The sequence below is a fragment of the Enhydra lutris genome, unplaced genomic scaffold (genome assembly GCF_002288905.1).
Source record: "Enhydra lutris kenyoni isolate GAN:26980312 unplaced genomic scaffold, ASM228890v2 scaffoldscaffold1, whole genome shotgun sequence".
Taxonomy (NCBI): domain Eukaryota; kingdom Metazoa; phylum Chordata; class Mammalia; order Carnivora; family Mustelidae; genus Enhydra; species Enhydra lutris.
This window is the reverse complement of record NW_019154085.1, coordinates 33,166,353-33,238,441: the sequence shown is the minus strand read 5'-3', so window position 1 is coordinate 33,238,441 and position 72,089 is coordinate 33,166,353. Positions and strand designations below refer to the sequence as shown.

Genomic DNA, 72,089 nt, shown 5'->3' with positions numbered 1-72,089 from the left:
GGCTTCAACTTGAGTTAAGGAGGATAAATGAAAACTGTTTCCATTATGAGGCCTGCTGCACCAAAACCTTGAGTAGGCCTGAAGGTGCGGCAAGAAATTAAGCTTGGAAGGAGATGATGGGGTATGACAAAATCGTCCTTCATGGACGCCTTTGTGCTGTGGCTGTCATGGCCTGGGGACACACTGCCTGGGGGTGAATCCTGTCCTGCCACTTAGCACTTCCAAGACTTTGGACACATGATTTCACTTTCCTGTGCCTCAGTCTCTCTATCTGTAAAACAGGATAATAATAGTACCTACTGATAAGGGTTTTCACAAACCACATTGGCAAAATGCCTTCTAGGTGCCATATACTTTTACATATTACAAATATAGACGGTAATGTCTATATATTGGACTATAAGTGCCCACGTAGTGCTTCCCCAACTGGAAACTATTTGGCCTTCGACGGAACGTGAAGCCCACAGTTCTGTGCTCCTCTGACTCTTCCTTCAGAGGACCTGGGCTACTGAGAATATCGAAGTTTAGGTTCCTCTGAGGAATAAAGGTGCATTCAAGAGCCCAGCCAATTCACATCACCGCATCATGTGATCTCTGAAGCCAACATTTTGCAAGACTTGTGTGCTGGTTAATTACAAGAAACAGTGAAAGCACCCACAGTTGAGACCACTGGTCATTTTTACCTGGGCCAGTCATGGTGGCCTGACTTGGCTCAAAAGGAATAGGGTCAAGGCTCAAAAAAAAAATGTTTGAAAAGAATATTTTAATAAACTCAAAAATTTTTTTTAAAATTCTGCTTAGTGTGTCTTGGGGAATAATAGATATTTTTATTATCATATGCAGGTTTTCAGCATGCTTTGACATTTTGATTTCATTCTAAGAACGAAGAACCCATTTGGCATTGATAGTTCGACTCTCTTATCTTTCTTTTTACACGTGTCATTTTCCTTTGTGGTTGTCAAATCCCATTTTGTTTTAACTATTGAAAGAGAACAAAGCATTGGTGACCATGAAAAGCAGCCTGAAGCTATTTTCAACAGTGTGTTTTGTTCCTGGATTATAATCAAGGTAAACAAAACTCAACAAATACAATAGTATTAGAAAGCATCTCATAAGATCAGCTTCTTGTTGGAGCAACCTACAGATTTAAACTCTTTATAAAGTGCACAAAATAAATGTATTTGCCATTAGGTTTTTGTATTAGATGCTTAGCATCCATATTTATACTTAAAAGAGCTATCAGTTTATAAACTGAGAAACTGTCAGGGAAAATGGAAGCAGATAGTATGTTTTTATTGTTAATAAATGGTTTCAGCTATGGGGTCAAGATAGTCTCTTAGTCAAAGTGACTAAGGTTATTTTTTTCTGGTTATTTAGGCTGGCTTTCCTGGACTTTATTTTATATTCTATTTACAGAAGTTAGAAAGCCGAAATATGACGTCACCCTGACTCTCTTTGCATTTAGGGTCCTGAATGCGGAATAGATTCAGTCATTTGAAGGACTTTGGTGAGATCTGACAGGCAGGAGGATGGGGCAGATCATCTGTCAGCACAGTGTACAGGGACAATTAGATCTAACAGAAATACATTTTAGCAATAGCAGGATTCCACAACCCACCGTGGTCACCGGCTTCGAAATTAACAGCTGTAGTGAGGGCTACAGCAACTACTGATCTCTGCATCACATTTACGATGATAGAAACTTGGAACCCAAACCTCTCCAATCTTTAAACATTTTTTTAAAAATTTAAATTCAGTGAGCCAACATAAAGTATGTACTTAGTTTCAGATGTAGTGTCCAATGATTCATCCGTTGCATGTAACACCCAGTGCTCGTCACATCACGTGCCCTCCTTAATGCCCATCACCTATCCTATCCCCCCACCTGCATAAACTTTTTTTTTTTTAATTGAAGATTTCTTTCTTTCTTTCTTTGAGAAAGAGAGCTTGTTCACAAGAGTGGAAGGAGGGGGAGAGAATCCTTAAGCAGACTCTCCTGCTGAGCGTGGAGCCTGAGGACGTAAGGGGCTCGGTCTTGTTATGCCCCAATAATGGGTCCGTGATTAAAGGAGCGAGACTGATACAAAGCGAAGGTCAAGCAAATCTTTATTTCGCGCCAAGTATCAAGAATCTAACCCAACGTTCAGGGCCGCACCTCTTACAAGAGAGGGCGACCCTTCTCTGTTTCGCAAACTAGTTTTTAAGGGCAAAGGCCATGCGGTTGGGCCTGGCCACGCACAGGTGGCCAATGAGATGTAACACACACAGGAAACTCCACAGTGATGCTAGGTGACCAATTGAGTTACAATTGACCCTAGTAGACATTTAAACCAGACTATTATACCTTGATTGGGATTGGCGCCCAAAGGGCAGGGCTCATACTCCTTGGTAACCAGGGAGACAGTATGCATCCCCCCACTGATCGGATGCCTCCACCTGGCCTGACCCACCTTTGTATCTGGGCTTTGTTACCTGAAGCTGGTTTCCGGGGCTTGTCTCCAAGTAAATCCCCTGGGGGAAGGGGAGCAGGGACAGTTTCTAAATAGGTCCTTACAGGTCTCAGGACCTTAAGACCATGACCTGAACCAAAACCAAGAGTCAGACGCTCACCCGACTAAGCTGCCCAGGCAGCCTAAACTGTATTTTTTAAGACTTTAATCTTTTTAAGTGTGTAATTCTGTCTTTTGCACTGAATTGTAGACTTGATAACAAACATCAAGTCATGTCTGTAACCTGTGCACATTTCAGTTAATATCCTTAATTTGTCCTTCCCATCCTGCCTAGCCATTCAGAATGCCATGAAGAATGTATGAAGCCACTGGCTATGTAGTTCATTGAAGAGCGCCCTCCGATATGTCCTTGATTTCATTCCCCCTACGAATAACTTACTAATACCTATTTGTCAAATACTGTTTTAGTGGTTGGAAATGGCTTGGTGAACAATGTAATAGACTTTGACCGTGAACAGTTCATGATCTCATGGAAAAGCCCAATGAGCAAGTAATGCCAATAAGAGCTGGTACGTATACCAGTTACCCCCAGGACGTTCTGATGCAGGAGGTCCACACACCAAACTTGAAAAATATGTAATCACTAATCTCAGGAAAGAGTAGACATAGAACCAGAGGGCATCCTCTGCACTGAGCTATGGGATTGTGAAAGAGTATATGGCTGGGATATTGTTGGACATTACGGCTTTCTCTGATGATTATTTCATTTCTAAGCATCTGCTTTCAAAATGCTCTCCCTACAGTCTCATGGTACAAATTTCATTGTTTTTGTTGTTGCTCTTTAAGCAGCCATTTTCTTCCTCAATGGTAAAATGTCACTTTTAACTTAAGAATAGATAAAATGTTTTGTTTTTGAAGATCTGTATTTGCTAACTGAAACCAATATTCAGTCTGACCAAAATGGAATTTTTACAGTTGATTCTCATATTAAATGCTTGTAAAGTTTAATGTATTCTTTTCTTTTTTTCAGTTTTTATTTTAATTCCAGTTAGTTAACATACTGTAGGATATTAGTTTCAGATCTACCATATAGTAATTCAACAATTCCATAAATCATAATGTATTATTTAAATAAAAATATATAAGTAGAGGTTCTTATCAGCAATAATTGGCTGATGCTGAGTAGCAAATTCTGACTTTAGGAGGACATGTTCTAATATTTTCTTCCAAGCTCTAATTGATTGTCTCCTATACATGTTGGATGTGTCCAGCCATCTTTGGAAACCCAAGGCTTAGAGGACAATTTCTGCTGGCCCACTACTTTCCCTTTTATATAGTAATTTATGGCTCTTGTCCCTACAGAATAACCCCTTTTTAATAATCTTAATTTCTTACTTCCAAGGACCACTGTTATCTTCACATGTATTCATTCAACAAATACCTCTAAGACCCAACTCTATGCCAGGAATAATTCTAGGCTCCAAAGATACAGAAGAGAACAAAACAAAATTCCTGCTCTCCTAGAGCTTGTATCTTGGTGCATGTGAAGGGGAAACAGACCATAAATGCACAAGTATGTAAAACATCGGGTGAGTGTAGGTAAGTGTAGAGGGAAAAAAGCAGAGTAAAGAAAGGAGAAGGGCATGCTGAGTGCAATGATGTGGGCTGCGGTGACATGCAGGAGCTCTTAAGAGCCAGTTGTATGCATGTCTTCTCAGGTCAGTGTTTGGTGATACCAGGTTGACAAGTGGTACTGGCCACACTGGGGGTGTTTAAGCACAGAAATTAACAAATACTAGAAACCAGGACTTTTTTTTTTTTTTTTCTTCAGAGAGCCAATAGTTAAACATGTACCAGCCAATTACTGGGTGAGAGTGAGGGTCTCTATACTTTATAGGGTGATTGGAGAACATCTCACTGGGCAGAGACGTGAAGGAATGAGGGAGTGAGTCCTATGGTCATTGGAAGTCAAGGTGAAGAGTATTCTTGGGGGAGGGAACAATAAGACCTTTGACATATAATTGGGGAAAGCAGGCAAGGTGATAGAACTGGAACAGTGTGAGATGGAAGGGAGCAGTGGAGTGGAAATAGGCCAGTTACCTAGGGGCAGGGATATGTGGAGTCTTGTGAGTCAAGATAAGTAGTATGATGCATCATAGCAATAATTGGCTTATGCTGAGTAGCAAAATTTGCTTTTAGAAGGACATGCACTCTTCAGTTTGTAGCAGTTCCTCTCCCAGCTATTTCACCAAGCCCACCTGCTTGACTGATGTAAGCTTTCTACCTGGCCTCTATACATATATGCATTTCTCTCCCTATTCAATAGCATCTCCTTCTCTATATGTTATAGCACATATTTTGTGTTGCCTTGTTTTACATTTTATTTTATTTTTAAAGTAGGCTCCATGCCCAGCATGGATCACAAGGCAGGGCTTGAACTCATGATCCTGAGATCAAGACTTGAGCTGAGATCAGGAGTCAGACGCTCAACCAACTGAGCTACCCAGGCAACCCTGTATTTAACTTTTAAATTTGTGCAAAGACTTTCCATAACTGAACTTAAAAAAGGCTGTCATTTATCTTTCTTAGCACCTGGAACAATGCCTTTCATATAATAGGTGCTTAAGATATGAGTGTTGAATAAAATAGGATGAAGAGTCTATATTTTTGCTGGTACTTTCTTGGGGTGTGCTGACCAATTTCTTTCTGTTTAATGAAATCCTTGTTTCCTCCCATCATTCTGAACCTAAGCCTATGATGCAGATTTCTTTAGCATTTACATATCTTTAACTTATTAGAGTCTACTTCCAAGTGATACTATACCACTTCACACATAGTCTAAGAACCTCCCAATAGTAGAATTCTTTTTCTTCTTTCCTGACCTCTGCGCTATTGCTACATTTTTCTTTTACATGTATTATAAGCTCTGCACTGGGTTGTTAATGTTTTTGTTTAAACATCAACTATCTTTTAAAGAGATTTAAATAATGAGAAAATAAGTGTTGTGTGTTTACTCATGTGATTACTATTTCTGGGCTTATTCTTTTGTGTGGATTCTTCCTTCTGCATTTCCATCTGTTGTCATTTTCCTTCTGCCTGAAGGACTTCCTTTAACATTCCTTGTAATGAGGGTCTGCTGATGGTAAGTTATTTCAGCTTTTGTAGGTGTGAAAAAAAGATCTTTATGTTGCCTTTGCTATCTCTGTTCTTAAAGTGGCTGAGTTTCGTTTGCTCTGGTATGAGTAGACTGTTGGATTTTAAAAAAATTATTATGGTAAAATATACATGACATAAAACTTAAAATTTTAGCCATTTTTAAGCGTACAATTCAGTGGCATGAAGTACATTCATATGTTGTAAAACCATTACCACTATTTCTGGAACTTTCTCAGTAAAGACTCTCTACCCATTAGGCAACAAGCACCCATTCTTCCCTCCTGGCAGCTCCCTGGTGACCTCCATTCTACTTTCTCTCTTTTTGAATTTGCCTATTCCAGATATTTTTTATAAATGGAATCCTGTACTATTTGTCCATTTGTGTCTGGCTTATGTCACATAGCATCATGACTGAAAGGTTCACCCAACATGTGACGTGTGTCAGAACTTCTCTAATATGGGAGGACGAGTGTGTGTGAGTTATTGTCTTAGTTCCTTCAGGCTGCTTTAACAGAATACCATAAACTGGGTGGCTTATAAACAGCAGGGACCGATTTCTCATATTTCTGGAGTCTAGAAGCCCAAGAACAAGGCAGCACCAATTTGAAGTCTGGTAAGGGCGTGGATATTCATTGATGTTATGAATCTAGCATCTAGATTTTTTTTTTTTACTGCATCTTCACATGGTACCAGGGGTGAGGGAGTTCTCTGTGATAAAGGCATTGATCCCATTCTCAAGGGTTCTGCTCTCATGACCTAATCACCTCCCAAAGGCCCTGTTCCCAAACATTATCACTGGAAACTCAGTTTTAATACATGAATTGTGTGTGTGGTGGTTGTGTGGAGGGATGCAAACGCTTGGCGTACAGTGTTCCATCCACAAGCCCTGGAATTCATGTCTTTTTTGCATGAAAAATACATTCATTCCATTCTAATAACCCCAAAAGTCTAAACTTATTCAAACATCAGCTCAAAAGTTTAAAGACTTATCTACCCCAATTCACTTTTCCTTTCCTTGGGGTAAATCAGAGGGGGAGATGAACTATAAGAGACTGTGGACTCCAAGAAATAATCTGAGGGTTCTGGAGGGCAAGGGGGTGGGGCGATGGGTGAGCCTGGTGGTGGGTATTAAGGAGGGCAGGTATTGTGTGGAGCACTGGGTGTGATGCATAAACAATGAATCTTGGAACACTGAAAAAATAAAATTAAATTAAAAAAAAAAAGAACCAAAGCAACAACAACAACAACAAAGTCTTATCTAAATACCCTCTAAATCAAAAGTGTGGGAGACTGGAGGTAAGATTAATCCCAAGGCAAATTCATCTCCAGTTATGAGCCTGTGAAACCAAACAAATTACACGTTTCTAAAATACAATTATGGGACAGGCATGGCAGAGACATTTCCACTTCAAAATAGAGAAATAGTAAAGAAGGAAAGGGTAACAGCTACCAGCTAAGTCCAAAACTTATAGGGGCAAGCAACATTAAAACTTAAGGCTTGAGATCATCTTCCTTGACTCCATGCTCCACTTTCTGGACTCACTAGGGCTGTGGCCCTGCCTCCACAGTTATCGTGAGCTAGAAATCTCATGGAGGTGGCTCTGCTCATTCTGTCCCCATGACCTAATCACCACCCCCTCCCCCCCCTCCCACCCCCGCCAAATGCCATCACATTAGAGACCAGGTTTCAACATATGAATGCGGTGGGGGTGGGGGTGGGGAAAAGCACATTCAGTCTATAGCAGATGCGTTTTCCAAGAAGATTTTCTGCTGTCAAGTTTTATGTTTTTGTCTTTATTATCATCATCATTAATGAATTATTAAGACTGAAATAAAGAAAAATCATCCATAAGACCATGCTGTTTGTGTCTTCGCACATTATTCTTGAAGTATGAATGAAGGTGCTCAGACAACCATGTCAGTAAACGCTACCAAGGGCAACACGTGGAACAGATGGGTTATCTAGCAGAATACATCTGGGCAACACAATCTAGACAGTCTGGCATGAAAGAGTGATATAACAATTTCCCAATCTTGTCACACCTTATGTGAGACAGTTCAAAGGAGACAAACAGCTCCTCAGTATTGAATGCAAGTAGCGGCTTTGAGTTCAGTTCGAGGAAAGAGTTTTGTCCACTCCCTGTCCTGACTGCACAGGAAGTTAGGACTGCAGACTGAGCATATTCCCGTGCCCTCATCATGCCACCCAGCCATGGACATAGGTTGTCCAGAGTGGGCGAACCAGAATGGTGTAGAGGCTGCCAAGCTGGACCGTCTGGGCTCAGGTTCTGGCTTCATCACTCACTATGTGGCTTAGAACTGGTTACTGACTTCTCTGGGCCTCAATTTTCTCAACTGTGTAATGGAGTGATACTCATATTTTCCACAAAGGGTGGTCGTGAGGACTGAGTGAAGGAGTCAAACAAATGGCTTGACATTGGGCCTGGCATATGTGAGGAGCTCAGGAAATGCTAGTTGTGAATCAAGAGTGATATTTGAAGTGTTCTAAGTGGGAGGGCATGAGTAGAGACCGATCTGAATTGTCAATGCCTGGAGGTCCCTACTGTGTCAGATGTTATAGCTTTAGTAACTGGATGGTGAGCAGGCCCAGGGGTACTGGGGGTAGGGGTAAGGCAGAAAACCTTCAGGAGACTCGAGGGAGCCACTATTAACCAACTGGTGTGGAAGTATTTAAATATTTTAATAACTTGCATGACCGTACCCCTGGGTATCAGGCTTGTTTGTTAGTCTGATGATTTTTCTTGAAGAAGAGTATTCTTCTGGAGGCATGAATTTGCTCTTCACATTAAATAACTTCTTTATGCTGATGACTCACAAATTTGCATCTCCAGCCCTCTTCTGCTCTATGGCCTATTTGACATCTCTACTTGGATGTCTTATGGGCATATCAAACTTAACATTTCCAAAGCAGAATTCTTGATCTCCCCTGCAGAGATTCTGCTCCTCTCCGTGTCTTTCTCATCTCAATTAATGGTGCCAGGGACCTGGTATATCTTTGAGGTCATGATTTCTCCACATGTAAGAGGCTCTATTGCAGAGTGAATTGAGTTCAGTGGAGCTAGACAGAATTAGACTCACTCTCAACCTTGTCATTAGTTAACAATGGACTTGAGCAAGTCACCAAACCTCCACGACCAAGTCATTTCCCTGCTTAATGAGCAGAATGACACTGTAGGATTATGGTGTGCATTCAAGGCAATATATTAGAAGTGACCAACACACAGTATGTTTGTTATTTTTTTGTTTAAGATTTTATTTATTTATTTGACAGAGAGAGAGAGAAAGAGAGAGAGAGAGATCACAAGTAGGCAGAGAGGCAAGCAGAGAGAGGGAAGCAGGCTCACCACCAAGCAGAGAGCCCGATGCGGGGCTCGATCCCAAGACCCTGAGATCATGACCTGAGCCGAAGGCAGAGGCTTAACCCGCTGAGCCACCCAGGCGCCCCCAGTATGTTTGTTATTAACACTTGATTGATTTTCTGAGTCAGATAAAAGGCCAGGAAACTCTAGGGTAGTCAGTTGGCCAGGAAGTGAGGACTCTTACCTGTTTCATCTCTGCCTCACTCATAAACTCACCATCTCTGACCTCGAGTTTCTTACATTGTACTTAATTCCCCTGTGTTTTCTCAGAGTATCCTTCCTTCAGTATGTTCCCTCCCATCTGTTTCCATGTTGCAATTTCTTCACCTTGAAGTGGAACAGATAGTAGTTTACACTTATCAGGATGGAATGTTTGGAGAGTTAAGAAAATTACCTGAAACTTGGAAATAAACAAAAGGCATTTGCTATGGACTGAATGTTTTCATCTGTCCTGTCCAAATTCATATGTGGAAGCCTTAACTCCCAGTGTGGTAAAATCTGAAGATAAGGCCTTTGTGAGGGAATTACAGTTAGATAAGTTCATGGGGGGGCGCCCTCACATTGGGGTTTGTGCCTTTGTCTGTAGAGATTCCAGAGAGCTGTCTCTCTCTCTGAATGCCCAGAAAGAGCTCATATGAACATGCACCAAGATGGGAGCTGCCTACAAGTCAAGAAAACAGAAGAGACCTCCAAATGAAACCGGCTTTGCTGCCACCTTGATCTTGGACCTACAGCCTCAAGAACGCTAAGAAATAAATGTTTGAAGTTTAAGCTGTCCATGGTTGACTTTCTCTCTTTTCTTTTCCTCAGCATTACTAAGTGTTCTTTCAGTGAAATGTTGCATGTTTCTACCGGGCCCACCCATCGTGGGGATCTTCTACTTTTCCAGGGTGTTATAACCTACTTGATTTCCTACTTACCACTGATTAGGCAATTTTACAACTCTGTAAAGGTAGAAATTAGCTGAAATTAGAAAACTGACAGCAATGCAAATTATGTTTGTTTGGGGGCAAAGCAAATAATTCTTGTCCATAAACTAAGTCACCCTAATGGTTACAGTTTATTGGCTTGGAGGATGCTTACTGGTTTTGCAACTACCAGCAAATGCAATTCAGCTTTATATGGACTGTCTGGCTCAAATTCCCTTTTAAACCAGTCTTAATATGTTACCAAGTCACTCATTCATTAATGAGTTGAATGGAATATTTGAGATGTTCATTTTGTATTTATATGAGAATCATGTCTTTTTTAAAAAATTTTTTATATTTATTTTCAGCGTAACAGTATTCATTGTTTTTGCACCACACCCAGTGCTCCATGCAATCTGTGCCCTCTCCAATACCCACCACCTAGTTCCCCCAACCTCCCATGCCCCGCCCCTTCAAAACCCTCAGATTGTTTTTCAGAGTCCATAGTCTCTCATGGTTCACCTCCCCTTCCAATTTCCCTCAACTCCCGTCTCCTCTCTAACTCCCCTTGTCCTCCATGCTATTTGTTATGCTCCACAAATAAGTGAAACCATATGATAATTGACTCTCTCTGCTTGACTTATTTCACTCAGCACAATCTCTTCCAGTCCCGTCCATGTTGCTACAAAAGTTGGGTATTCATCCTTTCTGATGGAGGCATAATACTCCATAGTGTATATGGACCACATCTTCCTTATCCATTCGTCCGTTGAAGGGCATCTTGGTTCTTTCCACAGTTTGGCGACTGTGGCCATTGCTGCTGTAAACATTGGGGTACAGATGGCCCTTCTTTTCACTACATCTGTATCTTTGGGGTAAATACCCAGTAGTGCAATTGCAGGGTCATAGGGAAGCTCTATTTTTAATTTCTTGAGGAATCTCCACACTGTTCTCCAAAGTGGCTGCACCAACTTGCATTCCCACCTAGAATCATGTCTTAAACTGTTTTGGAAATTATACTTTAATGGGAGCATTAATGAGTTAGTGTTTAGAGAACAATAAATCTCTAGCTAAAATATGTTGTTCCATTGATAAGCATTATAAAAAAGAGCCCTTGTAACTGTCAAAATTCCTTCCTGAAGTGGTTCTACATTTCTATCTTATCATTTAGCGTCTTTCATGTACTTTTGTAGCCATACTAGAGATTTTCTCTTGAATAACACAGAATGAAAATCTGGGTTGTTATTAAGGCATATTCTCCAATAGCCAATAACGTGGATCAGTTACTTTTTGGCTTTTCAAAAATTACCTTTGCATCCGTGGTTGTTTCTTTTCAGGGCAAATGAATTTAGATTTGAATTCGATTGAATGTAGTGAAATAGGACATTCTGTTCACTGCCCATCTTCTAGAATGCTCAACAGATAAAATGTCACCAGGGTAATTTGTGGTGGTTAAATTTTTTATTTCTCTAGTCCCACAAATTAATGGAAACAAATCAGATGTCAGCCACCCTTCAGGTATCTTATCGCACCCCAGTCAAGCTATGAGATTCCTGTCAGGATAAATTGCAGAGAAGAGTAGTGCTTAGTGACATGGCAAATTATGATAATTTTAGTCCCCCCCCTTCTTCATCACCAGATGGAATTTATAGGTTTCTGCTCTGTGTCAGAAAAGAAACAAATTTGTGAAGTCAAGTTGGAGCAGTCAATTCCTTACTGCTGCATTTCAGGTCCAGGTTATAAAAAGTCTCTGGAGTTGAACAATTGTCAGAAGGTAATTTATTAATCCTGTGTAAATAGTTCTCTTTACACAAATATAACTGTCACGACTTTTGGTGGTTAATAGTAAATTAGCTCCTCTCACACCCAGGCTATTCTGAACCAGCTAAACCGGTCTATGACCAGAGGCATTCACAGAGTGACGGCCAGGTACTGTCAGTTAAGAACCATAGAGCAACGGAAATGTGTTCCCTGTGATATTGTTTCCCATGTAATCTTACTTATGATCTTCACCTCTATGGAGGTTATTTTAGAAGAAGACATAATCATCCAACAAATAATTAAAATTGTGAGGAATGTCTGGATAAGTTGTCCAGAACGCAAGGGGATATGACCTCTTCTCTCGGGCTCACAGCTTCTTAGATGTTTCTGTCATAGTCTCTTTCTTTGCCTTTTTTCTTTCACTCAGTTGCCCTTAGTTATTAATCAGTCTTTATCCAATGCCTACTACATGATCAGCACTGGACTGCCTGGGAATTGTGAATGCCCTGATCTCTGATGATTAATAAAAGAGAAACAAAGTCCAAAGGATGTCTACAGCATGGGGAATGACAAGGTTGCTAGACACAATGGATATAGCTGATATGTATCAGAGTACAAAACTCCACCAATTCCATGTGTTATCTGCAGCTAAGAAAGAGAAGAGCATGAGTAAGGAGGTAGGACATGAGCCAGCAAAGAAATATGGAGAGAAGGTAGCTCAACATTTTATTTAACGAAGGCAATTTGCATACCTGTTATGTGCCAGGAATTGGTCTAAGCACTTTAGAAATGCTAACTTCATTTAGTCCTTGTAATAACCCTATGAAATAAGTATTATCAGGTCCATTTTATAGACAGATCCAAGGCACAAAAAAGAGGCTAGGAAGCCTGTTTAGGTCAGGTAACTGCTTGGCAAGTCAGAATTTATACCCAGGAGTTACAAATGGGTAGTAAGGCTCCCCTGATGTGCTTTTCACCACTATACCCTCCTGTCTCCCCAGCATCAACCAAGGCACAACATTTAGAAAAGAAACTAGCTAGCTATGGGGGATCAGTTAAACTATGGGTGTGTTGAGATGATGGGACTTCCAAGTCAACATATCAGGTGGCCATGTTGGCGTGCAGACTGGGGATTATACTGAGAGGAGGAACGTGGAGTTATGGATTCAGAAGTGGGTCATCTGCCAAGAGGCTGTAAGTGAAACAAGGGGTATCTTGACTAGAGAACAAATCTTATTTGTTCTCAAATGGGACACTTGCTAAATTCTACCTACTTGACAGTCCTGAGGCAGAAAGGAAATTTTCCTCTGTCTCCTAGTGACATGCCACTAATTAAAAGATTGCCAAAGTGAAGGAGAATGCAAAGATATTGGTAGTTGTGACATGTACTCAGTTCTCCACTGTATTTGTATATCCAAAGTCATCAACACAAGCATACACTGTCAGGGACAGACTGTCTTGGAGAATCAGAGAAACCTCTATTTTGGATATTTCTCATTTTGCTTTGGGAGCAGAGCTTTAAGTTGTCGAAGGAAATGATTTCAGAAATGGCTTTTTCAAGCCGATTGCATGTCAAACCGTTACAGAGTGTTGAACTGCCACTATCATTATTCTGATTAACAATTCAAAACCTGATTTTGAATTATTCATGGTGTTTAAATAACTATCAACATGAACAAAAGTGATGTGAAACTGTTGCAATTAGAAAAGCTTACTTAAAGCTTGTAGACAAACATCCTTAATTAAGTAATATTGCCTGCTAGAGATGGCATTTCTGGGAACCTAAGAGGAACTGGGGAAATGGAAGACCACGAGGGTCAAAAAAGTGTGTGTTGGGTGGGGGGCATGTTAGCATCACCTCATGGTCTTAGAATGTTGGAGGAGGCATTAAGTAGAAATCTTGGCCAGTTTACTTCTGCCTTAGGAGAGGCCAGTTAGTTAGTTAAAAAAAAAAAAAAAACAACAACACCAAAAACAAAAAAAAGAAATAGAAAGTATGGAATATGATATATTCACCTTTCAACTTCTTGCTGGAAGACTAATAGGAAAGGTCATGCTGACACAGACATACCTAAAGTAGTAGAAAATTTAGGCTAAGGATGGGCAGTATTGCAGCCTCAAGCCAGCTCAAGAGTGTGGCATCTGAACACCTAGGACATCCTGAAGATTCCTGGCTAGGTTTCATATGCTTTTTCTACATTCCTCTCAGAACCATATTCTCGAATCAGCAAAGCTAAGGAAGAAGTTTAAGGTAGATGGGAGACCATTCCACTAATAAGTGTGTTCAAAAACTTTTATCATATGCTACTGAGATTGAGTCTGAGGCTCCAAAACCAAATATTACCCATTTCTTGTCTCTTAGAGAGCTCACATCATGCAGGACTGCAGAAAAGCAGATGGAGGGTTATGGGTGGGGCAGTAAATCTTTGCCCAGGATACCAAGGAAGCACAGCACAGGGACAGAGCTGTTGTAGGGACCAGAGGGCAGGAGGCCCAGAGTCTGAAGGGATTCAGGGTCACTAGTATTGGGGGCCCACAAGGGTAGAATGGATAAATGAGTATGCCAGTGACTGCTCTTAGTTTCAAGCAACACATATCAATGCTGGTGAACTTGAGCAGCAATTAACGGAAATTAAACAATGGAGGACTGCAATGGAGCCTCCACGAGCAGGCTTGGCAAATGAGTAAAAGTAGAGGAGTTTGGAAGAGAAGGTCTAGTGTGGATAGCCACAATTAGCATCGTCCTAGGTAAACTTGTCACCATGTCACTGGACTCTGCTCCGCACCCTTGAAAGCTTCCAACTGTTCCTGCTTCACTGAACCACTAAAATTCAAAGTGCTTCATGCTGAATGGCTGAGTTCAGTCACATGTCCCAAACCCAGAGGCCTGAGGGCAAAGTGGATACATGTCTCATTTCTTCTCTTGTTTTGCAAAGTAGGGCTCCTTCCTAAGCCTGCTTGCTCTTACTCAGAAATTCTCTCAAATGGTAAGGATGTTTGGTGGGTGACCAGCCTTTTTACCAGCACTATCCTCTCTAGGTTAGAAACAGATATCATCAAGAAGTAGAGTGCATACTGGACATTCGTGGTTGAGGAAGCATGACCGGAAAAGCTACTATGACATCTTTGAGAAAACTCTATAGGGCTGATGTCCAACAGACCATGTATTCTAATAATAGTGCCATAAAATGAGAAATTAATAAGAAAAGGGTATGAAAATAAATCCCATATATAAGAAGACTAAATATCTTGGTATTAAAAAAGGAAGTCACTTTGACTTAAATTATGATGAAAGCATTAATGTCAAGGCACCTAGGTGGCTCAGTCAGTTAAGTATCTGCCTTCGGATCAGGTTGTGATCCCAACGTCCTGCGATTAAGTTCTGCACCAGGGTCCTTGCTCTGCAGGAAGCCTGCTTCTCCCTCTGCCTCTCTCTCTCTCTGTCTGTCATGAAAAAAATGAATAAAGCCTTAAAAAATTAATATCAAAGTTGTCAGGCACATCTACAGAAGTACTGAGAGGGAAATATGTAACCTTAAATACATGTATCAGGAAAAATGAAATATTTAGTATTTCATATGAAATATTTAGAAATAAATGGGCTAAGCTTTATGACAATGAAAAAAGAAGAGTAGGGCAAATAAATAAGAAAGGAAAAGCAACAAGGAAAATAAGTTAGATGTCAATGTAATGAGGATAAAGAATAATAAAAAAGATAAATGCAAAATTGGCTCTTTGGAAATATTAATTCAAAGGAGACCTTTGGCAAGAAAGAATAAGAGAAAAGAGAGAAAACATCAAAAAGGTTAAAATGTAGTACAAAAGAAGGAGAAGCAAACACAGACACAATAGAAATTTTAAAATAATAAGAGACTGCTATGCTATTGATATCTAATTCATTTGGTAAACTGGACAGAGTCAATGAATTCCTAGAAAAAAATCAAATACTAAAATTAATATAACAAGAAATAAGTGCACCCATAATTATTTTATTTTTTAAATCAATCAATTAATTAATTTTTAAATTAACAAATAATGTATTATTTGCCCCAGGGGTACAGGTCTGTGAATCATCAGGCTTACACACTTCACAGCACTCACCACAGCCCATACCCTCCCCAATGTTCATAACCCAACCACTCTCTCCCTACCCCCTCCCCCACCCCCCAACCCTCAGTTTGTTTTGTGAGATTAAGAGTCTCTTATGGTTTGTCTCCCTCCCCATCCCATCTTGTTTCATTTTTTCCTTCCCTAACCCCAAAACCCCACTTTGCCTCTCAACTTCCTCATATTAGGGAGATCATATGACAACTGTCCTCTGATTGACTTACTTTGCTCAGCATAATACCCTCTAGTTCCATCTGTGTCGTTGCATATGGCAAGATTTCATTTCTTTTGATGGCTGCATAGTATTCCATTGTATGTATATGTGTGTATATATATTTATTATAGTTATATATTATAAATTAATATATTATTTATTTATATAATATATTTATATTAATCATATATTAAAAATATTTATATAAATATATTTATATATTACATATATAATATATAAATATATTATATTTATATATATATAAACTCACATCTTCTTTATCCATTCATCTGTTGATGGAGATCTAGGTTCTTTCCATAGTTTGGCTATTGTGGACATTGCTGCTATAAACATTGGTATATACATGCCCCTTCAGATCACTATATTTGTATATTTAGGGTAAATACCCAGTAGTGTGCACCCATAATTATTAACAAAACTTCCCCTAGGGTCCCACTCACTCCCTGTCCCCAGTCTCTGCACAGAAGTCTTCATGGGTGCTCCACAGGCTTATAAGGAACACTAGATACCTAGTTTATGTAAGTTCTTCCAGAAGATAGTAAGACAAGAGCAAACTAGCTTATCTTTATGAGACTGGTCTAATTTTGATCTCAAGCCAGATAAGAAAAATTTATTTTTTATTTTTAAAGATTTTATTTATTTGACAGAAAGAGAGGGCAAGCACACAAGCAAGGAGAGTGGCAGGCAGAGGGAGAGGGAGAAAGCAGACTCCCCACTGAGCAGAGAGCCCAGTGAGGGCCTGGGCCCCAGGATCCTGAGATCATGACCTGAGCCAAAGGCAGATGCTTAACTGACTGAGCCACGCAGTCACCCTCAGATAAGAAAAACTTTAAAAATGGGCTCATTTCTCAATAAAATATAGACTAACCAAATCTAATAGTGTATTTTAAAGATGTCATGATCAACTAGGGATTTCTCCCCAAATGCAAAGAAGATACAACATGGAAAAAATCTAATAATGAAATGCTTACCTTAATAGACTAGGGGAGAAAAATCTTATCATTATTGCAATTTATACACAAGAAAATTTTCAGATTTAAAATTTTTTTGTAAGAAAAATTCTTCAGAAACTAGAAAGATAAAGGAATATCCTTAATATGATTAAAGTTATATTCCAAAAACCTATGACAAATATATCTAATAGAGCAACTATAGCGTATTATGTCTAAGACCAGAAAAAAGATCTCTTGATGCCAGCATTTCTGTTTTCAGAGTACTGGAGGTCCTGACCCAGGTAAAAGTAACGTAAGCTTTTAGGAAAACAAATAAAACTGTTGTTATTTGCAAGTGGTATTACCTCTATTCTAAAACAATCCAACAACAGCAACATTCAAACTTTTGGAGCTATCAAAGGGATACAGTAAGTTCAAGGCTATGAAATTAAATCCCAAATAATGATAGAATTTCTCTATACTCACACCAAATATAACGAAAATTAAGATATTGTTTATAATTGCAACAAAACCCAGGACGTATTTAGGCATTAACATGTGCAGGAAGACATACACTTTATAATTCTAAGTACATTGAACATTATATAAATAAATGAAGGGACATTTATTTGGAGGTAATGACTTAAACTCTCACAAAATTCACCTTTAAGCATAGTGAACATTATTCAGCATTCCAGCTGGACTTTAAAAAGAACTTGATAGATCTCTGAATATTATTTAGGAGAAGGAAGATCACGAAATATCTAACCTTAAAAACATTAAAAATAGGAGTAGGTCCTGGGGCGCCTGGGTGGCTCAGTGGGCTAAAGCCTCTGCCTTCGGCTCAGGTCATGATCCCAGAGTTCTGGGATCAAGTCCCACATTGGGTTCTCTGCTTGGTAGGGAGCCTGCTTCCTCCTCCTCTCTCTGCCTCTCTGCCTACTTGTGATCTCTGTCTGTCAAATAAACAAATAAAATCTTAAAAAAAAAATAGGAGTAGGTCCTGACAACAACGGTGAAACCATTGAGGAACCAATCTATGAAGAGGCTGTAGTTTTGGAATCCCAGTGTGACCCCCAAGGATTGGATCAACACCCCCTCACCCCACCCCCAACAGTGTTGTAATCCCCCAGGACTTGAGGAGGGACGGCCTAGACATCAAGAGGAGCTGGATAGAGCCAGACTAGAAAGACAAGTGGGCTAAGAGGGGTCTATGACCCCAGAACCCTGGAAAAGCTCCAATTAACTTTGACTTTGGGGACTAAGGGTTGTAGCCATTGTTCCTGATCTGCAGAGCTTGGTGGTGTGATACCTCCCAAACTAGAGCCTCTCAGTCCACCCCCTGCCTATGATGTCAGCTTTGGTCACTCTGATGTTGACGTTTTATTTGAAAACAACTGGACACCCCCCTTAAAGACTTTCCAATGATATATTCATCTCTGCACCGGATCCTTTCATTCATTTGACCAACATTTCTCAGTGTCTACTATGTGTCAAGAACTGTTTCCACTTGGAGAACTTAACACCGAGGGGAGTCAGGCTGTTGTGAGTCCTTCCCAGCTGAGATGTAGGTGGCACAAATTGGGTCTTGAGGTAACACTCAGTGACCCACCCCATATCTGATATCTTCAGAGTTAGGTGGAGGGTGAGAGGAGGAGTGATCCAGAGAATCTGGAGAAGGAGGAAAAGAAACTTCTGAACAACTGTTCTGGGTGCTCTGCCTCTATTAGCTCTGTTAGGTTTCCCAGCCTTGTGAGGTGTTGTTATTATCTTCATTTGAAAAATGGGATTTCAAGGGGCAGAGAAGTTTATGTATTTGCACAGGGGAACGCTGCAAGTAAATATCCTAAAAATAATCTTAACTCTTCGGATCCCAAAGCCCATTGTATTTTCAATTCAAAGTCATCCACAAATCTTTCAATCTCTGTTTTGGACAACTGCTGGACAGAGGTAGGAGACTTCCTATAGACAGAATGGTGGACCAGTTGTGTCTGCAACCAGTGTGGCTGATGTGGCCAGGAGTGTGCCCAGCCTCTTTAATGAGCAAAGCTAATCCAAGCCATGATAGGCCCTGCTCCAAGGAGTGAACAGTTTCTGCCCAAGGTCTCAAGAGCTGTCTTCAGTGCAAGGTCCCCATCCTACGGGGAAGCAGTGGAGAAAACTGCCCCAGGGGAAGGGACTTCCAATTTTGAGATGGGTGGGTGGAGGTCAACAAGGATAAAACATGAGCTTGGAGAGAGGTGGCAGAGTATCTAAGGCTCCTTCTTGAGACATTTGTGAGGTGCAGGAACCAGTGGCACAGTGTCTAACCATGTAAGCCTCACCCCTGTCCTCTGATCACAGGGTTTACTGCTGTCCCTGGTCTTGTTTCCTTGGATCCCAACAGAACACCAGATTTTCTGGAATTGTGCTGGGGCAAGTGATGTAGGTTTTAGGCACTGGGAGCTGCTCGACCATCACTGACCCACCCTCCTGAGGGGTGAGCTCCCCACTTAGGTCTTCATTCTCTGTGTGGTCTCTGTCTAATGCATTCTACTGCTCTCCATGTTCTCCTTACCCTGGCCCCAACAGTTCACCTTCAATAAAGTGAAAAGTCTGGCCCAAACAAAAAAGACCAAAACAAACAAACAAAACAAAACCCCCCGTGTCCTCAAAACTCATTAAAATTATATGCTAGCTCTTACAGAAATCAAAATAGCCTACAAAATCATTGAAATAAAAGAGTATAGCATATGTTCAAGAACAGATACATATATCAATGAAGAACTCAAAGACAGTCCTATGAATATACAGAACTTCATATACAATCAATGTGGCACCACAAATCAATAGGGTATTGACAGTTGGTTTATTAGATGAGATTGAAAAAAGTGGCTCACTGTATGGAGAAAAATAAAATTGGATTTCTACTCATACCACAACTGAAAGTGAATTTCAAAGGGATTCAATACCTTATTATAAGTAGTAACACTATAAACTTAATAGTAGAAAAATGTAAAATATCTTAGTGACAAAGAAGTAAGGACAATCATTTGAAATGAAACCTTGAATGAATACTTTAGGATAAAATATGATCAATTTCATGACATTCACATTAGGGGTTTCTGCTCAATAAAGGATGCTATAGACAAAGTTATTAGATGGTAGAATGGGAGCAGGTAGTTGCAGCATCTAAGACTAACAGGATTAATAGGAAGACTCTAGAAGAGAGCAACCACAAAAGAAAAATAGACAAAGAATATAAATAGACAATGTAACCAGAAGAGGACATCCTACAGGCCATCAAACATATGGAGGAGTGTTCAAATTCATTAGCAAACGGATAAAAACAAATTAAAGGAATGAGATATTACTATACATATACTAGGTTAGCAAAAAGTGGGAGGGTGGAAAATGCCAAGTGGTGAGCCAGGATGGGAATTTGAGAATAGAGGATCTGTCAAGAGCCTCTGGAGAGCAATCTGGCCCTTAGAAAAATAAGAATATGCACGGATGTAAGGGGCCATGCCCAAGGATGTCTTCTGCCACATAGTTTGCAACGGTGAAGAGTTGGAAGCAACTGGAACATCCATTGCTGGGTCAGTGGCCAGGTAAGGTGTGGGCATCCATACCGTGCACATCAGATGTACACCTAGCAACTAAACCAGAGAGGCGTAGTGATGAATGACAAAAGGCGTAAGAAATGAAAGGAGGCAGCTAACACAACCCAATTTACATAAATTAAAAATACATGCACGGAGAACCACAAGGAAGCCCATTTTGCAAGAATACAAACAAACAAAAAAGATCCACATTAAACACATTAGCATGCTTGCCTGTGAGGAGGTGGTTAGAAGTTGGGGAATGAGCATGGAGAATGGGGATAAAAGGAGATTTTTTTAAAAACTTGCCTTCTGGGACAGGCAAGCTACTTAATTGGGTTTGGAGGGAGGATCCTTTGATGCGATGCTCTCAGGCTGTCAATTACGAAACAATAGGCGAGGTGTTTGGATGCGTCAGATCCCTGGGCTCATCATCTCTGAGGCTGGAAATAGAATCCAGAGCTCGGGAGCCTGCCTCCCACAGATGGGGTCAGAGGTGCTAGATGCTGGGCTTCTAATTGGACATGCTGTGTCAGAGAGCAGAGCAGGGGCTTCCAACACAATGCACAGGCGGCATGTTGAGACTCTGTGACGCATTTTAGAGAGAAAGTGAGAAACAACAGTGACACTTCTGCATCCTGTGATTAAGCCCCGGGAGTCGGCTATCGGTGCTGTTATTTTACAGTTACAGCTCTGTCAACTGTCACTCAGATTGTGTTCCTAAATGCCCTTGGGCATCAACGGACATATTTCCAGAAACACTCTGTGATGTCCTCAGGGCGTGCTGAGAACACAGATGCCTTCTTTCAGACAAATATGAAAAGTAAGCTCCTATTATTATCAACAAGGCTGTATTATAAACTTCAAAGTTGCTAAGAGACTAGATCTTAAAGATTCTCGCCACAAAAAAGAAATGATAATTACGTGGCTCAATAGAGGTGTGAGTTAAGGCTGTGATGGTAATCACATTGTAATATACAGATATATCAAATCAACCATTGTACACTTTAAACGTACACAATGTTATATGTTAATAATATCAGAATAAAAAAATTAAACAGATAAATGAAAACAACCCCCCCCCCACACACACACATAGTTTCTGACCACTTATAGCTTTCTCCTTGGCAAGGGGGAGTCCCCATTTCCTGCCCCCTTGTTTGTGTATAATTTTACCATTCCTGTGTTGTCTAGGTGGTTGAGAACCTAGGTAAAGCAGGTGGCCTATGGAGGCTCACTCAGGGCGGGGCAAACCAAAATGCTGATTCACTGGTCAGTCTGACCATCTCTCTCCAAGTCCCCAGATCCACTCAACAAGTTATTGATGTCTTTGGCATACATACTAGCACCCCAGACCTAACTGGAATTGAGCCCATCTCCAGATTATGGGCTCTGGAGCTAGTCTTGCTGCCACTTACCCTGCATCCTCTCTGTTAGGGGAGCTCAGGATTCCCACCTGGATCTGCGTGTCCCGTCTATTTCCACGGCTGGTGTGTCAGCCTTGTTGTTATGACGTGTTTCTGTCTCACTCTTCCTGTATAATTCTGCTAGTCGTCATGGGACTGGAAATATTTGTTCTTTTTTAGAGCATCTCTCAAGAGCTAGGTACAGGGATAAAAAGGTAAACACAAACGGATATGGAACCTTCTTTCAGGGAGCTCATAGTCTTGTGGGGGGACACATAAGACATTCATAGAAATGACTGAAGAAAGTCCTGTGACATTGTTTTAAAGTAGGTTGGGGATTTCTTTTAGTCAGGTATAGTAAAATTTGACATATATATATATCATGAAATTACCACCGCAGTAAGTTAAGCTAACACCCACCATCTTATATAGATACAAAAAATAGCAAAAGAAAAAAATTTTTTTTTTCCAAATGTATAAGAAGTTTATGTTTACAGAAACAGGAAATACCACACACCATGCATGGCAACATGGAGAAAAATCAGGGTCAGTCAGGAGGCAGAGAGAGGGAAAGAACAGAGCATGGTCCAGGGCCTTTACTGGGGTTTTGGTGGGAAGGAGTAGGCAAGCAGGGAAGGTGTTCTGAGTAAATTTAGGATTGAGCAGTTTGAATAATTGCAGCAGGCTCTGGATGGTAGGTCCCTAATTGTCTAGCACCTGGCCCTGGGGTGATTTAGTGCAGGGGGAATTCAGTGTGTGAAAGTTCGATAAAAGAGATAGTATGGTGTAGGCTCTGGGTTGGTTGATTTCTATATGAAAGGCATCTTGCAAGGGGAGTCCTTTACCATCTGTAGAAAAATGTCTGCCTTGCAAGAACCAGTTACTTCAAGATCAAGGCCTCAAAAGCCAGAGCATCAAGAATACAGAAAATAAGAAAATATAGTCAATGCAGTAAGCAATTAAGTTTTTCAAGAGTTTGTAAAAAAGGAACTGTTTTAACCTGGGTCAGGAATGGCTTCTGTAAGGAAATGATGAGGAAAGTGAAGGCTACAGACTGAACGGAAGTTAGCTAGGAGGGGGTAGGAGCCACATTTCACATTTAGGAAATGGCATGTGCAAAGGTCCTGGTGTGGTAGAAGGCCCTAAGGGGGACTGAGGAACAGACAGGTAAGACTAGACTGAAAAGAGGTAGGACTTGGGAGACAAGTAGAGACAGACTCTACAGGAACTGATGCGTAGTGTTAAGGATTGGGATATCAATTTGAGAGAAATGGCTAACCATTGAAGGACTTCAAGTAGAGAGTGGTCAAGGACCCACACCCCACGTACTTTGTTGGTTTCTCATACCTGACCTGGGCATGAGCAGAACCTTCCTCTGGATAAGTGGATCCTGTTGCTCCCCCTCCAGTTACTAGGATCACCATCAGTGGAGTATGGCTACTCCCCTACTTTCCCAAAGTAGATCGAATGTCCCCAGGCATGCTTGTGTTTGCTCCCCCCAGCTGCTTTGTTGCATAGCCTGGGCCAGTCCCTCAGTGCCCACTCTCTAGCTCTTACCTTCCTCTCTTGCCCATATAGCTGCCATTCCTGTGAAGGAAGGGGCATTCTAGTGGGGTGTAATTTAACTAAATTCTGCAAAAATTGGAAGGATTCAATGAAAAGTTGCTCTTCTGCCAGGAAGCAGACTCTCTTTCTAATGAAGGAGAGATTGGTATGCAGAGGGACGTAGAGCTGAAATCAGGCTGCCTTCTTCCCATTAAAAATATAGGAATAGGGGCGCCTGGGTGGCTCAGTGGGTTAAAGCCTCTGCCTTCAGCTCGGGTCATGATCCCAGAGTCCTGGGATCGAGCACCATATCGGGCTCTCTGTTCAGCAGGGAGCCTACTTCCTCCTCTCTCTCTGTCCGCCTCTCTGCCTAATTGTGATCTCTGTCAAATAAATAAATAAAATCTTAAAAAAAAATGCAGGAATAACAAGTCAGCAAGGCTTTAATGCGAGTATGCAAAACCTAATTTGGAGCAATTAGATATAAGGCAAATAGCTCTATGTGTCCAATTATGAATTTGTGGGAGAATTAGTTCCACAGTGATCTTGAGATTAATTTCTTGTTCTTAGAGTCCTGTGTTTAAAATACAGAAGGAACTTAGGGAATGAATAAGTCACAAGGATGAAAGGCACAGCTTACGGAAAATAGTGGTCTTGTAATAGCATTGTGTGGTAATAGAGTTGTGGTTAGAATATCGTAGCCTATAGATTTGTCCAATCTGTATGTTGTACAGGCAAACCAATATAACATTGTGTGTCATCTATGCTTCAATTAAAAAAAAAAAAATTACAGCAGGAGGGTGCCTGGGTGGCTCAGTGGGTTAAGCCTTTGCCCTAAACTCAGGTCATGATCTCAGGGTCCTGGGATGGAGCCCCTTGGCTGGCTCTCTGCTCAGCAGGGAGCCTGCTTCCCCCTCTCTCTCTGCCTGCCTCTCTGCCTACTTGTGATCTCTTTCTCTCTGTCAAATAAATAAAGAAAATCTTAAAAAACAAAAAATACAGCAGGAAATGGTCTTCTGCATCTGGTTCATTTGCCTTCCCAACCTGACTTGTTTCATTTGACTCTTCCCTGGGTACTTTTAGATTACTGGCTTTGGTCCAAACTTGGAAGAAAAACCAAACCAAACCAAAACAAACAGCCAAATGGGTGAGAGTGGGAAGCAGTGGGGCAGGGGAGGCATGTACTTTAAAGTAGCCTTGGGGTGACAAGGAGGGCCTGAGTACAGAGTGATTAGCCGGGAGCCACTGCTGGGATACGGGGGGGGGGGGGGGGGGGGGCGGCGGCGGCTATCCCTGCTCCAGGCCTGCACGAATTCAGGAGAGGTTGTTGGAAGTGCAGTCCTCAGCGGGCTGCTGGCAAGCTGCTGCTAGTTTAAATATTGGGAAGTTTAACCCTGAGTCACGCGGTGGAAGGAACACAGGACTTGGAGACCAACGACCCACGTTTGGATCTCAGTTCAGCCACGTTCTAGCAGCGGGGCCTTGGGCAAAACAACTCAGTTTTTCTCTTTCCTTGTCTGTAAAATGAGAAGATTGATGTAAATGACTTCGTTTGCAGGAGATGGGGGTGGATTGCTATCCGTCGCGCTACCTTCGCTACCTTCGCAGGATGTGTCAGGGGTCTCGTTCAACTGCGGGCTGCTCCCACCCTCAGCGTCGTCTGGAAGCTCTTCATTAAAGGCTCTAGCTTGAGGCGGTTAGCGCTCTCATTAAAATGCAAATTAATTCTCCACACGGCTGCCCTAGTAGTTTTCCTTGTGTTGTCATTTATTTCCTTTCTCTACTTAGAAAGTGTGACGGTAACGAAGCCCAAATTCCTTAATCTGGCATTTCAAAGTCCCCTCTATCAAGCCCCCAACCTTTGCTCTACACTATCCAGAGGGCAATGTGGGTGCGCGGTTAGGAGGCTGGCAGTGTGGGGGCGTGGTTGGGAGGCAGAGGCTGTGGGGGCGTGGTTAGCAGGTCACACTGGCCTGGGAATGTCTCAGGGGCTCTTAGTAAATACCTGAGCTTGGCAAAAATATGCGTCTTCAGAGGCGTCTGGGTGGCTCAGTGGTTTAAGCCTCTGCCTTCTGCTCAGGTCATCATCTCAGGGTCCTGGGATCCTGGGATCCTGGGATCAAGCCCCACATCGGGCTCTCTGCTCAGCGAGGAGCCTGCTTCCCCCTCTCTCGGCTTGCTTCTCTGCCTACTTGTGATTTCTCTGTCAAATAAATAAATAAAATCTTTAAAAAAAATCTGCCTTCAGTTTCCTTCTCTGTAAAGAGGGAATAATAAGAGTACCTATCTCATAAAATTCTTACAAGGATGAGTGTTATAATTTATTTAAAACACTTAACACTGTGCTTGGAACAAGGTAAACATTTAATGAATGTTAACTGTTGTTGGGGAGAATCGAATTCCATTTTCTCCAACAGATCTATTTTCTCCTCACTCTGCACCTTGCTCATGTCATTCACTTAGTAGAGCATGTTCTTACGTAACCTTTTTTCCTACCTGAAATCTTTCTTCAAGAACTTGTTCAAATGCCACCATACCCATGAAGGCTTTCTTAAGCTTCTGGGAGAATTAATTACTCTTATTCCCTATTGGCCCTATCCTTGTGCCTCTCTGGAGAATGTATTTTATTCTCTTTTATCTGACAATGATTTATGCATGTATCTTTTTCACTCCATCTCCTTGCAACCACCCTCATTCCCAGCCACCATCCTGTGAGCTCCAAGAGGGCATGGAACACAGCTCCTTCTATCTTGAATAATTCAATCAGTTCAATAAACATTTGGTGGATGAGCAAATGACCGAAAGAATGAGTGAGTGGACGGTTACTCACATGGCACTTTCTGTCATTACTACAGATTGGTTCTACCAGAGGGCAGGACTTCAAGTAAGGTAAGTTCCAATATGGTTGGTGCTCACAGAGCAAAGGTTGAAGTGTGTGATGCGGCCGTGGAGAGACAGGCCTGTGTGGGGCCAAAGAAGATGTATGATCCCCAGAGAAGAGCTACTTCCTTTTTAAAGTAAAAAAAAGGGGGGGGGGAGCTCTGTGACCTTGGTTTGAGTTGATGGTGATGAGTAATTACATGAGAGATGATAAATAAACACGCACAAAATGATGTAAATCTGTATGTAGCAAAGCCCATATCCATCTTGCTGGATTTTGCACCTCTAGTTAAAACCTCCTGAGTGATAGTGGCTTTTTAAGGAGGGAAATGCTTCTAGCAAAAGTTAATGGGAATCATGTGGGAGGAATACACCACGTAGCCTTTGTAAGACCCAATTATACAAAACTGGGTTCTAGCAATCCCCAGTTAGCTTTAGATTTGTCTAATGGGGATTCTACTTGTTTAAAAGATGATCATCAAATTCTCAAGTTTAAGTTTACTTCACTTAAGTGATCATACTTTCAAGTGGGATAAAATAGTGGGATTTTGTAGGTGAAAGTTGTCATCTCAATACGAATAGGAGGTTGAGAATTCCTATAACTGTCCAGCATGATCACCAGGTACCCCACTAGCCCTGGGGTAGCAGAGAGAAGAGAATAGTGGAAGAAGATTTTTGGGAAGTCTTTGGAAATCTTTCCATTACCATGGTCTCTGGGAAATGGCCATCAATGACACAACCAACAGGATGCTCTTGACATTTTACCCCTTTTACTTTCTATGTTCTTTTCATGCTCCAGTCCAGTAGGTTTCTGTCAGCTTCTCACTTTAATCAAAACTAGCAGTCTCATCCCAAGTCTCCAGAAACCAAGCAAAAGTCCTCCCTCCCAAGTTTCCTGACCTTGAACTCAGTGATTGCTCCAGGTTCTACCCATCAGAGTCTTTAACTACTTACTCAGACTCTCTCTCTTGTCCAGTTCCTTGGCATTCATGATTGATTTAGGATAATTTTTTTGTTGTTGTTTTTTGTTCTAGCCTTGTGTGCAACTGGTACCTTCCATGTGTCCATATTTCCAGATTTTGGAATTGGGACAAGCAGAGCAAGCTCTTATATTCAGCCCATGGAGGCCATTTCCTCAACCCCAGCCACCTGATTGCATGGGAAATGGGGTCAGTCTATTTGTTTTCTCTTTCTCCCGTAAGGAGTAGCTAAGTTGCTATAGAAAATAAATCTCATAATGGACCAGGAAATTTACATTTATTATAGCTTTGCATTTAATCTTTGTAAAGGTAGAAAATATTACTAAGAGGTAGAGTCAGAAATCATACCCAGGTTGTCTGAGCATAGGTCATTTGTGTTTATGACACTCTGAGGCTCAGTTTCCTTATCAATAAAATGGTGATAATATTAGTTTGAATCACAGAAAATTGTCTATATTCAACTGTTTTTAATACAAAAATGACAATTTCAGATGTTCAATATGTAACATTCTCTGACTTACAGAGTTAGTTGTAAAGATATAGTAATTGTCAAGAGTGTGACACATAGCAAACGTAATTAACATTAGCTATTATAATTGTACCATGTGCTTCATTTTTAGTTTCACTTTGTGTGTGTATGTGTAGTTTCCTGCTTCCTGCGTTATAGCTATAGTACTGTCCCTAACACTAGGCAGATAGTAAAAACTCCATTAATACTTATTGAATTGAATTGGAGTTGACTGAATTTGTAAACAAAACAAAACTTGTCCTTTTTCTACGAATTTCAGAGTGGAAGTCATTTGTGACCAAAAACCATATTGATCCCATCTGAGCCATCTTTGTTGGTGGATGGTTAATAGGTCCTGATTTAACTTCTCTCATCTAAGAATTCTGAAAAGTGGTTTCTCATTGTCCTGTTGTAGCCAAAAGCTACGAGATCCTATATCAAGACCCAAAGACCAGGATACCAAGTCTCTTTCTTGTTTTAAAAAGAGACCCATTCTTTTACTAGGCTTAGTATCTTTGGGTTTGGGAGACATAGCTAACCTCTGGAACATGCAATGTATTCTGGAAAAGCACAAGTGGGGGAAAGAGGCTCTGGACCTGGAAGGTCTAGAACAGCCACATATTTTGTGAATCACATGAAGGGGGTGGGATCAGCCTGTGTTTTGGACAATTGAAGAAAGTGCTGTGTAAAATTGCAGCTGCCTCGGGGGAGAACATGAAACAAAGCTTTCATCCATCTTAGCCAATTTCCAAGTTTCCCTGCTACCTGAAATCATCTGCATCCCTCCTCTGCAGAATTAATCAAGATCTCCTCCACTGCTCCTTGAGTACAGTCGCTGACCGCCCATTGCCTTTAGGTTTGTATAGATGGTTTCCTCAAAAACCATTTTCTCCCACTAGACTATGTGGGCAGCCCTCTTATGAGTCTTATTCATGTTGGAACTTTGTTGCCTAATGCAGTGGTTGGCACAAAGAAAATATCCCATAAATGCTTGCTAATAATGATAGCACAATATTTACTGAATGTTTGTATGTTCTGATTGAGTTTGCACAGAACCCATACCCACCGTGATCGTTTCTATTCTATAGGGGGAGGAAGCAAAAACAGACAGAATAACCTGATCAGGCGTCCACAGCTCGTGAGTGGCAGAGGAATGGTTCAAACCCAGGCAGTCTGGCGCCAGAACGCGCCTATTAACTGCATCTTTCTCCTTTTAATAGATGGAGGATTCTTGACTTTGGGCGAAGATGAAGAGTAATGAAGCGGTTCAGAAGGAAGGAATTCACTGTTGAGGGAGAAAACCAGGATTTTATCTCCAGGGGCTTTTGACTGATATTGTTAAAAAGACCCCAACCCCGACTTAAACTGATGATGGGTGCTAGGGAGAGAGACACAGGGAATTTAGAGATTTCAGAGTTGAGGTCGGGGAACAAAAATGCCAAAAAAGGACTCTGAAGAGTCTCTATCACTAAGAACACTCGAATCGGCTCAGCAGCCAAGATGGCTGGGAGCCTTCGGGCTAGCAGTGATTTCGGGGTTAGCTTAAGAGGCCCCTGGCTCCTCTGACCCGCGGCTGCTGCGTTGAGGGCATCTTCAGCGTCGTGCTCTGGACACCCAAGCGTCGTGACATTTCAGCCTTGTTCCCGAGTCTCATTAGGACAGAGCCAGGGGATGAATGTAATGAATGGCTGAGCCTCCGCGAATCCATAATGTGCAAATTGCTTCCGCCGTGCGCCTTGGTGCAGAGCTGCGCGGGGAGACTGATGATTAAACCGTGAACCTGGCCTCCGGCTGGGGCGCCGGCGGCTCGCGCCCGGAATGAGGTGTTCGCTTCCATTCAGATCTGCGGCCGATCCGCCCGAGCCTGTGGGCCCCAGTGGACCGTGACTCACGTCTTACTCCCCGAGCCGCGTGTGTTTTGACTTTCAATTCTTCCGTCTGACGCCACGCCGGGGCTGAAGTCAAGACAGCCTGTGGCAGAAGCAGCTTCCCAGAAGAAATTCCATCCACCCCCGCCGGCTGGAGGCTGGAGAGGCGAGCTTGCTCTCAGCAGTTACGCAAACACTTGTCTCCTTTCTTCCTTTTTCTAGTTGTGAGGAGGCTGCAAATGACTTGCCTTGCAGGGGCATCCTGAAATCCATTGTAATCACATTGGAATAAAGGAAATTATCTTTTAGCTTGGTTACAGTTTCAAAATTCAGATATGGCTAGCCCGGTTTCAGTGAATTCTCAGGGATTGGGAGGTGAATTATAAAAAGTCAGTAAATCTGAAGAGTGCCTCAAACTTGCCAGAATATTTCTACAACTATTATATAACTAGATTCTGGCAGCAACTCTCTTATGCCCTTATCCCTGGTAACAACACCGTCATTTGGCAAATTAAGAAATGGGAGCTCAGAAAGGTTGAGTAATTTTGCTGAGGTCACACAGCTAGGTGGAACATCAGGTGGGAGCCCAGAAGCCCACCTTACCCCAGACATAACTGTTGCCTATTGAATTCGCTCTGAGGCAAGTTTTACTGAGGAACTAAAACATCTTTATTTTTATTTTTTAAAACTCTTTTTCTTTTTTTAAAGATTTTATTTATTTACTTGAGAGAGATCACAAGTAGGCAGAGGGGCAGACAGAGAGAGAGGGGGGAAGCAGGCTCCCCGCTGAGCAGAGAGCCCGATGCGGAGCTTGATCTCAGGACCTCAGACCATGACCTGAGCAGAAGGCAGAGGCTTTAACCCACTGAGCCACCCAGGGATTAACTCTTTTGGTAATGGGAACCCCTTGGGGAAAGCAGGACAAATCCTCATTGCCAACTTGTCTCACCAATGACTGTAATTCAAGTTATAGTACTATTTTAAACCAGTTTATCTCAATAGTTGTATCAATCAGTTTGGGCGAGGTTCTATGTAGTAACAAAAAGTCTCCCCAAATCAATTACTTAAAACAACCTTATTTCTTGCTCACACTGCATGCCACTGAAAGGTCTGGAAGGCAATGCTCCACCTTGCAGTCAGTCACTCAGGGACCAGGCTGTGTGGGCAGCCACGATCTCAAACCTTGCCTGCCACTGTGTGAAGGAATGTGAGCTCTGATATGTCCACCTAAGTTCATAGGCTAGAACTCAATCATGAATCCAAGAAATGTAATTATTTTATATGCCCAGAAGAAGGGAGAATTAGAAATACTTAGTGAACAGTACTAAGCATACCACAAAATTTTAAGATTACATACTCACTTGAGCATCTGTTTATAGCTCTGGAGATGTCTGGTAAAAAGCATGCTGTAATATATACTTAAACATTTGCATTCAATTTCATGGGATTCAGTGGACCCCAGGTTAAAAATATAATGCTCTAATAAGTGGAGTAACTGCATGTAGGGGCTAGGGATCGATCAAGGAAGGTCTTCCTGAGGAGGTGAATCAACTAAATTTTGTTTTTAAATAATCACAATGGTGAAGAAGAGGGGTAGACTATTTTCTGGGCAAGGAGAAGGATATGGCTGCAGAAGGGCCTGAGGAGAGTAAGTACAGCTGCTGGTAAAGAGGTTTATATAATTAAAGCTAAAAGAATCTAAGAAGCTGGGACTGGAAGGTATGGGAGAGCATTAAAGGAAAAAAAAATCAGTGAAAGATCTTGAACTATGTATGGAAAGTTAATCCAGTTTATTCCAATTCAGCAGAAAAGCCTCATAATGGAAAAATGTTGAAAGATAACTTGCTTCTGTATTTCTAAGGATCAAGCCCCATGGTTTGTATTCAGTAGACAATTAATATAAATTGACCGTGATTTTTTTAAAAGATTTTATTTACTTATTTATTTGACAGAAAGAGATCACAAGTAGGCAGTGAACTGGGATCTATAGTGAAGCCTAAAAGAGGTCATACCTCAGGTCACTACAAAGGAAAAAAACCCCAAATTTAAGAATAAAGTTGTCCAAAGATGGGATAACAAGTGGCATTAGTACACAGTGAGTTGCTTGTCATTGGAGGTATGTAAGTATAGACTGGAAGGCTGTTTGTTAGAGATGTGATGGAGCAGATGAAAGCAATAGATTAGGGTAGAGTCGATGATATTTTATATAACTTTCCAATCATAATAACCTATGAACTAGCTTGTACTCAGACAAACTCATCTGTATTTATTCAAGAATCAATTTAAAATGAAATCTTTTTAGGTTGAGAAAGAGATCTTCTTTACAAATGTCAGCAGCATTTCCATAATGGGAATAAACAATGGACTAGCAAGCAAATCTCTAGAAAAAATGTAAAAAAAGTCAAATGTATTTACATTTAAATTTGGTTTTATGTTTAATGAACATTTCTGATATGAGGAAAATTTAAAGATGTGAAAAAAGGAAAAATTAGTTTCATTATGCCATCTAAGAAGGGCATGGAAATAACCATATCTTTTGATAGAGATAGAGAATCAAATTTACTATAGTATTGTTATGACTTGGTTTGACTAATCAAATTTTTAATATTCTTCTTTATACCAGATGTGATGTATGAAATGGCCCTGGAGTTACTGGTTCCAGTTCTAAGCCCCTTGGGCAACTATACTGGGGCTATTTCATTTCTCATGTTTAAAGCTGCTGAGACAACTTCTCCAAATACTCACAAAAGACCAATGGTACAGATGTATTTCATTTTGTTAACATTTGCTTGTGGGACTCTAAGAACTTTAGAGTTATTAAGGAACATTTAAGAGGGGCTGGTTAAAACAAAACTGTAAATTTATTAGCCATGTCTCTCTTTATTATTTTTTACTTTGGTTTTTGCTTCCACACTCCCCATTGTCAGGTTCTTACCTCTATTTTACAATCTTTATTCTGGCCTTTGAAGATTCTATAGGTCTGAAGCTATAGGTCTGCCCTATAGCTCCTTTCCCAGCCTTTCTTTCTTCCTTTTTAAAGATTTATATATTTATTTTATTTTATTTTTTTAAAGATTTTATTTATTTATTTGGCAGACAGAGATCACAAGTAGGCAGAGAGGCAGGCAGAGAGAGAGGAAGGGAAGCAGGCTCCCTGCTGAGCAGAGAGCCCGACACAGGGCCCAATCCCAGGACCCTGGAACCACGACCCGAACTGAAGGCAGAGGCTTTAACCCACTAAGCCACCCAGGCGCCCCTATGTATTTATTTCAGAAAGAGAGAGCCCGTGCACACAAGCAGGAGGGGCAGAGGGAGAGGGAGAAAGAATCTCAAGCAGACTCCCTACGGAGCATGGAGCCCGATGTGGGGTTCAATCTCATGACCTTGAGATCACAATCTAAGCCAAAACCAAGAGTTGGGTGTTTAACCAACTGCTCCCACCACCCCCTCGCCCCACCCCAGCCAGGCTTGTTTTCTTATGCTGTAACTCTCTGTCAATCAAAACATAACTTGCATTAGAATTGCCTAGAGGGGTCGTAGGACCTCTAGGTCCATCCTAGGGACACTAGGATCCATCCCCAGAGTTTCTGATTCAGTAGGTCTGAGTAGGGTCTGAGAATTTACATTGCTATTTTCCAGGTGATACTGATTTGCTGATCTGAAATCACACTGAGAATCACTGCTTTAACAGATGCTTTAAATCACCCTACCTATAGCATGACCTCTTTTCTTCAGTGTCAAAGTAGTAGATGATTTATGTGCTAATTCCCAGACTCTATACCAAAAGTTCAAAAAAAAAAAAAAAATGCCTGAGATGTAGAATACAACCTCACTGGCTTTCTTTGGGGGAGGAGATTTTAGGTTGGAAGACTTTTTTTCAGCTCCTGACTTCATATTACACATGTGAATGCCCTACTTCAGAAGTGATATACTCATTTTACCAAAATAGCACTCTAAAATCCCAACAAAGGCTAAGTGAACTGTGAAAGTCATCTGGTGAATCAGTGGGAGTCCTGAACACAAAACGCTAAATTTGACCATGAAGATGCTAAGCTTTGACCTTGAAGACTTTCTTACATCTCCTTGAGCTTCTGGTTAAAAAAAGGTATAGAAATGCATAGTTGAGTGATTTCCAAACAGAAAATATCCTTGTTAAAATGTTTGTATGCATATACTCAAAATGTTGATTCACAAAACAATTATGCCAGGAGAATCTGAAAGATTGAGATATTCAGTGTTGTTTTAAACAAAGTAATTAACTTCTAGTGCATAAACTTCTTTCCCCAAAATCCACTGAGGGAGCAGATGCTTAAACATGCATGGTATTAGATTAAGGGAATGGTACTTTCTTTTCTTCCAAGTACCAGATGGTTCTAGAATCCAAAGGCAATGGAAAAGAAAGCCTAAATTTATTTAAGTGGCTCTCATTGAGACTTTATGAGAAAGATCATATTTTAATACCTAGTAGGCAAATGCAAAAATAATTTCACAGCCAAATCCCATTTCGCAAAGAAAAAAAGGCATAGTGTCTCAGGATTAAAAGGCACCTTAAATGTTACCTAGTCTATCTAGGGCCACTAGCAATACAGTACTTTGATAAGATGAAGAAAGAGAAGAAGAGGAGGAGAGGGAGGGTGAGAGGAAAATGAGGAAGAAGAAGAACAACAACAACCACCCTCTCCAACAAGAATAAACAAATACTGGAGTTATAAATGGCTTATTTTTCTTATGTACAGTCTCAAATTTTAACTCAAATACTGGAAAAAAATGTTTTACAAAATAAGGGAAAGAGTAGAAATATAGAGTGAAAGAAAATTTTCCTTAAAACAAAATCTATACAAGGGCACCTGGGTGGCTCAGTGGGTTCAAGCCTCTGCTTTCCACTCAGGTCATGATCCCGGCGTCCTGGGATCAAGCCCCTCATTGGGCTCTCTGCTCAGCACAGAGCCTGCTCCTCAACCCCTCACCTGCCTCTCTGCCTACTTGTGATTTCTGTCTGTCAAATAAATAAATAAAATCTTAAAAAAAATCTATACATAATTTGCTAGCAGTGCCCAAAGCTCACATATAAAGGCAGTTCATTTGGCTAAGAACGCTGAGAGGACAAAACCATGCCAAGATGGAGCTTTGACAGTAGAAATTAGGACATGTTAACTCAATTTTATGCAGAATCATTTTGGTCAGCCATTATGGCAAGGCAACGGGGTAGGTGTGAGGGTACAGTGGTAGAAAACAGAGTTCCTGCCTCTTAGAATTAGTGGGCTTTGTCTGAGAAACTAGGTAGTTACAGTAGTAGATGTAACCAGTTCCTGATTTATATGTTCTCTGAAAGCAGTTTGGTAGGCTCTGCCTTTGCAAGGGAAGTAGTAAAACATTTCATTCTTCTTTGATAGGGAGTTAAAAAAAAAAAGTCATCTTATGACAGGAACGTTTATTAATAAAGGAAGTATACCACAGCTAAAAGAAAAATGTTTAAATAAATGTTGGAAGCAGTGCATCAGGGAGGCAAAGAGTAAACAAGGAATATGAAGAAGGAAAAGTAAACAGAAGAGAAGGGAGGCAGACATGTGAGGAAAGAGTGATGAGAAGTAACCCAGGCCTTTAGGGGCCTGGGGAAGACATTGCAGACCAGCCTGTGCCCCTGGCAAGTGCTGGAGGACCTCAGGTCATACATACATGCTGCAGACTAGAATCCTCCATGGGTCTTATCTCCCAAGGGAGAGAAGGACGAAGGAGTTAGGAGACAGGGAAGAAGGAGGAGAGAAAGAGGAAAAAGAAAACACATTAGCTTCTGAATCTTAATTGCTTTCATATAAATTGAAACAAAATGGGAAATGTAATGGAGTGGAAGAGAGACACATTTCAAATTGAGAGATTATTAAGATTGCCCGTACAAATGACAAAAAAAAAATCAAAGTCTGCTCTAAATGAAATATGAAATTGAATAGCAAAGAATGAAATGACTAAGATTTAAGAAAATCTGATCATAAAAACAAATTAGCCCATTCTAATTACTTAGATTTGAATTGTGAATGATTGGCTTGATCTTAACAGCACATGGTGAGGATTCAAGCTAATTTAGTAAAAACCATTATCATACACAGTACATAATTATTTTGAAAATGTTCAAGATATAGAGCTTTGTTTCTCAGAAGCAATGATAGTTGGTAATTTGGACCTAACAGAAAATTAAAATTTTGTAAGGAATATTTAAAATTATTTTATCTCAGGCTTAGTAATAAAAAGATTTATAGGTTATCTATAATATATTATACATGCTCTAAAAGATTTCACATCAACAAAAACACTGCTTTCTCTCTATATATTACATTTTAACTTCTTCGGATAGATTTCTATTTCAGAAAATAATTTCCTTTAGAAAAAATAACTACTGGCAAAAATATTAATGATTTCTGGAGCTATATTAAATATAACTCATTGAAAAATTTATAGAACACAGGCTGTTGGTGAGTAGAATTTTCCAAATTTCAGTAATTACTCTCTTGTTTGGAAGACATTATAATATACCACAGAACATCAATAAAGTGATCTAATGTCAACTCTTGTTTTCCATTTTTGTTGTCCCAGATAGGAGTGTGGGCCTAGGCCATCTGGAGTGACCAAGAAAAGCAACTGGGATAACCCCTGAGGATTTCTGTCAAAGTGGCTACATTCTTAGAATTGGATCTTTAATGGTTCCATCCATGACATACTCACTTCTCTATTCCTACAATCCAGCAGAGTGTCTAATTCATAGTCTTTATTATGGAAATACCTTTGGAAAGAACTAGGTTCAAATCATACCTCTACCAGTTATGAGTGAGGAAACAGGAGCTGACTTATGTGTTTCTGAATTTCAGTTTTGTCCTCTGCAAAATGGAGGAAAAAACCCATGTGTTGTAGTTACATGAGGATTAAATTAGGTTGTAAAAGTTCCAACCACAGTGCTTGGAACATAATGGAACTCAATAAATGATAGGTACTTATCATAGTATCATACAGTAGGCAGGAATTCAGTTACCTGCATATGGCTCATTACTCTACCCACACCTGTAACTGATGGAGCCGGTCCATCCCAGCAGCTGCCTCCTGACATCTTAACTGGAATTTTTGAATGAGGTTCTATGTGGATTTTAGATGATTAATTTAAGGAAAGAGATTGACTTTGGGGCCTTAGAAGAACTATAGCCTCTGGTCCTTGTCAAAAAAGTTCAATTGCTGAGCTAGCCTTGTCAAGAGTGACTTCCTTGAGAGCTATTGAGACTTATGTTGAACCAATTCGATCCTTAAAGATTAAACTTGCAGAATTTTCTCGGGGCAGTGTTGGTCCTGGTTAGTTCAACTGGCCACACAGAACTACTAGAAAACAAATTAGGTCAAACTCAGAGTGACTTAAATATTTATCAAGATTAAAGAAAATGTTATTATGTATGTAAAGCTAACAAAAATATCAGCAAAAGAGCTGACATCATTGAGATAGTGGTTGAGAAAGGCATGGGAGATTTCAACCTTTTCTCTAACCTAGCACTTGACCTGGCTCTAAAAACTCATTATGGCACACGAAAATATTGGATGAATTGGCCATAGGATTTCAGTCTCAGACTGTATGAGCTCCATGTCAAGCCATAGATGATGGTGGTCTTGTCATTTAGAAAAGTCAAATATTTTCATTAAGAGATCAGGGAAGGAAGGAAGGAAGGAAGGAAGGAAGGAAAGAAGGAAAAAAAGAAAGAAGGAAGGAAGGAAGGAAGGAAGGGAGAAAGGAAAAGTCAAGGGTCATTTTTCCAAAGATTGCTTTTTCCCTAATATTTTAAACTATTTCTATTTCCTTGAGGATTTCAAGAGTACTGTGGTTTACCTAACATAGTTAGAAATCATTTTAATAAAACCCGATAATGAGATATCTTAGGAAAGCCTTCTTTTCTCAGGAGGCTTTTTTCCCCTTGAAATTTTCACTTGAATTTGTAGATGGAACTCAATGGCTCGCCACAGTGCTTCCCAAACACTACTGGCTAAACTCTTTCTTAGTGCTTTTCAATTTATATAAAAATAATCTGTTTGTCATCCCCATCAGACTAAAGGATCCTCAAAAGCATATATAAAGAGCCATATATATAGTCATACATATATGATGTCATAGAAAGCTTTCATACATACATATGTATATATATATGATGTCATATATAAGCTAACATACATATATAATTCATCTTTGTATCTGGTGATTAGTAGGCATTGCAACTTATTGAATGGACAAATCAATAGCTGATTATTCATTTAACCAAGATATAAAATCTTATACAGTAAGATTCTTTTCATACTTGAAGTATATTTCAAAACACACAGGTTTTAGGAAACACATCTTTAATAAAATAGTTAAAAATTTAGACCTATATGAATTATTAAAATAAATAATCATGTTATCTAGCAAAGCAGGACACTGGTCATGAATTACAAATCTAAGAGGTTGGGCGTTAACTACTATATTATTCCCTGGATTTGGCACATTTCCAAAAGGTATTCAGTTCATCTGATTCCATAGGAAAAGAAAAATATTTATAGCTATTCCTCTCAACACAGTTGCATTCCCATTACATATGTGTCGCATTTTTCTCTAACAGTAAAAAAAATCCATTTTTTATTTAATGGAAGTATTTTCATTAACATTCAACCTTTAAGCCTCCCTTTTTGAGATAGATATTGTAAAAGATACCAACAGATTCATATAGAATTATCAACTAGTAGACCTGAAAATAGCTGCTTCAAAATCATACTGAAACTCTAGAGCAAAATTCCAACTCATTAGAGCCTTAAAGTTTATTATCATATAAAAAAGAGAAAAATTTCTTTTCTATTCAAATAAATGTGAGTTTGAAAACACTGCTGCTTCTGTTCATGATATGAAATATGACTTTTCATATTAATAACGTGCCTTCCATTCCTCTTGGAGTATACCAGGGAATGGTAATGTAATTTCTTTGTGGGCAATGTAGAAAAAAAGTCCTTGTGTGTAAAACTTTTTTTATAACGACAAAAACAACAGCAACTAGAAACACTTATCACAAGATATTAGAACACAGATGAGATTATATTTCAATTAGCCATGTCTGTCTGACAGATTTCTTTATTTCTAAGGGAAATTGTGCAGAGCACTTTATTTCAAGCCTCAAAAATTTTGATGGAAAAAAAACTGCAATTTTTGACACGAAAAGACAGGTGGCGTAAGCATGCAGCATTTTTCCCCCCCTTGAATATATGAAGTGATTATTTTCTCTCCGGTTCTTTGAAAAAACTCGCTTGTGCTCGGGTTTGTGGCTGAGCCGGGTGACGTCAGTGTGGCAGTGCGGAGTCAGGCGCGGCGGCTCCCTATAAGCCGAGGAGCTGTCCGGGTGCTGAAACGGCTCCGAGCAGCTCGCCGGGCGGCCTGGGAGGAACATGCTGTGGACTTCCTCTGCCATATAAAACGGAGGTAAGACTGCTTTTCCATTCAATTTACTGGAAAGTTCTAAATTGCGTGTTTTTTACTTAATTCCTAGCTAAGAAGAAAAAGACTGTTTGGCAATCTTATATCTATAGAATAACTGAATAGCAACCTGCTGCTCTTCAACCAATGTAAGGACACTATATATGTACATATAGAATTGAATCTATGATTTGTACCACTTGCTGTTGGATATTTATAACCATCATGCTATTTGGATAACCATATGTAAGAAGTGTGGAAAAAGTTAAGGATTTTAGTGTCAATACCCATATTAATGTAAAGTTAACTAAGCCTGATATTTTGTTTCTTTCCTTAATGTATTGTTTCTTCTCTTAAAAACTAGATACAAAGCCAGAGATATAATTTATATGTTTAATATTATTAGCAGTAGGTTTCCAATCATCTGAAGGCTGTTAAACACATTAGTCATAGAGACAACCAATTTTGGAACTAGTTCTTCTTTTTTCCTCTGACATTTATAAGACCTCAAAATTAATAAACTATATAAAATTATTTTCTGAACTGATATGCTCTGAAAGGGCTTACATTGTTATTTCCTAGTTTTAGTCCCAGGAAAGAAAGATTAGAATTATCTTGAGAATAATTTTTTTCTTTTATTCAGGGTGCAATATTATCTTGGGTTAGAGGTTAAATATGACTGTGAATTACAGAGAGTTGATAATTTTGAATTACCATGAGGAAAACCTTTATAACTGTGTAAGCTATTATTATTATGTTTTGGTTGAAAGAGGTTGTGAGATTGTAGAATATTTTGCTGAACAAATGGGACATGTTTCTTTTTTCTGTATCTTAACTAGTGGAATTGCTCAAATTAGATATATCCCCCTGTATTTGTCAGGGTTCCAGTCTTAATTTCAATAGAATAGACATTTTAGTTTACAAAGCAGTAGTTCAAATTGTACATAGGATATTAGAGCTGTTGAAACCTTTTTCAGTATATAGAAGAACTGCTACCTGCGAAAGAAATCCCTTGAGTCTTACTCAAAGGCAATAACTATGTCATCCAAACTGAAATCTTATATATAACCAGAGGATAGCATATATTAGGCTGTGGTTTAAATACCTACATTAAATATTCTGCCCCAATTCCATAGGAAAGCCAATCTACAAGATAAAGATCTTCTATAAGATAATGATTTTAAAGACAAGCACGTAACTCATGTTAAGAATACCCTAAGATAATGGTTTTGAAGAAAATAAGTTCACTAAGGTTCTTAAAATTACTATTTCAAATGCCAATGTTGAAAATAGTTAAAGATAAATTCATCCTGAAAAAAATATAAAGAAGAAATTATAATGTACGTTTACTTAAATCTAAGAATCTATGAATAAAATTTCTTATTGTAAACTTAAATTCATAGTAAATATTTCAGAAGTTTTCTCTGACATGCCTTTAAAGATCTTTTTCTTTCAGTAAATTAAGTGTAATTAATGGGAATCATTTTAATGATTATATGCATTTATGCTAAAGAAATTTCTTTAACTGCAACCACTGTTAGGGTCTAAAAACTGAAAGCATTACTTAAATACCAAATGATGAAAAATGATATTTTCTACAATTGGTATCTAAGCTAACAGAATATCATACCCACTAAACTAAGCTTATATGTCACAAAATCATGATGCAAGTAATATATCATGAACAAACTTGTGAGCTTTCCTCATATTTATTTGCAAAAAATTGCAAATATTAAAATAGTCTTTCAATGTTAGCAAGCTGAATGTAAAACATGTAAAAAATAATCCCCTTGCTAATTCATACGTGAGATTATAAAGCATTGGAGGAAAAAGTGAATGAAGACTTTTAAGTAGGAAGAATTCAACATATTGTCTGTGTTTATCTAAATTGGAAGTTACATAGTGGTTATTTTAAGATTTTCTAACAGTATGAGTCATTTAAGATTTCACAGGTCCACACCAAAATAGACACAGACATAAGTCAAGCTGCATCTGAACACTCACAAGTTCAGAAATAGACTGGTTAAGAAAACTTATGTTCTCTCTGTGGCATCTGTTATTATTTACTATGCATTCTTGAAGGCTGATGAAAAATATAACTATGATTGCATTTTGCAATACAGTCACAAATAAAATGATTAGAAGAAATATGGAACACAGATATTTTAAAAGTTTACTTTTTCAGTAAATTTACACAGAAACTTACTAGGTTAGCCTACTAGCTGGGACCAGAGAATGTTTTGGAGGTTATTAAGATATAGAAATTTTAAAATTGTCAGTTGGGTTTGGTGTCCGAGTGAGAATAAGTTATTTATGAAGAATGTATGTATATAGGACCATCCACAAGTATGATTCAGTATGATTGACATTAAGATGCTGTATTACTTTGTCATATATAATATCACTGCTGTGGTGTTTCTACAACAAAATTAGATGGACGATTCAGGAACTAAACCACATGATTTTTTATACAACCATAAGGAAATCAGTGTGTGGTGTGTGTGTGTGTGTACATGCATGTTTTAAATTAAGCCAACTAATTTTTTTTTGGCCAATGATTTTAATAAGAATGTCATACAAGAGAACTAAAAATCAGCTTAGAAATTTTTTATTAAACAGCAAATGCATACTAAAAAACTAACTACATGTTTTGTAAATTAAAAAATAAAATTTGAGAGACCTGATTATCAGTGTTTTTGTTATCATTTTAACAACGTGAATGCCATGCAAACTTGATGCAATTGAATAACAGTTGTGCTCAATTCCTGTAGTTAGTCTGTGGGGGTTATATAGGAAATATGTATGGCTTTTAAAAAGAGTCATCCTAAGTTTAATGTGAAATAATGTCTGCTATATGTTTTCCATCAATGGTCAGTTACTTCTTTTGCTATAGTGTCTTCTAGTTTTTCATTTCTAGTAACTCATATTTTCTATGCTTTAAGGACATCTTTCAAACATGGCAGAAGCTAAGACTCACTGGCTTGGAGCAGCCCTGTCTCTCATCCCTTTAATTTTCCTCATCTCTGGGGATGAAGCAGCTTCTTTTCAGCGAAATCAGCTGCTTCAGAAGGAACCAGATCTCAGATTGGAAAATGTCCAAAAGTTTCCCAGTCCTGAAATGATCAGAGCTTTAGAATACATAGAAAAACTCCGACAACAAGCTCACAAAGAAGAAAACAGCCCAGACTACAATCCCTACCAAGGTGTCTCTGTTCCCCTTCAGAAAAAAGAAAATGGTGATGAAAGTCACTTGCCAGAAAATACAAGGGATTCCCTGAGTGAAGATGAGTGGATGAGGATAATACTTGAAGCTTTGAGACAGGCTGAGAATGAGCCTCAGTCTACACCAAAAGAAAAGCCCTATGCCTTGAATTCAGAAAAGAACTTTCCAATGGACATGCCTGATGATTATGAGACTCAGCAGTGGCCAGAGAGGAAGCTCAAGCACATGCGATTCCCTCCTATGTATGAAGAGAATTCCAGGGATAACCCCTTTAAACGCACAAATGAAATAGTAGAGGAACAATATACTCCTCAAAGTCTTGCCACACTAGAGTCTGTGTTCCAAGAGCTGGGGAAACTGACGGGACCAAACAACCAGAAGCGTGAGAGAGTTGATGAGGAACAAAAACTTTACACAGATGATGAAGATGACATCTATAAGGCCAATAACATTGCCTATGAAGATGTGGTTGGGGGAGAAGATTGGAACCCAGTAGAAGAAAAGGTGGAGAGTCAAACCCAGGAAGAGGTAAGAGACAGCAAAGAGAATGCAGAAAAAAATGAACAAATCAATGATGAAGTGAAGCGCTCAGGGCAGCTGAGCCTCCAAGATGAAGATGTCCGGAAGGAGAGTAAAGACCAACTCTCAGATGATGTCTCCAAAGTAATTGCATATCTGAAAAGGTTAGTGAATGCTGCAGGTAGTGGGAGGTCACAGAATGGGCAGAATGGGGAAAGAGCAACCAGGCTTTTTGAGAAACCACTCAATTCTCAGTCTATTTATCAGCTGATTGAAATCTCAAGGAATTTACAGATACCCCCTGAAGACTTAATTGACATGCTGAAAACTGGAGAGAAGCCAAATGGATCTGTGGAACCAGAGCAGGAGGTTGAACTTCCCGTTGACCTAGATGACATCTCAGAGGTCGAGGTAGACCATCCAGACCTGTTCCAAAATAAAATGCTCTCCAAGAATAGCTACTCCAAAACACCTAGTCGAGCTGTGGCAGAGACCCTACCAGATGGGCTCACTATTGAGGATATTTTAAATCTTTTAGGGATGGAGAGTGCAGCAAACCAAAAGCCTCCATATTTTCCTGGTCAGTATAACCGAGAGAAAGTTCTGCCAAGACTCCCCTATGGTCCTGGAAGATCTAGAGCAATCCAGCTTCCTAAAGGTGCCTGGATGCCAGATGTGGAGAACAGGCAAATGGCATATGAAAACCTAAATGACAAGGATCAAGAATTAGGAGAGTACTTGGCCAGGATGCTAGTGAAATACCCTGAGATCATGAATTCAAACCAGGTGAAGCGAGTTCCAAGTCAAGTCTCATCCGAAGATAATCTACAGGATGAGGACCAAATCGAGCAGGCCATCAAAGAGCATTTGAATCAAGGCAGCTCTCAGGAAACTGACAGACTGGCCTCGGTAAGCAAAAGGCTCCCTGTGGGGCCTCCAAAGAATGATGATTCCCCAAACAGACAGTACTTGGATGAAGATCTGTTAATGAAAGTGTTGGAATACCTCAACCAAGAAAAGGCAGAAAAGGGAAGGGAGCATATTGCTAAGAGAGCAATGGAAAATATGTAAGAGTTTTCATTAATTGCCCTACTTTATTCCTCCAACCCCAAGAAAACCCCAACATTTCTCTTTAGTGTGTTGACTTCTATCCTGTTAACACTGTAATATCTTTAAATGATGTACAGGCAGATGATTCCATTTCACGGGGGTATCTGCTTCACTTACTCTGAGCTGTTCTCTTGTGTATGGATATGTGTCAATGTTATGACTTCTGGATAAAAAAATTAATCATATCCCTTATTCAAGAAAGATATCTGTGATAGTGTTTATAGTGTATTTAATGGCTGTGGCATTGTTGATGCTCACTTATGATAAAGAGTGTCCTACAATTCTCTTGAAAGTTTTTAATATTTATTGAATTATTTTGTTACTGTCTGTAGTGTTTTGTGAAGTTCTGGAGCAAAAAAAATAAAGCATTATAAATTATAGTTTTATTCACAAGGCCTTTTCTATTCTGTGTTTAATTATTGATTAATAAATGTTATTTCTCGACAACTGTGGACTATTCATTCTGGAAACCAGAGACAATGACTATGGAGCCTAAAGAGAAGATCTTTATCTTCCACAGCCAATCCAGGTAAGAAATAATTGTAAACATATTATTATGCTATGTGCTTATAGAAAGCAATGTCCTCCAACAGCCCACTGCTTAACACTTGCCTGTGGTTTTTCTCACATATATGATTTATGGAATAAGACTTCTATTGCCATAGTTATACTTTGCACCCTTGATTTGTAAATAAATAAATACATTTAAGTCTTCCATACCCATAACCAGCTTTGGGGGGAAAAAAAGTTTCATTCAGGGCTATCAGAAATAACTACAGACTTGGAAGGGACCTACCTATTTCCAGATCACCCTGGTCCTCAGAAGACAAGGCTGATGCCTCTTTTGCATGATTTGAGAGGGGCTAAAGGACCCTCAAACTGTCAGGTAAGTGAATGAGCACAGGCACAGTGGAAAACACCAGTTGCCATCTCTTTTGTCTTAGTCCTTGAGAGAATCCTGAGGGCTACGCAGTTTGTGATTGTTACAATGTATATCATGTTGGGGAATGATATCAGCATCCTAACATATCAACAGGGAATCAACAACAACCACAAAGACAGCAGCACACAAGAATATTTACATAGCAACACAATAGTAATAGTCATAAAAGAAACAAAGAAATAAATAATTACTATTTACTGGATGCCTATTACGTACCAGGCACTGTACTAAACACTTTACCACATTTAGTCTGTACTGTAACACTGTCAAGGGTCTCTTATTATCACTGCTTTACATGAAGAGAAGCAAAACTCAGAAAGGTTAAGTAAGTTCCCCAAAGTTACTTGGTGTTATGAGTTACCAAAGCCTGAGTTCTACATCACTTCACTACATCGTCTCTATGGGAAGTGCCCTGTCAGCTGAATTGGGACTTTGGAAGTGGGTTGATAAGAGACTCATGAGGTCTCAGTGTGGGTTACTTCCAAGTGACACACCTGTGGTATATATGTATGTGTGTGTGTGTGTGTGTGTGTGTGTGAACGCGTATGCACGTGCCAGGGGTAGGGAGGGGAGGCGATCCTTGAAGGGTCAGAAGGCAAAAAGAGGGCCTGCATACATTGAGGAAAACACAGAAAGTAGGTTTTTCTACTTCATAATTTTGCCTAGACTCTTTTCTAAATTATCACACAATTTTGTGGAAGTCTAGAATCTGTTAAGTGGAAGAGATGTTAGAGATAAATTACCTCTACAGTGTTTCTAATTAACACCTAATCAATTAATACTAAATACTTTACTCAAATACTTTCAATATAGAGACTACCTCACTAGACAGTACTACGAATTGAAGATTATGGGGAGATCCAGGATATTTGGGTGGTTTAAGGTCTAGGTACATACTGTATGCCATGCTTGGCAGATGTCCACATGTATTTTCTGCCCTTTATATATTCTTTTCAACTTCCTGTTTCATGCAGGAAGTCATTCCTAGTATTCTAAGTCAACCCCGTGACTATTTCCATGCCAACCCTAAGCAGGAATGAGAATGTGGCACGTGACTCCACCCAACAGAAATGCTTTCACTCATGTTTGGACATTCTATCCAGAGGTTAAGTATTGAACACATGCTCCTGGACATGATACAGCTGTGTCTCCAGGCTGGAATTTACACACAAATCAGTGGGATAGCAAACCCTGCATTCATTCTGCTACCATGTGGTACTTTTTTCTTAAAGTCTCAGACTTAAAATTCCATGATTCTCTAAGATGACATTGTAGGCACCAGGATTAGCCATTGGGGAGCTACTTTAATTTGGGATGTATATTCTTTGCCTCACTTCTTTCCAACACCAGTCAGCAAGCATCTCTACCTTTTTTATAATACCATCAAATCCCCAGCTACTGAGTCATCAGATTTATTTCTGATCCAATGATTTTTTTCAGAAGTGCTTTAGTACATTGCTCGCTAGTGTAAGACAGAAAGCTCTAAGTATCATTTAAGAATGTAAATGACAAATTAATTGGGATTAGAGCAACACAGCCTCTTTGTCTGCCCAGAAGCCTCCTTCAGCAGAAGTCAGGGAGTAGTCTGAGCTCTCCAAACAGATGTCCTCTGCAGGCTACCACTGCAAGAAGAAGAAATTGCCTGGGCACTAAGACTGCACCCCTTGTGGGGGTCCATGCCTCCACTGGAAGTCAGATAGAAGCCTAGCAATCTCTATGCTCTTGCCAAGGTCCCCCACTTACCAGCCTTCTGTCCCCTTAGCACTCACAGCTGTTCTATACTACCTGCCTCAGGAACAATTAGGACTAACCTGATTGCACCCTTTATGACAAAACTTCCAAGTTACTCCTCATTTGCCACACTCAAACCCCACTAAACCTTGTATATCACCTTTTCTGACCCCAGTTCCTACTCTTTTCCATATTATATGACATTTTTTTATTATGTCCTTTGATATTTAAGGTCAATCATCAGCAAAATCAGCAAAATCTCCTGCATCCTCAACCTTTTCTCTGAATATTCTCTTTACTTTCTTGCTCTAAAGGAAACTTTCCTCTCTCCTCTGAGGTTGCTGTTGCTCTTGAAATTCTTCCTTACTCCTTTTTGCTACTTATGGGACATTATTTTTTCAAGTTTTCTGTGTGCATGTGTGTGTGTGTGTATGTGTCTGTGTGTTAATATACAACTTTCTTATTCGTGAAAATCATCTTAGATGCACATGGAAGTAAAACCAGTTCAAATAAGATATATTAAAAACATGAATAAAGGGTCATAAAATCCAAGTAAAGTTCAAGCTAAAATGTTGGACATCTGGAACAGCCAAATAATGGCTTTAAAAAAATGAAATATATTTGACAAATAACCTTGTATAAATTTAAGATGTACAACCTATTGATTTGGTACTTCGAATGTCATGTGTCATTCAGTACCCACTCATGACCCCTGGTTGTTGCATTCATTTCCTGCTCCAGGTGACTCACTTGTTAAAGATAGTAGCTCCTGCTCCCTTCACTTCTTTTAACACTGCTCCTTCATAATACTTGTCCATTTCAATATCCCTGAAGACGATCTTTCCAGTCCTTTCCAGTCACCAGCCTCCATCAGCTATTTACTTGCAGGTCTTCTTCTCGGCAATAACTGCGACCTAACCTAAATCTAAATCCTAAACATTTTACTCTAACGACTACCTTCTATATTTCCAGTGCACTTTCTCTAGGACCTGAGTTCCAATAATCACCCACACCCACACATGAGATGTTATCCATGGATCCTACCATCTTTCTATCTCTCCCATCCTCTTTATTCTTCACCACCCACCTTGCCAGTCTTAAATTTGATGGTTTCATCATTATATTCCTTGTAAACCTTAACTCTCTTGTGTTTCATTGTAGTTTCTTTGTTAATCTAGGAATTCTAGTGAAGTCCAATTCTCTACCCACTCTTACCTTTTCTCCTACAACTGAACATCGCAGGTGAAAGACACAAAACCACACTGATATCACTTTAAATTCATGCCTACGGATCTCAAGTGGTCCATAATGCTGTGCTGGAACTCTAACATACCCTTGTCTACTCAGGCTCTTTCCCTTAGACAGTGATTTCATACTTTCCCTCTATCCACAAATATTCAACCCTGCCTCCACAATCTATATGCGCATGATTACCTTGCTTCCTGTTTCACTGAGAAAAATGAAGCCATCTGAAGAGAAGGTCTACAGAGTCCCATCTCCATTTTTAAAAATATTTTATTTATTTATTTGACAGAGAAAGAGAGAGAGAGAGAACAAGCAAGGGGATTGGCAGGCGGAGGGATAGGGAGAAGCAGGCTCCCTGCTGATCAAGGAGCCAGATGCAGGGCTTAATCCCAGGACCCTGGGATTATGACCTGAGCCAAAGGCAGACACTTAACCAACTGAATCCCCTCAGGCTCCCTATCATCTTCATTTCTGTTTACCTCTCTGCCTCTGTGGTGATACGTTCCCTGCTTTCCTGCTCTTGTGGGTAACAGTACTTCCATCTTTATCAAACCTTCCACCTATGCACTCAATTCTGCCCTCTTGCTTACTTGAGAAACTTGCTTGAGAAATTCTCCCCTTTTTTGTGCATCAGCTTTGTTCTCTCTACCGGGTGATCTTTGTCAACATACAAATAGTTTGCAATTTCTTTCACCTGCAAAACCAATGAAACACCTAAGAAGCAAGCAAGAACTTCTGATTCTGCCTGCCCTTATACCAATGCTTCATGCCTATTCTTCCCTGGGGGGAAAAAATAAACACCAAAACTCTTTAAAGAGTTGTGTGTACTTAACCAAATTCTTTTCTCACATCTCAAACCCCTTTCAGTCAGGTTTTTACTTCTACTTCTCTACAGAAACGGCTCCTGTTGAGATCAGCAATGACTTCTATATTGCTATGTATGATGATCAAGTCCAAGTCATTATCTAACTTGTTCTAGCAGCATTTGGCATTGTTAAACACCTTATTTTTTTGGTATTCAGGTCACTGCACATGCCTGGCTTTCCCTCTACTTCACTGGCTACTCTTTCTCTTATCCTTTACTGTCTTTTTTTTTTTTTTTTTTTAATCTCTTCAACCTCTGAACATTGGAAGCTGGCACTCAGACCTTGGAACTCCTCTCTTTCCTTCTGCTCTCATTCCTTAGGTGAATCTGTATGTCCAGCCCATAATGTTTCCCTGAACTCCACACTCTTTACTTCAACTGACTAGATGACATCCCCATTGGATATCCAATAGATATCTCACATGTAACTTGACCATAGAAGAACCCCTGGTTTCCCTCCCCTTGACAAACTTCCATCTCCTCTCACAGACTTTTCCATTTGACTTCTTCATACCAAAATCTATGTTTTTGTCCCTCACTCTTCTCTTTATCTTATAACTCATTCATGAACTGGCATCCAATCCTATTGTTTTGACTTCAAAATAGATCTACAATCCATCTTCCTACCACCTCCATTATCACCAACATGCTATAAATTATGATCATCTCTCACCTGGGTTATTGGAATATCTTCCTATTTGTTTTCCTTGCTTCCATTCTCCTTTCGGTGAAATCTTAACACAGCAACCAACATGACCCAATTATAATCCAGATCAGGATCTAGGTATCTTGATGATACCCAGGAGTGAGACCAAAGTTACTGCTATGATCTATCAGTGCCTACCTGGTCTGGCTCTGAACTCATTTCCTAGTACTCTCTTCATTATGCTCTCCTTTCTATGGGCACTGGCCTTCTCAGTTCCTTCAATATGCCAAGCATACTCCCACCTCAATACTTTTCCGTTTGCTGTTTCCTCTTTCAGAATTGCTATTTCCCAAAATACCTGCATGTTTTTCTCCCTCACCTACTTTAAGTTTTTGGCACAAATATTGAATTCTCAATGCCATTCCTCCTCAAATTTCAACTCCTACGTACTTTTCCTGTCTCCATTCCGTGCTTGACCCTTTCCTTTACCACACACTATATTGAACATTCTTTCTTTCTTTTTTTTTTAGGCAGGCTCCACACCCAGCATGGAGCCCAAGATGGGACTTGAACTCACCACCCTGAGTTCAAGACTTGATTTGAGAATGAGAGCTGGACCCTTAACTGACTGAGCCACCCAGAGGCTCTCTACGTTTAGCTTTCTTAGTTTATAGTGTTACCTTATTTGCTGCCCACTCCTCCACCACTAGAATGTGATCTCTCCGGAGGTAGCTGTTGTTTGCTTTATCCATGGTTGTACCTCTAGCTCCCTAGAAAGTGCATAGAAACTAGTTATCAATGAAATTAATGAGTTGGGAATGAGAGGCAAAAATCTTGAACAATAAAACAAGGTAAATCCTAGTTGAAAGAACAAAGAAACAGTAATTTTATTACATCAGTACAGATTTAGGACCCACTTAAAATTTTTATATAATGAAATTAATGAAATAAAATTCCTGATCCAGATTTCAGTGTCCTTCCTTACCAAGTCCTTCATCTTTGCCTAAAGGGAACATAACAGGAGCAATGAAGATCAGTTACTTTGGTGACTTAGCAGGAAGAGATAGGTAGAACTTGTCAGCTTGTGACAAGTAGGTCCAGAGAGTTCTCCAACTGAAGCATTATCAGAAGGGCCTATGCCATGATTAGGCACTCCTTTAAGATGGCATTGTTTTCTAGCACTACAAAATTACAGCTATTTTGGTATTTTTACCAATATAGGTAAGAATTATAGTTATTTTACTCCATAGAAGAAGATTACTGTTATTAGAAATGCTATGGAGATTAGTCACATGCTGATATAAGCTATGCCACTGCAAATACATTGCTACTACAGCTAAAGCTATTTATGCTGTGACTATTATTCCTGTCAGTTGGAAGGCTAAGAAGCCCCATGGGTTTTGATCAGGAAACTTCTGAAGGTTGAAAAGAACCAGGAACTGAAACACCAGTGGAGTTTTCCTGGAGAGTTGAAGTCTTTTGATTTGGAACAAAGATGACAATTTGTCTGCAAGTGTTCAGACAGTATATACCTTTTAGAGGGTTTATTACAGCAATCTTCAGCAAGTTTTTCTTGGAGGGCCAAACCCGCATGTGTATTTGTAGTTAATTTCCATATCATTTACATAAGCCCATAACCACTCTGTCTACTGTTCTCAGGACATTTTCAAGTAAGAAATGTATTGTAGATAACTTGAGGTTTGTTCTATTGTCAGACTCTTTTTTTTTTTTTTTCCCTTGAAGCCCTTTCATTACATCATTACCATTGATGTGACTTCTGGTCATCACTGGGGAACAGTGGATGATTGGGAGGAAGGGTTGGGTGAAGTAAGGGCTACAGTTTGAGCTTAAGACATAATGATGTAATAACCTTGGTTCTTTCTGTTGCTTCAAGACATACTGATATCTCAATGCTTTTGCTTCCTCAGTCTGATGGACTCTTCCAACACTGTAGTCGTTCTTCAAGGTTTAGTGGACATACTGCTGTCCCCATTAAGAGTGCACTGATTCCTCCTTTTCCTCAGCTCTCATAGTGATTTTTCGTTTACCTTCAATGTTTATTTCTCTTGTTGTGCCACATAACCATGGTTAGTGATGTTGACCTGTCTGCCTCATCTGTTGAATTATAAGCTCTGAAATCAGGAGCCTGCTCTGAATATCCTCTCAATATCCTCTACAGTGTCCAACCTCTGTCTCTCTCAAGTGAGCTACTCAATAGCTATGTGGTGAATAAACATACAGATGTTATCAAGCAAACTTTCTTCTTTGTTGTTTTGGGCTTTATGGAGTCTGTTCACATGCCCTTGTACCCTCAGCTCATTTAATAGAGGAGAGGGAAGTGGATTTCTTACTGTGCATCCAACATGGTCATTGAAGGGGCTCTTTGACCTTGGTGTGAAATCTCAGAATGGTGCCACAGTTTATGCTTTAAAGAATATCTAATTTAATAACCAATAATAATATTGAATTTGAGTTTGAGTCCAACCCTAGATTCCCATATGGGCATCCCTTTTTAGCTGGCATATTCCTAATCCTGACACCTAGAGATACTCAAGAGCTTGCTGTTTCAAGCAATTGAGTTTTCACACATGTATGATAAGGTGAGTTTGGACTGCCACATACTAATCTAGGTTTTCTCATATTGCCTGGAGCATCAATTCCTATATCACAGCTCCAAGACCACTCAGATTTTAGGTCTAGAAAGTCTTCTGACCTACCTAAGGCATTGGAACATTCACTAGGAGAAGAGGCTTTTGGGCTAATAAACAAAACAAAACAAAACTGAGTCAAATCCTGGCTTTGCTCCTGCATTTGGTCAGGCACTTAATCTGCTTGGATCTGAGGTAGGGATTATGTTCACCTTGTAGGGCTGTTACAAGGATTTATCAGTGAACTCTGTGAAGTGGCTTTACAATGCCTGGAACAAAGTGATTTCTAGATATATGGCAGAACTTCCCAATCAATTAATCAACAACAATTACTAACCATTTGCAATGTTGCCACCTAGGATTAGACATTATGTAAAAAGAGGGATATAAAGGACACACGTAATGTATTTCCACAAAAATTGACCATGTTGTGAAAGCACTTTTCCTCCATTTACAAACAGGATTACTTCTCCTGCTGCAGCTATTTTTGGAAAAGTGCTTTCTGATGAAGCAACAAGCTCTGATTCCATCTGTCATGGGTTCCAATTTAACTGGGGCCATTTCATAGGAACTGAAATGTTCAGAAGGCCGTAGGGGGCATAAACCAACACTTCAGGTTTATTTTAAGCTTAAAATCCCAATTCATGCTGAAGTTCAGGGAAAACTAATGAGATCAGGTTCGAGTTTCATATGATTGTCCTTTCTACACACTGCTCCAAAGTCCATCTTTTCTTTACAATGAATTTTCAATGAGATGATAAAGACTTTAATTTTGATTTTATTTGTTCTCTACATCCCACTGATGACGCAATGATAAATTAACCTCTCTAGACGTTATACGGATATCTACGAACCATGGTGTTTTGAAAATGCAACGTAGATTTTAAAAGAAACAACACAATCATTCCTTTTTGGTTGTTCCATTCATAGGCATTGCACAGTGAACTGACTAAAAAATAAATAAGGCAGAAACCCCTCCCTTCTCCCCCTTAGTGATGATAATCCCACAGTTTAATTCATTTTGAACCAACAGGTTGCTATGGTAGCAGGAGAGTCAGGGTTACAGCATTGAACCATTCTGCAATGTGAAATCAGTGCTGTGCAGGAAGTGTTTCAAAATTCATGAGCCTGGTGGAAGAAATTTTGTGCTTTAAACTTCAGGCTTCCTGCATTTTTAAAAAAATGATAATAAGAAGGTGACAGTGCCCACCTGAGCCACTGTGGTGGCTTAGCCTCCTTTACAAAGTTTTAGATGAAGTAAGCATCATCTGTGCTTTTTATGTATTGAGCTTAAGATTTGATTCTGGTAAGACTCATTATTTATGGACAGTTGCACCCACAGAAAATGAATTAGAAGAGTTTCTAATTTTGTGCCCTTTATTTCTATTCCTATCCAGTTAGGCTAAATTAAAGGTTTACTTTTCTAAAAATGTGTATGTTTGGATATACTCACACTTTATTATAATTGGAACCACTGAAGAATAGAATTCAGTATAATTTAAAATGTTCAACTTTGAGTCTATCTATTATGTGAGAAATGCCTTTTAATATGATATATGTAAATATTTGATATATGATATATAATATGTGTGACAATGTACGTGAATATGTTATATACATGTACATATGTATGTACATTAAAAAGGTGTTCTCATAATGAACAGACTCGTGTGATATACTCCACGTATGTTAATCTTACATGTCCACATATGTAAATATACATTAGTATACTGATAATTTGTTCTACATATTTAAAATATTAGTAAGTTTAATAATTGCTAATATCACCTAATATGCCTTCTGCATTCTTTCTTCATATGGAATTATTTTCTTTCCTTTACCTGACTGAAATAATAACTTGCATCTTATGCACGAAGCTGTGGCTTTGAAGTTAAAGAAAAATAGCTATGAAGAGCTAAGTAAGCCTGATTTCTTAAATGCATAGTTTCTTCTTATTTGTTGTAAACTGGAGGTATCTGGGGACTAGAGGCGCATTTGGGCTAGAGATGTGCGGACACTGTGCACATGGAGATGCTCCAGTAGGGATTTCAGTGGAGGAAGGATGTTCCATGATGTTTCATATCTCAGTGACCTGTCAGACTCCATTCCCTTCATCTGGATGGTCTTGTCTTTCTACCAAGCTTCTGTTCACTCTTTGAGCTACAACTTTGTGAAGACTTTCCAGATATTGCTTTATTTTATTTCCCTCCTCATACATGTTGCCTTCACCATCCTCCCAGAGTTAGTCTTTTTTCTTCTTTGTAGTAACTACTCCTTCAATAGCACATAGAGCCTACTGTTGTAATTTCCTGTTTATGTGTAACTCTATGATGAAATATTGAATTTCTTAAGGACAGGGAATATGTGGTGAGAAACTATACTTTTTTTTGTTATTGTATGCTCAGCGTCCTATTTCCTCTTTCTTCTTGTCATACCACCACACTTTGCTTTGGGGGCTGCCTCTCCCCATTTCCTGGATATGTGTTGGGCCTAATAATTGTGGTACCTCCTCACTTACAACCACAAAGCCATGTGGAGTCTTGAGTTTTATCAATCATGGTAGCCCATCTTCTTGTTTTTAGTGATGGCTCAGGGAAAAGTATGTGATCAAAGTCAAGCTAATCAGAGTTTTTTCCCTAAGAATATATAAATGGATGCTATGAAATAGAATTTCTTGGGACTTTGAATATTTCATGCCTGTATATATCTATTGCCTTATGGGACTGCCAGGCTTGAGGCCATGAAGGACATGGCAGTCTGGGGGAAGCTGAGATGAGACTGAATTATCACCAAAGCAGTTATTAATCTCTGAAAAACTTGGAGAGATCAGACTGTGAGTTAGATCAGCCTGGATAACCAACAGAGCAAGTGGCCTTCAGTTGGGCAAGTGTCTTTATTCCAGAATGCCAGTAGAGTGCTCCAAGAAACAGACCCCGAGATGGAGGTAGGGATACAATATGTTCATTGGGTGTTACCTTTGAAAGAAAAAGAAGTGTTGGTTTGCACTTTGGGGGACTTTCTGGGTAAAATATGAAACTGGTCTCAGCAAATACAGGGCAAGGAGAGACAGAAGAAAGAGGCTGGCCACTCCAAACTGGTAGGTAGCAGGTTTAATAAGAAAGGAAACTTACATACGGGGCTTGTCTTGGGCAGTGAGATGAGTAGGTTTCTGCATCTGCCTGTCAGAATCTTAAAAGATCATATAGAGGCCTTGACCAGGCTCAGGTACCGTCAGTCTGGATGGTCTCAACAACACCTAACTCTTTGAAGGCCATGTCCTGGGAACAGCTCCCACTGTGGGAGCAGGAGGCAAACAAAGTATACATTCCAAGAGCAGGGGAGAAAGTGAAGAGCCTCTGACTGCCAGGTCCATTCATGGGTCAAAAAATGGTCATGACCTCTCATCGACCTCCTCCAAAGGGAGGAAGCAGGATGAGTAGGGGAAGCTGCGAGATTGAGATACAGATATGGAAGTCACTGCTGATCCAGTGAAACACTTCAGAGAATGCCTTCTCTCTTAGAATAGTCCTGCATAGGCAGCAGTGACCAGGACACCATACCATCTTATTCATGAACTGGCAAGGTTATTTCCTGAAAAGACTGCTAAAATTATTGTATTGAACATCAGGTTAGTTTGTTTTTCTGGTGACCCCGTGATGAAGGCTCAGGAAGATGAGTGGAATAGTTAACAGCAAAATATTTTATATTTTCTTATTTTATATAAATGTAAGTTGAATTTTGTGACCCTGTCAATGGTGTCATTATTACTTTTATTTATTTATTTTTTAAAGATTTTATTTATTTATTTGAGAGAGAGAAAGAGAGAGTGAGCATGAAAGGGGAGAAGGTCCGAGGGAGAAGCAGACTCCTGGTGGAGCTGGGAGCCTGATGTGGGACTTGATCCCAGGACTCCAGGATCATGACCTGAGCTGCAGGCAGTTACTTAACCAACTGAGCCACCCAGGAGCCCTATTATTACTTTTAGAGTCATGAAGTGCTGCCAGCAAATAGCTACAAAAAAAAGAGCATTTTTGCCATGAATTTGTCAAAGTACTTCTATGAGATGGTTATTTTTAAGAGTTTACTTTTTTTATTACCTTTTTTTTTTCTTTTTTGGTGGTTGTGAGTGTTGTGGGAAAGAGAAAAAAAAAATTACTATTTCCCTTCCCTTTCCTTTGATAATATGTTTCTTCCCATGCATATATATCGTAAATCAAGAACAGAGTGTAAGAAAGAAAATTGGGTCCATGCAGTTAAAGCCTGTTGGATGGTGACTCTCACCTGAGGATTTCAAAGTAATATGATTTATTGATTGCATGTTACAGATTGTAGCTCATGTATTCTTACTGCATCCCAGGGCACAGCACCGCTTAGACAGCCTGGCTGACTTTCTGTAATGGAATGCAGTGACCTGAAGCTCAGGAGTCATGTGACTAGGTGAACCTATAGGAGAAATGAGAGCAGAATATTGGAGCTGAAGCCAGGAGAATGAGAACTTTGCTTCCTATCTCATTCATTCATTCTTCATTTTTCTGCTTTAATCCATCCATCTATTCATTTTCTTTTTGCTAATTAAATCACTCATTATTGGTTGTTCGTTAAATGTAGGGCACTAACTGTTAGGGTGACAAAGATAAAACAAAATTTTGCCTTTAAGAGGTTCACAATCTAGTTAGGGCAACTACCTTGTAAAAGTGCTTATTTGGGAAAAAAAAAACATAAAATAGATGTATACTATGGAAGAGAAGGAATGAGGCATTTAGGGGATAGTCTGTGACAGTTTTAATTTGCCTGCTTCAGGAAGTAAATACAACAACTTTATATGAATAAACAAAGCAACAAAACAAACACATCACATCAAATCAAAACCAGAACTAAGTTATAGACACATCTATAAAATCCTAGAAGCTTTTATTCAAACTGTCCAGTTTTTGGTGGCCTCCCCCCACTTTAGGCATCAAGACTCTCCCTTTACCCTCTTTGAGGATTCTGGGGAAATATAAAAAATCCTTGGAATTGGGGTCTTAAGATAATGAGGTGCTGTGTTAGCCAGAGGCTGGCCCTGGTTTCTGCTAAAGGGTGATGCTGGGAGCAGAGTCTGTGGTAAGTCTGAGTTGCTGCTCGTGGACCTCATCTCTCCCTGTATCCTGGTCCAGTGCTGTTTATACTTTGATGTGTACATGAATCACCTGGAGATCCCGTTAAAATGCAGATTCTGCGTCATTATGTCTGGGGTGGGTCCTGAGATTGTACATCTAACAAGCTCCTGAGTGAGGCTATTGTGGTGGCTGGTCTTGGTGACTGGTCTGGACTGAGTCCTACAGTTTGAATAGCAAGATCCAGGAACATACTGTTTCTGGATTGGGTATGGGAGAGCACAGATGTGCTCCTGTGACCCTATTACTCCTGCAGATCTTATATTAGTCTGAGGTGATTGAGACATAAATGGATTTTTGGGGGGGCATGACTAGATTTTTTATTTTTTGCCCTTTCTCTTTCTGGGATCCCTTTCTGTCTTCCACTGCTGCCCATATCTCCCGGCTCCCTTTTATCTTCTTATTCTAAGAACAATGGGTTAGCAATCAGAAGACTTGAGTCCATGCCCTGGTCACAACTGTGTATGACAGTTTACATCCAATCTTAGTTTCCTCATTTGTAAAAACAGCCATGAACTAGATGATTTATAGACACACCCAGAAGTATTTACATGTCTATGAATATCTTATCTATGAAGACACTGTTGTCGTTGTAAGCTGTTGTATCTGTTCCTCTCCAGGAGGATTTACCTGGATTCACATTTATCTCTAATGGTGGAATGAAAGGTTTAAATCCCTGAAAATGGATTCCATTGACACCAAATATGTAGTGGGTGGGGATAGATGTTCTTCTTCTTCTTTTTTTTTTTTTTTAAAGATTTTATTTATTTATTCGACAGAGAGAGAGAGAGATCACAAGTAGGCAGAGAGGCAGGCAGAGAGAGAGGGAGAAGCAGGCTCCCTGCTGAGCAGAGAGCCCATTGCGGGGCTTGATCCCAGGACCTTGAGATCATGACCTGGGCTGAAGGCAGAGAGAGGTGTAACCCACTGAGCAACCCAGGTGCCCCAGATGCCCTTCTTAATGCCTCTAAATGTTCTGTATAAAAGCTTCCTCTTACTCCAGAGAGTACAATTGTTGGTTTTGGATGGGAATAAGAAAAGAGGAAACAATTCTACTGTGTTTTCTTTTTTCAGGAGCATTATTCAGTCTTCTTTAAGAGTGATAGGGACATGGTGGGTGTGAAAATGCAAAGGTCCTGTGGGAACCTATCCATGGTTCTGGAATGACATCCTGACCTTATGGGAATCAACTCTATTTATTTTAAAAGGAACAAATAGGTGACTCATGAAATCTTTGCTAGGTAGTAGACATCAGGAAGAACAGCATTTTTTGTTATAAGGGTCACAGAATTAATTAATCCAATAGCATACTCTGAACATGGTCTCTGTCCCATCTTCTGTACCTCATTCTGATGAGCAACTTCCTGAGATTAATGGGAACAAACAATTCTTTCAGAGATGAGAAGAGTGAGAATATGAGGCTATCTATTTGAAAAAATAAATTGATTTAAATAGGAAGTAAAGGAGGAAGAATTTTTTTTTTCTATACTTTTCCCATATCATACATATATACTTCTCCCATAAGACATGACTCAGAGCTGCCTCTGGGACAACAAGAGTGCCTTATAAGTGTCTTTGAACATATTAGGTCCTTAAACATTTTATATGCAATGAGGTATTAATGGAGTACCTTGATAGTGAGGGCTTATAACCTATCTAGCCTAAGTGTTAGTCATCAAAGAGAAAGCAACTGTAGCTGCTGGGACAGAGAGCCTAAGTGTGAAAATCTCCAGTGATTCTACTTCCAGTGGCTTGCATGGTGTTTGCATGGTATTTACTGCCTAGTTCTGCTACCTGCATCTGGAGCCTGAGTCCTTGATCTATGCAAATGTCTCCAGAGTTGGGGATGGGCAATAGGGGGCTCAAAATAGAAAACCCAATGTCCCAGCTTACTGAGAGCAGTATGGGTTTGAGCCTTTTGTCCTGGTGTCTTTTCTATTTAACATTGCTTGAATTTTTTCCTTTTTAAAAAGATTTTATTTATTTATTTGAGAGAGGGGAAGAGAGAAAGAAGCAGACACTGAGTAGGGAGCCCGACATGGGGCTAAATCCCACGACCTAAACCAAAATCAGTTGCTTAACTGACTGAGCCACCCAGGCACCCCTTGAATTTTTCATTTTTTAATAATGTGTTTAATTAGAAGTTACATTAAAATAATTGGGATGGGTTTCAGTAGACCTTTACTATGTACTTCTAACTTATGCTATGGTTACATGGTTTTGAGATTCCTGTGTAGAGAACAGAATTCTTTAACATATGGTTAAATCTGAAAGACAATTAGCAGTAACTCATTTCTCTTTTCAAACCTTTTCTAGATGTAAGGTAGCAACAACTTTCCTTTCAAAAACAGCATGAAGGATGCCTGCAGATGAACCAAGTATACCCACACAAGAGGTTAGGGGAAGCCAATTCTTCCCAGTTTTAGATGGTGGTTCAAGAAACACCTGAAACTGTTGCCCTTGCTAGCTTTAGTTGCACTACCCAGGGATGCCATGATCTTGGCTGTGAACTATGTGATTCAGAAAGTTGCCCAACTGCCACTTGGTGGGGTTTGGGGTCAATGGGAAACCAGAAATTATAGGTTAGGTGAACATAAATATGTGTGGGAAATAGAGACTATTATTATGCCATAAAATGCTTAGAAAGTTATTAGAACATTCTTGCTATGATTTATGGTTTATAATTTATTATATGTTGCAAGTTAACAGATGCTTATTTTGTCTGGTGATGTTTTTTAAACTTTCACAATAAACAGAAATGAGCCAAAGAATAAGAGTGAATGCTTAATAATAAATTGGTTGTTAAATTTCTATTTCTCAAGAAAGTTGATAATGAACTTTTAATTTGCTCAAAATGTTGCCCACAATTATCACCCACCGTGGTAACTCTAGTAGTAAAACTGGCCATAAGAAAATCAGAAGACAAAAATCTCCTGAAGTAACATCAGCAACTATTTCAAAACTCAGTCATTATTTTGTGGACACTGTGCTCTAAGACAATTGTTTAATAGGTGTAGCTCTAGAAGATTTAGTTACATTATCATGACCATTATCATGACTTTTCATTTAGCTCAAGCTATGGCATTTCTAAAATGATTTAAAATTTTTTCCCAAGTAATAGTTGTTAATGTGTTAGTTCCATGAACCAAAGGACTTTGCAAATGAATTATGCCAATTTAATGTCCATGTAACTATGCATTTTGATAGAAAACTAGTTAACTAATTTAATGCCAGTATTTTTGTCATTTCTGATGCTTTGCTCCCCCGGATGCCTATGAGTATTTAAGCCTTCAAAAGAACATTCAGAGTTGTGTTAGTGGGATTTTTAGGAAGGAATAGAGTGAAACACATCATTCTCCAGAGCAAGGAGGTCTACATTTGGAAGTGGCACAGTATCACATCTGCATCTAGGTGAGAGCAAGCCATGGAGCCAGCCTGGGTTCAAAGGGTGGAGAAAGGATCCACAGTTGATGGAAGATGCCTTAAAGTCACGTTGCAAAGGGACCTAGATAAAAAGAAGACAATAATTGTGGCCATTTATCAAACTGCCACCATTTTTCCTCTTGAAAGTTATACCTACAAATATTATAGATTCTATGTCTGAAATTTGTCTTTAATTATTATTCCCCTTTCCATTCTCATGGTACTGTGGCAGGTTAAGGAAGCCTCATCATATCTCTGTTTAATAGATTCTCACATATTCTCCTTGCATTCAAATTGACCCCCACTTCAAACCATCCTCTTGAATATGAATTTTACCTAATCTAAATATATCACTCCATTGTTTAAGTTTTTAATGATTCCTCATTCCTTCATCTAGGAGATGAAGTGTTCATAATTTATGAGATATCTTGACATTGTAAGGTTCTTCATGGTCTTGTGCCTGTCTCTGTTTCCAAGTTTCTTTTCTCCCACTCTCCAAAATGCTTCTTTGATTGACAGCTCATTATCCTACTTGTAATTCTCCAGATATGTTTCTTAATCTACAGAGACTTTACAAATACTGTCCTGTTGCTTGGGGGAAAAATCCCTTATTATCCCCAACTCCTTTGTTAACTTTTCTGTTTGGCAAACACTTATCCTTCAAAGTCTAGCTCATGTGTTATTTCCTCCAGGAAGTCTTCCTTATACTGCCAGATTGTGAGGACCCATTCTATGTGTTCAATAATCTTCTGAAGAGTTGTATGGTAGCAGTTGTCATGCTGTATCACAACTAATGGTTTATTTCTCTAACTTGCCTACTAGACTATGAGACCATGGAGGTCAGGATCTACATTTTGGAAATCTGTTATCTAGTTATTATTATAGTGTCTAGCTTAAGGGACATTTTTGTTGTGTTTTCTTCCATAGAGAAATGAAATTAGAATACATGTAATTACACAAAATGTAGAACCTTTAAATTAACTCTACTTTGAAGTATACCAACTCTCTCCTATAATTAATTATTGCTTCTAGAAATTCATTTAAAATTTATCAAATGAGGTAATAATGCAATTTTTCAACAAAGAAGATTATTACTTGCTTGTAAGTGGAGCAGTAACTCAACTATTAGTTCAAGTTTTACTCTACGATATTTAAAATTCAGGTCAGTTCTTTGATTTGTGCACTGAAAGGTTTCTGCTATGGAATAAAAAGTGAGCTTTTTAAGGATATTTTTGGTGACAGCGGCAAGGGGGTGGTAATTTTTTTTTATAAGAAAAAAGTGTTACAGACAGAAGGAGTTTGAAATTTTAATATTAAATCAGGTAATGCCTTATTTTATTTTTTATTTTTACTAACATATAATGTATTATTAGCCCTAGGGGTACAGGTCTCTGAATCGTCAGGCTTACACACTTCACAGCACTCACCATAGCACATACCCTCCCCAATGTCCATAGCCCAACCACCCTCTCCCTACCTCCCTCTCCCCAGCAACCCTCAGTTTGTTTTGTGAAATCAAGAGTCTCTTATGGTTTGTCTCCCTCCTGATCCCTCTTGCTTCATTTTTTCCTTCCCTACCCCCCCCAAATCCTCCACCTTGCCTCTCAAATTCCTCATATCAGGGAGATCATATGATAATTGTCTTTCTCTGATTGACTTATTACACTCAGCATAATACCCTCTAGTTCCATCCACATCATTGCAAATGGCAAGATTTCATTTCTTTTGATGGCTGCATAGTATTCCATTGTATATATATACCACATGTTCTTTATCCATTCACCTATTGATGGACATCTAGGTTCTTTCCACAGTTTGGCTATTGTGGACATTGCTGCTATAAACATTCGGGTGCACATGCCCCTTTGGATCACTACATTTATATCTTCAGGGTAAATACCCAGTAGTGCAGTTGCTGGGTCATAGGGTAGCTTTATTTTCAACTTTTTGAGGAACCTCCATGCTGTTTTCCAGAGTGGCTGCACCAGCTTACATTCCCACCAACAATGTAGGAGGGTTCCCCTTTCTCCGCATACTCACCAGCATCTGTCATTTCCTGACTCGTTAATTTTAGCCATTCTGACTGGTGTGAGGTGGTATCTCATTGTGGTTTTTGATTTGTATTTCCATGATGCCGAGTGATGTGGAGCACTTTTTCATGTGTCTGTTGGTCATCTGGATGTCTTCTTTGCAAAAATGTCTGTTCATGTCCTCTGCCCATTTCTGATTGGATTATTTCTTCTTTGGGTGTTGAGTTTGATAAGTTCCTTATAGATTTTGGATACTAGCCCTTTATCTGATATGTTGTTTGCAAATATCTTCTCCCATTCTGTCAGTTGTCTTTTGATTTTTTTAACTATTTTCCTTTGCTGTGCAAAAGCTTTTGATCTTGATGAAATACCAATAGTTCATTTTTGCCCTTGCTTCCCTTGCCTTTGGCAGTGTTTCTAGGAAGAATTTGCAGCAGTTGAGGTCGAAGAGGTTGCTGCCTGTGTTCTCCTCAAGGATTTTGATGGATTCTTTTCTCACATTGAGGTTCTTCATCCATTTGGAGTCTATTTTGTGTGTGGTATAAGGAAATGGTCCAGTTTCATTTTTCTGCATGTAGCTATCCAATTTTCCAACACCATTTGTTGAAAAGAATGTCTCTTTTCCATTGGACATTCTTTCCTGCTTTGTCAAAGATTAGTTGACCATAGAGCTGAGGGTCTATTTCTGGGCTTTCTATTCTGTTCCATTGATCTATGTCTCTGTTTTTGTGCCAGTACCATACTGTCTTGATGATGAGAGCTTTGTAATAGAGCTTGAAGTCTGGAATTGTGATGCCACCAACTTTGGCTTTCTTTTTCAGCATTACTCTGACTATTTGAGGTCTTTTCTGGTTCCATATAAATTTTAGGATTATTTGTTCCACTTCTTTGAAAAAAAAAATGGATGGTGTTTTGATAGGGAATGCATTAAACGTGTAGATTGCTTTAGGTAGCCTAGACATTTTCACAATATTTGTTCTTCCAATCCATGAGCATGGAACATTTTTCCATTTCTTTGTGTCTTCCTCAATTTCTTTCATGAGTAGTTTATAGTTTTCTGAGTACAGATTCTTTGCCTCTTTGTTTAGGTTTATTCCTAGGTATCTTATGGTTTTGGGTGCAATTGTACATGGGATTGACTCCTTAATTTCTCTTTCTTCTGTCTTGTTGTTGGTGTATAGAAATGCAACTGACTTCTGTGCATTGATTTTATATCCTGACACTTTACTGGAGTCCTGTACATGTTCTAGCAGTTTTGGAGTGGAGTCTTTGGGTTTTCCACATAAAGTGTCTTATCATCTGCAAAGAGTGATAGTTTGACTTATTTGCCAATTTGGATGCCTTTAATTTCTTTTTGTTGTCTGATTGCTGAGGATAGGACTTCTAGCATTATGTTGAATAGCAGTGGTAATAATGGACATTCCTGCCATGTTCCTCACCTTAGCAGAAAAGCTCTCAGTTTTTCTCCATTGAGAATGATATTTGCTGTGGGATTTTCATAGATGGCTTTGATGATATTGAGGTATGTACCTTCTATCCTTACACTTTGAAGAGTTTTGATCAAGAAAAGATGCTGTACTTTGTCAAATGCTTTTTCAGCATCTATTGAGAGTATCATATGGTTCTTGTTCTTTCTTTTATTAATGTATTATATCACACTGATTGATTTGTGGATGTTGAACCAACATCCCACTTGGTCGTGGTGAATAATCCTTTTAATATACTGTTGGATCCTATTGGCTAATATTTTGGTGAGAATTTTCACATCGGTGTTCATCAAGGATATTGGCCTGTAAATCTCTTTTTTGATGCGGTCTTTGGTTTTGGGATCAAAGTAATGCTGGCCTCATAAAATGAGTTTGGAAGTTTTCTTTCCATTTCTATTTTTTGGAACAGTTTCAGGAGAATAGGAATTAATTCTTCTTTAAATGCTTGGCAGAATTCTCCTGGGAAGCTATCTGGCCCTGGACTCTTGTGTTTTGGGAGATTTTTGATGACTGCTTCAATCTCCTTACTGGTTATGGGTCTGTTCAGGTTTTCTATTTCTTCCTGGTTCAGTTGTGGTAATTTATATGTCTCTAGGGATGCATCCATTTCTTCCAGATTGTCAAATTTGCTGGCGTGTAGTTGCTCATACTATGTTCTTATAATTGTTTGTATTTCTTTGGTGTTGGTTGTGATCTCTCCTCTTTCATTCATGATTTTATTTATTTGGGTCCTTTCTCTTTTCTTTTTGATAAGTCTGGCCAGTGGTTTATCAATCTTATTAATTCTTTCAAAGAACCAGCTCCTAGTTTCGTTGGTTTGTTCTACTGTTTTTTTGGTTTCTATTTCATTGATTTCTGCTCTGATCTTTATTATTTCTCTTCTCCTGCTGAGTTTAGGCTTTCTTTGCTGTTTTTTTCTCCAGTTCCTTTAGGTGTAGGGTTAGGTTGTGTATTTGAGACCTTTTTTGTTTCTTGAGAAAGGCTTTGTATAGCTATATATTTTCCTCTCAGGACTGCCTTTGCTGTGTCCCACAGATTTTGAACCATTGTGTTTTCATTATCATTTGTTTCCATGGATTTTTTCAATTCTTCTTTAATTTCCTGGTTGACCCATTCATTCTTTAGAAGGATGCTCTTTAGTTTCCATGTATTTGGGTTCTTTCCAAATTTCCTCTTCTGATTGAGCTCTAGCTTCAGAGCATTGTGATCTGAAAATATGCAGGGAATGATCCCAATCTTTTGATACCAGTTGAGACCTGATTTAGGACCGAGGATGTGATCTATTCTGGAGACTGTTCCATGTGCACTAGAGAAGAATGTGTATTCTGTTGCTTTGGGATGAAATGTTCTGAATACATCTGTGATGTCCATCTGGTCCAGTGTGTCATTTAAGGCCATTATTTCCTTGCTGACCTTTTGCTTGGATGATCTGTCCATTTCAGTGAGGGGAGTGTTAAAGTCCCCTACTATTATTGTATTATTGTTGATGTGTTTCTTTGATTTTGTTATTAATTGGTTTATATAGTTGGCTGCTCCCACGTTAGGGGCATAGATATTTAAAATTGTTAGATCTTCTTGTTGGACAGATCCTTTGAGTATGATATAGTGTCCTTCCTCATCTCTTATTATAGTCTTTGGCTTAAAATCTAATTGATATGATAGAAGGATTGCCACCCCAGCTTTCTTTTGATGTCCATTAGCATGGTAAATTGTTTTCCACCTCCTCACTTTAAATCTGGAGATGTCTTTGGGTCTAAAATGAGTTTCCTGTAGACAGCATATTGATGGGTTTTGTTTTTTTATCCATTCTGATACCCTGTGTCTTTTGATTGGGGCATTTAGCCCATTTACATTCAGGGTAACTATTGAGAGATATTTAGTGCCATTGTATTGCCTGTAAGGTGACTATTATTGTATATTGTCTCTGTTCCTTTCTGGTCTACTACTTTTAGGCTCTCTCTTTGCTTAGAGGACCCCTTTCAATATTTCCTGTAGAGCTGGTTTGGTGTTTACAGATTCTTTTAGTTTTTGTTTATCCTGGAAGCTTTTTTATCTCTCCTTCTATTTTCAGTGATAGCCTAGCTGGATATAGTATTCTTGGCTGCATGTTTTTCTCATTTAGTGCTCTGGATATATCATGCCAGTTCTTTCTGGCCTGCCAGGTCTCTGTGGATATGTCTGCTGCCAATCTAATATTTTTACCATTGTATGTTACAGACTTCTTGTCCTGGGTTGATTTCAGGATTTTTCTTTTTCACTAAGACTTGTAAGTTTTACTATTAGATGACGGGATGTGGACCTATTCGTACTGATTTTTGGGGGGGTTCTCTGTACCTCCTGGATTTTGATGCTTGTTCCCTTTGCCATATTAGGGAAATTCTCTACAACAATTCACTCCAATATACCTTCTGCTCCCCTCTCTCTTTCTTCTTCTTCTGGAATCCCAGTTATTCTAATATCATTTCATCTTATGGTATCGATTATCTCTCAAATTCTCCCATCGTGGTCCAGTAGTTGTTTGTCTCTCTTTTGCTCAGCTTCTTTATTCTCCATCATTTGGTCTTCTATATCACTAATTCTCTCTTCTGTCTCATTTATCCTAGCAGTAAGAGCTTCCATTTTTTATTGCAGCACATTAATAGATTTTTTTTATTTCACCTTTGTTAGATTTTAGTTCTTTTATTTCTCCAGAAAGGGCTTTTATTTATCCAGACATGGGTTCTCTGATATCTTCCATGCCTTTTTTGAGCCCAGCTTTTTATTTTATTTTTTTCAGTGTTCCAAGATTCATTGTTTATGAACCATGCCCAGTGCTCCATGCAATACATGGTGGTGGGTATTAAGGAGGGAATGTATTGCAAAGCAGGTAATACTTAAAAAAAAAAAAAAAAAAAAGAACTCATCATCCAGACTTAATTTATGATGTCATTTTTTTATATTTACAATTTAACACCTTTATAGAGAAAATGCTACAAGCACACCTTAAAGTCTCCCCTATTCCATTCCTCTCATTCTCCCTAGTTATAAAATTTATTCATTCATTTGTTCAAAGATAATTACTGAATTCCTGTCATTTATCAGACACTCTTCTAGGTGTGGGGAATAGCTATAAACAAGTCCCTGTCCTCATGAAATATATAGTCTAATTTCTGTTTGTAAGCTCCACTCATCAAATCAATGTATGTCATATCAGTGGGTGTATCTATATATTTACCATATGTGTATGTATTAATAAGTTATATATGTCATATATTACATACATTAAAAGATATATTGCTTATTAATATATGAACATAGCATTAATTATATTAAGTGACATATTATATAAATGATATATTGTCAGAATGGCTTTTCCAACTTTTCCCCTCATAGTTATGTTCTGTGATTTTCCTCATTCATCCACTTAGTTCATTCATTTTATAGTATTCATCGTATATTTAGACTATATGTAATTTTCCCATTCCCTTCCTGGTGGATACTAAGGTTGTTTTTACTGATTTGATATCACAAATAGTACATACACATCTTTGAATGTGCCTCTTTGCATATGAGTACATTTCTCCTAGAATGCAACATAAACATGAAACTCCTTGGTCAAAGGTCATGTACAACTTCAACTATTAGGAGTTACTCCAAATTGGAACAATTTATATTCTTATTACAATGTATGATTCCATTTCCCTAGTCACCACCAAAACCCTAGTGATTTTCCCTCCAATGTCATGGGTGACTTAGAAATACTTTCCTTGTTTACTGGTCACTTAATTTTCTCTTTTGAGAAATTCATGTTGTTATTTTTGTTCAGTTTCTTATAGGATCATTTGTCTTTTTTGTATTGATTTGTAATATTTATTTTATTTTATTTTAAAAATAAATTATGGATATTCATCTTTAGTGGTTATAAACTTTTAAAGCCTTTCAAGCTGTGCTTTATCTCTAACTTTCCTTACCCTGTCTTACATTGTATATAAGGTTTTTCATTTTCAAGGTAGTTCAGTTTCAGTATTTTTCTTTTTTACGTTTTATACATTTTGCTTCTTCTTTGTTAATTTTGTTAAGCCCAGTCATAAGAACAAACTTGGGTTTTGGAAGAGGGGGTGAGGGGCATGGGTGTGCCTGGTCAGGGTATTAATGAGGCACATATTGCATGGAGCACTAGATGTGATACATAAACAATGAATCTTGGAACACTGAAACAATAAAATAAAATTAAAAAAAAAATAAACCTAGTCATGAAAATTTTTCACATTTTCCCCTTAAGTTCCTATATTTTCTCCTAAAAGTACAAGATTTTTGTTGCTTACATTTAGGTTTTTAGTTCATCTGGAATTTTTAAAATGTTGTGTTAGGGACCTAACATTATCCTTTCAATTTAGAAATCTACTTATGGAAAACCCTTGACAAATCTATCTTTTCTCCTACACTTTGCAATAACACATTGAATTTTCTTAGTTTCCTCTTTCCTCTCAGTGGTCCCAAGGTCTTGATGGTTCAAAGTTCAGTCATATGTGTGTTTCAAATATGACAGAACTGCCTGTACTCAGAATATAACTTGGGACTTTATTCTTTAGAGATTTGGGTAAAGTTGGCTGAAAGCCTGTGTCTGAACTTGGGTATGATTTGCATCCTCTTGGTCTCTTCCCTTTATTCATAGAGACCCATTTAGTTTTTTTCTTATCAGTTGTGTCCAAAATTCTATTCCCAAGCCTTGCCCTTGTTTTTTGTTCGTATTTTTACTGGTGGCTTGAGATGTTGTGTAGAGAGGTCATCTTATTCATGTCATAGCATTCTGCCTGCATAGGGTGGGCCTATTCATTCTCTTCTCTGCTGATAATGCATTCATATGCCATTCATTTTCCAAGCCTATGACTTATATGACACACAGTTTTGGGACAGGTTGACCAGTTCCCTGTTCTGTCTGCTTCCCTCTCAGATGCCTCCCTTAGAATTCTGGTGAATAACATTTTTAAGAATCACATTAGATATATATATAAGATAACAAACTTTTTTAAGTTATTAATTTGCTCTTCTAGAAATTGCTTTTCAACTCAAAACAATTAGTTTACAAGTTACAACCATTTGAATGGAATGATCAATATTCAATGACTGTGTTAGTTTTACATTGCTGCATAACAAATTACCACAAATTTAATAGATTAAAACAATATATGCTTATTATGTCACACTTTCCATGCATCAGAAGTTCTGGCATAACAGAGCTGGGTTTTCTGTTCAGGGTCTCACAGGCTAAAATCAAAATGTCAGCCGGAGCTAAAGTCTCATCTGGAGGTTGAGGTCCTCTTCTGAGCTCATTCAAGTTATTTTCAGAATTAAATTCTTTGTGGCTATAGAATGAAAGTCCTGGTTTTCTTATGGCTAATGACTATGGTTGTTCTTTGCTCCTAGAGGTTACCCTTAGGTTTTAGATAGGTGGCTGTTCACAACACAACTGTTTGTTTTCTTGCTGGTCAATGATAGCACATTTTTGAAGCTTCATTTTCTTTTAAGGACCATGCTTAATTAGTTAGACCCAGCCAAAATTGCCCCCTTTTGGTCAACTTAAGGTCACTTTGTTAGTAACCTAATTACAGGGGTGATATTAAAGGTATTACTTATATTCAAGAGGATTATACAGGGTGGAAACTCCAAAGTGGGGGGAATCTTGGAGGCCATCTTGAAATTCCATATACCACAATAGACTTGCATTCCAAATCCAGATCCCCTATTTTGAATACTTGAGTAAAATTTATTCTCCCAGGAAGGGTTTTTGAGGAAAGTCCAATAGATAGAATCCCTCCTTTTTTCTTGATTAAAAAAAAAAAAAAAAAGAAATTGAGAAATTAAACAAAAGAGCCAGCATCAGCAGAAACAAAATGTCATCTTTATTGCTGATAAAGTTAATGGTAAGAATGTAGTTTAGGGATAGAACCAAATGGGACTACTTGTCTAAAAGCAAGTTTTTTTTTTTTTTTTTAAGATTTTATTTATTTGTTTGACAGAGAGAGAGATTACAAGTAGGCAGAGAGACAGGCAGAGAGAGAGAGGGGGAAGCAGGCTCCCTGCTGAGCAGAGAGCCTGATGCAGGGAATGATCCCAGGACCCTGAGATCATGACCTGAGCCAAAGGCAGAGGCTTAACCCACTGAACCACCCAGGTGCCCCCAAAAGCAAATTTTAACCTATAAGGAAATCATTGCCTCAGCTGATATTGGGTGGTAGAAAAAGAGAAAGAAACCAAATCTCCATGCTTTCGATAAATTAATTTCACCCAAAACCAATGGGTATTGCTCATACGTGAGTAAATTTATCTACTTCCAAGAGTAAGCTTTGGGAAGAAGCTTAAATAGTTTAAGAAAAATTCCTACTTATGGAAATCAGAGGACAGGAAAGAAAAGTTCCTCTTTAAAACTTATTTATGCTTTAAGTGTATGTCTAAGCATCAGATTTTCCCAAACTGAATAACTTTTTTTAGATTTTATTTATTTATTTGACAGAGAGACAAAGAGAGCACACAAGAAGGGTAAGCAGAAGAGGGAGAAGCAGGCCCCTAACCCCCTGAACAAGGAGTGTGCAGGGCTTGATCCCAGAACCCTGGGATCATGACTGGGCTGAAGGCAGACACTTAACCGACTGAGCCACCCAGGTACCCCCAAACTGAATAATTTAAAAATAACAGTTAATACCCTTTTGCCTTCCCACTAGAGTATCAGAAGCACTGATAAGAGGAGACAAAGAAAGCTATTTGGGATGCCTTAATTTCAAAGGGCATAGAAGTCTCACATAAGAATGAACAATGTAAAGATCTGATGACATCAATCCAAGATGTATCTAAGCACAACCAGGATTTTTTAGGATGTGCAGGAGGTGCTTTTTGGGTTCATGTTTGAACCCTGAGGGGCCAACTAGCTCATTTCATGAAGCTCAAGGTGAAAGAATCTGGAGTTTCATTCTCATTGCACTCCCATCTCTGAGCAAGAGAAACAATCTCTTTTCTTTTTGTAGAAATTTAGTTCCCGAGTGCAAAATGATTTTAATTTTCACCAAACTGAATTAAAATGACATTGGCAAAAAAGTGATGTATTTTGCTCTACTTCAGGCTGTCAACCAGAGAAGAAAATTAGATTTCTTTGGACTTAGATAGAGGAAAGAGGGAAAATGCTTATACAACTCTGTCTCACTCATTTCATCTTCCTGCTAACTCTCAGTTTCTTTATTAGTTCAATAGAAAAAATATCCCAGCTATTCCACAGGTTTATTACAGAGGCAAAGAGAGTTAATAAATATGAGAGTGCTTTGTGATTAAAAAGATTCTATAATTATAGTTGATTATCAGTTTTTCTTTACATGCTGACTGTCCAAATTTCCAAAATCTTTCATGAAACATTGACGTGTGAAGGGAATATCAGTTCTATGAAACACTGATTTAGACCCTTTTTAACTTTCATCTGACAAGGTATGAAAATTCCTCTTGAGTTTTGCCAGGTATTAAACAAAATTTCTAGAAGTCAAACTAACCTACAATTTGGACTCTTACATTTCTTTGTAATTTCCTTCCTTTAGTTTTAGTAGTGCAAGACTCAGTTGTCTAGCAGCCACATTCTCCTACATTCAACAGATTTTTGATTTTCAATTCAAGTTTGTGGCACAAAGTAATGGAGAAATAAAGACAGCTTGGACATGAGGACTCCTGGAAGACTCATGCCTTCTGGATAAGAAAGGAAATCTATTTGCAAAACTCCTACTGCTATTGATGTCAATAGTCACCTTTGTAATTTAGGGTTAAGTGTTCTCTATTCCATTATCCATCTCTCAAATTTTGAAAATTTAATTCAAATCCCTTAAAGAATGAGTTTGTTTGGGTTACTGCCTTTCCTTTAGCATCATTTGGATTCTTGAGTCATGAC

General features: G+C 39.1%; 1 protein-coding gene across 1 annotated transcript; it reads left to right on the top strand.

Moving 5' to 3' along the window:
* The first annotated feature begins 38,960 nt into the window (after nt 1-38,960).
* LOC111145001 (secretogranin II) lies at nt 38,961-44,373 on the top strand. The gene is made up of 2 exons (XM_022499635.1): nt 38,961-39,166; nt 42,103-44,373. The coding sequence occupies exon 2, from the start codon at nt 42,117-42,119 to the stop codon at nt 43,971-43,973; it is 1,857 nt and encodes a 618-aa protein (XP_022355343.1). The 5' UTR covers nt 38,961-39,166; nt 42,103-42,116; the 3' UTR covers nt 43,974-44,373.
* Nucleotides 44,374-72,089: the final 27,716 nt, after the last annotated feature.

Coding starts and splice junctions, on each gene's coding strand:
- LOC111145001 (XM_022499635.1), top strand. CDS start 42,117: ATGGCAGAAGCTAAGACTCACTGGCTTGGAGCAGCCCTGTCTCTCATC.